At 42.7% G+C, this 71,364-nt stretch overlaps 10 protein-coding genes across 10 annotated transcripts; 9 read left to right on the forward strand and 1 right to left on the reverse strand.

The window, feature by feature from the left end:
• Positions 1-2,917: 2,917 nt before the first annotated feature.
• LOC123761555 (cuticle protein 7) lies at positions 2,918-5,578 on the forward strand. Its single transcript, XM_045747574.2, has 3 exons — positions 2,918-3,049; positions 4,207-4,409; positions 4,839-5,578. The coding sequence occupies exons 1-3, from the start codon at positions 2,918-2,920 to the stop codon at positions 5,155-5,157; spliced, it is 654 nt and encodes a 217-aa protein (XP_045603530.2). The 3' UTR covers positions 5,158-5,578.
• An 8,261-nt stretch (positions 5,579-13,839) lies between these two features.
• Positions 13,840-16,667, forward strand: LOC123761546 (pro-resilin). Its single transcript, XM_069329305.1, has 3 exons — positions 13,840-13,989; positions 14,644-14,927; positions 16,042-16,667. Exons 1-3 carry the CDS (start codon positions 13,933-13,935, stop codon positions 16,241-16,243), a joined length of 543 nt encoding a protein of 180 aa, XP_069185406.1. The 5' UTR covers positions 13,840-13,932; the 3' UTR covers positions 16,244-16,667.
• A 7,931-nt stretch (positions 16,668-24,598) lies between these two features.
• On the reverse strand, positions 24,599-24,958 carry LOC138367539 (leucine-rich repeat and coiled-coil domain-containing protein PF3D7_0703800-like). The gene has a single exon (XM_069329229.1). The coding sequence runs from the start codon at positions 24,956-24,958 to the stop codon at positions 24,599-24,601; it is 360 nt and encodes a 119-aa protein (XP_069185330.1).
• Positions 24,959-31,252: 6,294 nt separating this feature from the next.
• LOC138367540 (antifreeze protein Maxi-like) lies at positions 31,253-31,711 on the forward strand. The gene has a single exon (XM_069329230.1). It carries the CDS (start codon positions 31,253-31,255, stop codon positions 31,709-31,711), a length of 459 nt encoding a protein of 152 aa, XP_069185331.1.
• A 6,438-nt stretch (positions 31,712-38,149) lies between these two features.
• LOC123761520 (pro-resilin-like) lies at positions 38,150-39,711 on the forward strand. Its single transcript, XM_069329306.1, has one exon. It carries the CDS (start codon positions 38,271-38,273, stop codon positions 38,745-38,747), a length of 477 nt encoding a protein of 158 aa, XP_069185407.1. The 5' UTR covers positions 38,150-38,270; the 3' UTR covers positions 38,748-39,711.
• Positions 39,712-42,644: 2,933 nt separating this feature from the next.
• Positions 42,645-44,009, forward strand: LOC138367590 (pro-resilin-like). Its single transcript, XM_069329307.1, has one exon. It carries the CDS (start codon positions 42,689-42,691, stop codon positions 43,163-43,165), a length of 477 nt encoding a protein of 158 aa, XP_069185408.1. The 5' UTR covers positions 42,645-42,688; the 3' UTR covers positions 43,166-44,009.
• A 3,351-nt stretch (positions 44,010-47,360) lies between these two features.
• On the forward strand, positions 47,361-48,727 carry LOC138367591 (pro-resilin-like). The gene has a single exon (XM_069329308.1). It carries the CDS (start codon positions 47,405-47,407, stop codon positions 47,879-47,881), a length of 477 nt encoding a protein of 158 aa, XP_069185409.1. The 5' UTR covers positions 47,361-47,404; the 3' UTR covers positions 47,882-48,727.
• Positions 48,728-52,173: 3,446 nt separating this feature from the next.
• On the forward strand, positions 52,174-52,816 carry LOC123756735 (pro-resilin-like). The gene has a single exon (XM_045740022.2). It carries the CDS (start codon positions 52,216-52,218, stop codon positions 52,666-52,668), a length of 453 nt encoding a protein of 150 aa, XP_045595978.1. The 5' UTR covers positions 52,174-52,215; the 3' UTR covers positions 52,669-52,816.
• A 3,909-nt stretch (positions 52,817-56,725) lies between these two features.
• On the forward strand, positions 56,726-57,403 carry LOC123756728 (pro-resilin-like). Its single transcript, XM_045740009.2, has one exon. It carries the CDS (start codon positions 56,726-56,728, stop codon positions 57,221-57,223), a length of 498 nt encoding a protein of 165 aa, XP_045595965.2. The 3' UTR covers positions 57,224-57,403.
• Positions 57,404-63,626: 6,223 nt separating this feature from the next.
• On the forward strand, positions 63,627-64,273 carry LOC123761499 (pro-resilin-like). Its single transcript, XM_045747530.2, has one exon. The coding sequence runs from the start codon at positions 63,728-63,730 to the stop codon at positions 64,109-64,111; it is 384 nt and encodes a 127-aa protein (XP_045603486.2). The 5' UTR covers positions 63,627-63,727; the 3' UTR covers positions 64,112-64,273.
• The last annotated feature ends 7,091 nt before the right edge of the window (positions 64,274-71,364 follow it).

The raw sequence follows: 71,364 nt of genomic DNA on the forward strand, positions 1-71,364 counted from the left end.
TTCTGTTGCTGATTATATGGAGTTGAAGTACGTGGGTGAGGCACTTATAAGTTGCGATTCGAACAATAGTCGTCATCGAAGCACTGTTCAATAGAAGTTCGAACGTCATCAGTTGAAACCGTTTCACATTCATAAACAGGAGTTTAGTTGCTGTTCTAACGAAAATATGACATTTGTTGATGAGAATGGATTGCAATGCTGATGAAGGGCAAGGTTTCGACTCAACTGAACGTGTTCGAACATTTCTCGAGCAACGTTTCTCTCACTTCCACTATTCGAATCAGTGTCTCTGTAAATGCTTCACTCACGTGCAACAAATACATAGTCCGTCCTCATCAACAAAGGCCAAATGCTAATTAACCCACCCGTCAACCCCCCCCCCCCTTCTTTATGAACGAATAATGTTTATACATTTTTCGTTCATAAACGAAATTTACACGACTCCCAACTGACGACGTTCAAACATTTTTCGAACAGTGCTTCGCTGACGACCTCTGTTCGAATCGCAACTCTGTAAAAGCATCACCCACGAACTTCAAATACAAATAATCGCTAACAGAACCTAAACACCTAACCTAACCTGTGCCTAACTTTGCGTAGAACTTCAATATATAGTAACATTAATATATATTTGAGAACAAACCAAATTCCATTAAACAATTAGTTAAAATTAATGGGTGTGTCGTGGAGGTTGTTGTTGTTATAGATTCAGCTACTCGGAACAAGTTCCAAGTAGCACGGGCTATGGTGAGCCCGTAGTGGACTTACCTGGCACAGGAGCGGGGCAAGTAGCACGGGCTATGGTGAGCCCGTAGTGGACTTACCTGGCACAGGAGCGGGGCAAGTAGCACGGGCTATGGTGAGCCCGTAGTGGACTTACCTGGCACAGGAGCGGGGCAAGTAGCACGGGCTATGGTGAGCCCGTAGTGGACTTACCTGGCACAGGAGCGGGGCAAGTAGCACGGGCTATGGTGAGCCCGTAGTGGACTTACCTGGCACAGGAGCGGGGCAAGTAGCACGGGCTATGGTGAGCCCGTAGTGGACTTACCTGGCACAGGAGCGGTGCAAGTAGCACGGGCTATGGTGAGCCCGTAGTGGACTTACCTGGCACAGGAGCGGGGCAAGTAGCACGGGCTATGGTGAGCCCGTAGTGGACTTACCTGGCACAGGAGCGGTGCAAGTAGCACGGGCTATGGTGAGCCCGTAGTGGACTTACCTGGCACAGGAGCGGGGCAAGTAGCACGGGCTATGGTGAGCCCGTAGTGGACTTACCTGGCACAGGAGCGGTGCTGTGTCCCGTGTCGTGGAGGACGGCTGCTGGATTAAGAGGCCTGGCCTGAGGACAGGTGAAAATACAAGTAATCGCCAACAGAATCCAAACACCTGACCTCACCTAAATCTAGACCTAACTATGTTCATATTGTAATATAATAATAAATATCTATATGAGAAAATACTAATTTTGAACACACAGAATGTTAAACGTTTTGATTAGGACTTTAGGTTCAGCCACAGCTTGGACGAGCAATGGAATTCGTTCTCAATACTCGTTCGAGCTGCGGCCAACACCACATACGCATTCAGCACTCTTAACCGTGTATTCAAAATCTGTATTTTCTAAAATACAAATGAATTTTATTATATATATTAGAATTTGCTGTATAGTTAGACTCTTCCTGTGGCCTAGTTATCTTGAGGGGATTTCGGAGCTTAGCGTCCCCGCAGCCCGGTCCTCGACCAGGGCCTCCTTTTTGTTACACACCCCCAGGAAGCAGCCCGTAGCAGCTGTCTAACTCCCAGGTACCTATTTACTGCTAGGTAACAGGGGCATCAGGGTGAAAGAAACATTATGCCCATTTGTCTCCGCCTCCACCGGGGATCGAACCCGGAACCTCAGGACTACGAATCCGAAGCGCTGTCCACCCAGCTGTCAGGTAGACACGATAAAGGACCTGAACATATTGGGATCGTCTCAAAGCTCTCCAAATGTACTCGTTAGAAAGGAGACGAGAGAGATATCAAATAATATACACATGGAAAATACTGGAGGGCCAGGTCCCAAATCTACACAGTAAAAAAAATACATACTGGAGTGAACGATATGGAAGAAAATGCAGAATAGAACCAGTGAAGAGCAGAAGTGCCATAGGCACAATCAGAGAACACTGTATAAACATCAGAGGTCCGCGGTTGTTCAACATCCTCCCAGCGAGCATAAGAAATATTGCCGGAACAACCGTGGACATCTTCAAGAGGAAACTAGATAGTTTTCCAAGGAGTGCCGGACCAACCGGGCTGTGGTGGATATGTGGGCCTGCGGGCCGCTCCAAGCAACAGCCTAGTGGACCAAGCTCCCACAAGTCAAGCCTGGCCTCGGGCCGGGCTTGGGGGAGTAGAAGAACTCCCAGAACCCCATCAACGTAAGGTAAAGTATGATAACGACATGGGAGGAGGCACTTCCTGTGGCCTGATAACGACGTGAGCGGAGATACCTTCCTGTGGGGCTGATTATTCAAGCCTTACATAATCGCAGTAAAATTATTTATAATAAAGGATTAAACGAAATCCTTTATGAGGTGCCTTCGTGAGGTCTTTGAATCGCGTGCATTTATCCAGTTGAAGAGCAAGGATATTAAAGTGAATACTTCTACAAATTATTCACACCATTACACACACATTTTGCTCTCTCCTTCACTGATGTCACTGTGCTACTGAGCCCTATAATGGAGGGTGAATAACTTTTGTAGATATCCCCAAATAAATATGCACATTGTCAACATCAGTTCAACGTTCCTCCCTCACTCACGTCTGAGTCCTGGCACCCTCACGCTCGCTCTTGGGCGCCCTGGGGGCCTGAGGGTCGTGGAAACGAAATGTGATTTGGCTGACGTGAGAAACAAAGGAAGAATACGGGTTTATGGACTGCAAGGCGGCCACCGCGCCCGCTGCCTTGACACTGATGATGTCAGCCGCTGCCGTTATAAGGCTGAGAGCGGGTGACCAGGGCATCAGTTCAGCTCAGGACTTCCTCCCCGGTACAACCATGAAGGTAACTCACCGCCCCTCGCCTAGCATAACGAGAGGTGTACGCTCCTCTTCTCAGTGTATATATATACTGCGAAGTGTGGGTATACCCTCACGGGAGACATCTCCCGTCACGCAGGGTGCAGTCGCACCTCCACAGATCTCCAGTATCAGCTCTTGATACTGGTAATGGCTCAAAAGGGCCACCACTTACGGGCTATTCATGCCCGTGCCACCTTTTGGGTGGCTTAATCTTTATCAATCTTTATCAATCGGTATACCCTGCGAGTTTACTTTGGTCCTGCATGATGTTGGGGACTAAGGTATACTCTTGTTGTAGCCTTAGTAACCTTTCTGCCGATCTTTAGGGCCTTAAACCTCTAGCATCAAACCGAAATCGTATTCAACTTCTTGGATTATAGACTCTAAAAAGCTTCTAAAACGGGAGTTGATATCGTTGCACTTTGTCGCGGGCAAGTTTTATTGCACAATTCCCAGTCAGCTGTAGGGGGCAGCGATACTACCTTACAGCTACAGTTTATGTGGGTACAGACGCTGGTTACAGCATGAAGTCAGAGTTACGCTCTACCAAGATCTCTTGTATATATAAATAAATAAATATATAATAATACAAAATTCCGACAGTATTGGTTAGCGTTCTGAGCAACATGCTCATGCTACGTGGGTATTAAACTAAGGTGCTGAGCTGGGTAGTGAAGCTACGTTGCTGAGCAAGGTATTGAAAATAAGATGCTGAGTAAAGGTATCTTACAGTCTCCAAATACTGTGTTTAGGTCAAATCTTCAGTAATATTGAATAATTTCATAATTATTTTGGTATAAAACTAAGTGTGACAACATTGACTGTCACCAGTTCCTCCCTCCAGTAGCAAGACAGTCTAGCGAGCGCCACAGTCACTTGTTTCACGCTTGAATAAAGTCCTTAAATAGCTTATATAATTACCTTTTGTATTTTTTTGTATTAGCAGAGACGTGGCTATTCATTCACAGTGTTAATCAGCATACAGACATTTTCTGTTGTTCTTAATGGATGGGGTTACAATCTGCCAGACTACATATAGTGTGGTGTTTTTGCTTTTTTGTTTCAGCATTTCAACTATGGAATGTGATTGCAGTGAAAACCAAACATTAACGGCAAATGTCTTGTCTGTACGTTCATCAGATTGTGGCTTTGGTAATCTTGGCGGTGGCGGTGGTGGCGGCGGCTCCCCAGGGCGCCTACGACTACCAGGAACCAGTGGCACGTGGACCCCAGTACCCCGACGCCCCCGCCCAGTACAACTTCCAGTGGGACGTCAACGACCAGCCATCAGGCAACTTCTACGGTCACCAAGAGCAGAGGGACGGAGATAACACCCAGGGCAGGTGAGTCTACGGTCACCGGCAGTAAAGGACAGGTGAATCTACGGTCTCCAGGTGCAGAGAACAGTGATCAAAGAAGAGTTACCAGCACCTCGTGCATTATTCCAGTATCACAAGTGTAAGTGCAATGTTAGGGTGAGAATGACCTTCTACGATCGACACTCAAAAGATCTTCCGACAAACCCCAAGATTGAATTGGATTCCTTTACATCCTTTAGTGGACTGCTTATAGCGAGTTTCAGATCGTTAACCTCTAACTCCCGAGGCTCCTTTTTCACTATCCTTCATTATCTGTATATTACTTAGCAGGTATTACTTAGATAGCATTATCTTACTCTTTTCACTTCCAAGATGGTTTATTTAACATTTTCAATTTTTTTTTTCTGAATCTTTGACTTGCAAGTTGTCCACTGACCACAATTCTGTCCACAGTTACTACGTCCGGCTGCCGGACACCCGGCTCATGAGGGTGGACTACTACGTCGACCAGACCGGCTATCACCCTACTGTCACCTTTGAGGGCGAGGCCCAGTACCCAAGCGCCCCGGCTAGGGGCTACTCCCAGCCTGCCCCAGCTCCCAGCCAGGGTTACTCTCAGCCTGCCCCAGCTCCCAGCCAACGGTACTCTCAGCCTGCCCCAGCTCCCAGGCAACCAGTGCCAGCTCCCAGCCAGGGGTACTCTCAGCCTGCCCCAGCTCCCAGGCAACCAGTCCCAGCTCCCTCGCAGTTCTACGCCACACCAGGAAAATAAATAACCGGGAATATAACGACTCACCATCACCAGTACTTAGACTAACCACAGCCACACATACATGATGCTCTCAGGTGTTCTCTGAGAGACCTTCGTGATGGGCTCCCGGACAACACACTGAAATGAACGCCTTATTTATTTCTAAACTCTCATTATATACCTTAATGCCTCTAACGTGAGAGACAGGACTCGTGGCAGGATTCTTGACATCTCGATCTAGAAGTCTTGTGCCAAGTATAACCTCTTCCCTCCACTTATGAGTTTTTCAGTGCTCATCCATACTACTTTTTAGATTATAATGCCATGTATTGTGTAGGTTGGAGTCTAATGTATGTTTAGTATGCGATCGATCGATTGCAATTCCGTGCTTCAGAGAAAAAAAATATGTAGATGCATTTATATTTTTGTATACTGACAAATTAAATATGCACAAATAAATATATATAATTATATATGAAGTTATTGTTTTTGTTTCACTTGTTACGTTATTTCTCTGTATAAGCAGTGGTTTCTGCAATTTTTTTATTTTTTTTTATGTTTATATATAAATGAAAATGGCATGCGACATAAATACAATAAAATATTAGGTACTGAAGCAGCCCGCAAAACAGAACACAGAACAACACATCACACAACAAAGCACAAGTACATGGGAACACAGAAATTTATTTTTTCACAGGAACATAAGAACAGAACACCACCACCAAACACAGGGGCACAAAGTACAATAACAAAAACAGTAACATTTCGTTAGTCAGAGGAATCAGTGGCAGTTACCTGGACCATACTAATGTTTATTAGATATTCAGCAAAAGATACAAAAATAATCACAGAAAAGAAACACTGAAGAGCCAAAACTTTACAAACACACACACTGAACAGAAAACACTGAACAACCCACCAAAAACATAAATTAGGATACAGAACGACGATACTTTTCTGGATACCTACTATACGGATACTACGAAAATGTAAGCGTCCCACACTTCGTCCGTCCGGGGGACACCGTCACGCGGGCGATACATAAAGTCCGGGATCTCCTCCCCCGGCGGAGGCAAGATGGGAACCGGGTCCACAACTGAGTTCACACATCATTCTCATCACCCACATCAGAATCCTCAGAAGACTGCACGTCAGCCCAGGGCACACCACGAGGAGGAGACACTTCGAGCTCGTCTCGAACGCTTGGAGACAGGCCGCTGGTCGTCAGAACTATCACACCCATCACGAGACACCGCAACAGAACCCCCAGGAGGATGCGCAACACCACGTATAGCACGATCCCGCAGCACCGCAGCTACGACAAGTGGGGGCATCGGACCACACACGACAGGAGACCCGCATCTAATGCACATCCACATCAACACACACGGAAGACACCTCATCAGGAGACGGGGCAGGCAGGGGCGCCAGAGGCGGGGAAGCCGGCGATGTGGGCGGGGCCACACCGTCCACTACCACGACCCCCCCATCCCCAACCAGGGGGCCTGCAGAAACCGGCACTGCAACATTGAAAGACCCAACAACAGCACTCCGCACTGGCACATCATCCTCGGACACACTCTCGCCAACACACAATGGTCCAGCATATCCAGATGGAAAATATCCTCCTCCCGAAAGAGATTCACTCGGTCCACGTTCCCTGCGCTGTACCCCACAGCCTGGTGCCCCGACACCCCGCAACGGAAGCACGTACGTGACTGCCGAACGTAGAACACCATGATGCAATACCCCATCAGCTTTTCAGAGGAAGGGATATCAGCCTTCAGCTGCATGGTCAGCGTGTGTATCCCATTCTGGACACTCTTCAGCCGGCTGGACGAAAGAATGTTCATCCTGAGACAAAACCCGACAAAACTATCCAAAATAGCGCCATAACAGCACCTCGGGAAACTCGAAGGGCGTTCCATGAACGCTGACATACGTGGACGTGCCACTGTGGTCCGAAACAACCACAGAACCCGCATCGGCAGGCAGCTGGAAGGAGTGCCCATCATAGCGCTTGAAGAAATCCCTGTAGACAACCAAGGAACATAGCTTAACGACCACACGGTGACTTGAAATTAGTTGGACACCTCCTACGTCCGCCACGGCAACCGTCAAGACGTCAAACAATACTACATCCACGAGCTGGCAGTCCACATTCCTGGAAAATTCAAGTCCAAACGTCAATGAACGCTGCACCGGGGGGAGACACACTCCCATCACACAGGTGAACGCGGGCTCAAACCCCCACGAACCACACCACTAAATGACCGCACACCAGACTGGGTCAGCAAGTACTAGAGAACGCAGCCGACGACTACTCTCTCCAGCGGGCAAACCCCGAATTCCCTTCATACCGTCTTCGACACCAGCATGCCATATCAACTTCAAGAGCCGTCAGCAATACTTAGAAAAACGTTTTGACCACGGCCTCTCTCTCTCTCTCTCTCTTGGGTACGGGGCCAGGGTGTCGATGACATCAAGAGCACATCTGGGCCTATTTGGGCAAAGTATCATGTGTAGAGCTTTTTGGAAAATTTTGTGGAGATCTGTGTATAAAGTTTTGCTATATAGTAAGAAGAAATACCTATTTTGAATTGTATTTTTTGATCGCTGAAAAAGTCAAGCTGTTCCCCAGAGTCACCAGGAAGTTTATTGTGTTCTCTATGGAACCGTGACACTCTACTCGTTTGATTGGTGCTACCTGTGATCAAGAACCCGCAACTGGACAATCCTGAACACAATTGTCATTAACTAAGTTACGCAGTGCTGTGTACTGTCAGTGGTACACCAGTAGAGCTGAGACTCATTGTCTAACTCACAGATATATGGTTATTCTATCATTTGTGCTGCGTGTGTTTAGTGAAAGATTAGCATTCAGAACCCTAGACTGAACTACCAGCACCCTAGACTGAACTACCAGCACCCTAGACTGAACTACCAGCACCCTAGACTGAACTACCAGCACCCTAGACTGAACTACCAGCACCCTAGACTGAACTACCAGCACCCTAGACTGAACTACCAGCACCCTAGACTGAACTACCAGCACCCTAGAATGAACTACCAGCACCCTAGACTGAACTACCAGCACCCTAGACTGAACTACCAGCACCCTAGACTGAACTACCAGCACCCTAGACTGAACTACCAGCACCCTAGACTGAACTACCAGCACCCTAGACTGAACTATTAATACGCGACTCTGCTTCATCATATTGGTATTGCTACAATCTCTGGATATTAATTAACTGTCTATCCCAATAGAGCAACTAAACACATTCACGATCAGGTAATATACACTCAGGTACCTAAACACACTCACGATCAGGTAATATACACTCAGGTACCTAAACACACTCACGATCAGGTGATATACACTCAGGTACCTAAACACATTCACGATCAGGTAATATACACTCAGGTACCTAAACACACTCACGATCAGGTGATATACACTCAGGTACCTAAACACATTCACGATCAGGTGATATACACTCAGGTACCTAAACACATTCACGATCAGGTGATATACACAGGTACCTAAACACACTCACGATCAGGTGATATACACTCAGGTACCTAAACACACTCACGATCAGGTGATATACACTCACGTACCTAGAGATTCAGCCAAACAGTCACTCAGTGTTGCCGGGCACTCACAGAACTCACAAGTAACTGTATTAAGTTCACTTCTTATCTAGGGTGAGGAAAATGTCGCTATGCGCACCGCACGGGTTATGAATGGTGGAGTACCATAGTGGTACACACACAGCCGTGTCCGTACCGCGCGGGTTACAAATGGTACAGTACCACGTGGTTACATATTGTTGGTAAACAATGAAGTAGAATACAAAACAAAGCCATAATGACCTCCGGTGTAATTCACTCCACTCTAGACGTTATTGTTGCCGCCCAGAAGTAATAGTTCGATAGAACACTGACATAATAATAAGGAATTAAGTTGATATATATATGCTATTATATTCTTCCCGCGCGATTGATGGTTGTAGACACAAAGAGGAGTTGGAGGTTGATTGATGGTGAGGAGGAGAGGGGGGGGGGGTGTTTGATGGTGAGGAGGAGAGGGGGGGGGTGTTTGATGGTGAGGGGGGAACAGTGTTGGTTGGGAGAGGTATTCACCTAGTTGTGCTTGAGGGGGTTGAGCTCTGGCACTTTGGTCCCGCCTCTCAACTGTCAATCACCTGCTGTACAGGTTCCTGAGCCTATTGGGCTCTATCATATCTACATTTGAAACTGTGTATGGAGTCAGCCTCCACCACATCACTGTCTAATGCATTCCACTTGTTAACTACTCTGACACTGAAAAAGGTCTTTCTAACGTCCCTGTGGCTCATTTGGGTACTCAGTTTCCACCTGTGTCCCCTTGTTCGTGTTCCATACATTCTAAATAGTTTGTCTTTGTCCACCCTTTCAAATCCTCTGAGAATTTTGTAAATGGTGATCATGTCTCCGCTAACTCTTCTGTCTTCCAGGGACGTGAGGTTTAGTTCCCGTTGCCTTTCCTCGTAACTCATATCTGTCAGTTCTGGGACTAGTCTGGTAGCATACCTCTTAGTCTTCTCTAACTTTGTCATGTGCTTAACTAAGAATGGACTCCAGGCTGGAGCTGCATGCTGGTGGACTGGTCTGACATATGTGGGTATACAAGATTCTGAATGATTCCTTTACAAGTTTCTAACGTCAAGCTCACAAGGTGTACCTGAGGAAGGGAAGGGGGGTGAGAGGGATGTGTTGGTGGGGAAGAGAAGCATCACCACCACCACCACCACCACCACCACCAGCAGCAGCAGCAGCAGCACCACCACCACCACCACCACTACCAGCACCACCAGCAGCATCACCACCACCACCAGCACCACCACCAGCATCACCACCACCACCAGCATCACCACCAGCAGCACCACCACCAGCATCACCACCACCACCAGCACCACCAGCACCAGCATCACCACCACCACCACCACCACCAGCAGCACCACCACCAGCATCACCACCACCACCACCACCAGCATCACCACCACCACCAGCATCACCACCAGCAGCACCACCACCAGCATCACCACCACCACCAGCAGCACCAGCATCACCACCACCACCACCACCACCACCAGCACCACCAGCAGCATCACCACCACCACTACCACCACCACCAGCACCACCAGCAGCATCACCACCACCACCAGCACCACCACCACCACCAGCACCACCACCACCACCAGCAGCATCACCACCACCACCAGCACCACCAGCAGCAGCAGCACCACCACCACCAGCACCACCAGCAGCAGCAGCACCACCACCACCAGCATCATCACCACCACCACCAGCATCACCAGCCTCCCTGCCGCTGGTACCAGCGCTGCTCTCAACATCCCTATAGGATGTTGAGAGCATGAGATGCTCTCAACAGGAGATGAGGCCTTGCCTCATCCCCGGCCCGTCTTACGCCCTGACGCTCAGTTACGCATCCCCGGGAGACGGACGCGGCCCTCTCATACGCCCCTGGACGAGTGCGTAACAGTGATGATACGCGCCGGTGTTCGTATTACCTCACACATCCGGGTCTAGAGTCCGAACACCGGCCTCACCAAGAAGGCGATTATCAGAGGAGTTGGTGCAGCGCCTCGGCCCCGGGTGTCACGAAACGCCTTGCTCTTTCATACAGTGCTCTTCCTGCACTATATGCTCTTTCAATAATAATAATGCTCTTTCAACAGTGACTGGTAATACTGATTCTGTCAAGTAACAGGCATTACTGGTACTGTGTCACTAGTAACTAGGACATACACAATAACGCAGGTCATGTCATTCCCTCGGACTCCTTTAAAGGCGTGAAAGATAGCTGCCGCTTTTCCACCCATTGCGTTACCAGTCACTGCGTTACCCTCTGTATCATCTAGAGCCTCGTTACTTCTCCAGACTCCAAAATTTCGAGCACATCACTTCTATATTTCCTGCTCCAGTATTTCCAATCATCACATTGCTAACGGAGAGTCAACGAACACCTTCACCAGGTTTCTTGCGTCTCATAACGCCACCAATATATTACCTGCCAACGAAATCAGAGACAATTATGCTTGATCTGCCTGTCACGGCGGTGGTGGAGGTGACGACGGTGGTGGTGTGGGGGGTGGCGTGGTGGTTGGGGGGTTGCTGAGGTGGCGGTGGGGGGCGGGTGGCTGAGAACGCCATCAATTGTGTTTGAATAGTGTGCGTTTTTCCCCATCTCGTGGGACCATGACGGGTCTCTGTCTCTGTCTCTCTCTCTCTGTCTCTCTGTCTCTCTCTCTCTCTCTCTCTCTCTCTCTCTCTCTCTCTCTCTCTCTCTCTCTCTCTCTCTCTCTCTCTCTCTCTCTCTCTCTCTCTCTCTCTCTCTCTCTCTCTCTCTCTCTCTCTCTCTCTCTCTCTCTCTCTCTGTCTCTCTCTCTGTCTCTCTCTCTCTCTCTCTTTCTCTCTCTTTCTCTCTCTCTCTCTCTCTCTCTCTCTCTCTCTCTCTCTCTCTCTCTCTCTCTCTCTCTCTCTCTCTCTCTCTCTTCTCTCTCTCTCTCTCTCTCTCTCTCTCTCTCTCTCTCTCTCTCTCTCTCTCTCTCTCTCTCTCTCTCTCTCTCTCTCTCTCTCTCTCTCTCTCTCTCTCTCTCTCTCTCTCTCTCTCTCTCTCCTCTCTCTCTCTCTCTCTCTTTGGGAGGAGAGGCTTGTGTTAGGGAGAGAAGAGAGAAAGTTTGAGAGGGGAGGTAAAAGGGAGATGGAGGAGAGGGGGGGAGAAGGGGAGAGAGAGGGAGTGGAGAGATATTGGGGAGACACGAGGGAAAGAATAATGGAAAGGGGGGAAATGGAAGGAGAAGGAGGAGAGAGGAAAGGGGTGAAGGGGAATGTTTGGGGGGAGGGGAAGGAGAGGGGGAAAAAGATGAGGAAGAGAGAGGAGAGATAGATTTTTTGGAAAAGAGGGAAAGAAAGATGGAATGGGGAAAGGGGAGGGGGGATAGGATAGAGTAAGAGGAAGGGGGAGATGGTGAGAAAGAGGGAGAAGGGAAAAGATAAGAGGGCTGGGAGATAAAGACCTCCCTCTCCCCTCTCCTCCTTCCCACAATCTCTTCCATATTCCCCCCTTTCTTATCTCTTAATCTATCTCGTATCTCTTCCCTTATCCCTTATTCCTCCCTCCCCTTTACGCCCCTCTCCACCTTTCTCGCCTCTCTCCTAACTTCCCTTCATCATCACTGACTCAAGAAAACTATAGAACTCACTGGTACATGAACAGGATGGCGAGGTGGTAGACACAGTGGGGGGTTTAAAACAGTGGTTGTTCAACAAGGGAGAAGCAAATTTGAAGTGTTCTTGCCCTGTACTCTGGCTACCCCTAAAATGGGAGTTGTTACAGAAACAATTTTGTCAAACGTGCAATAATGGAGTATTGCAGCTTAAAAGGTTATTACAAAGGGTCCGATAAAAGGCAACTATCTATCCAGCATCAGCTGGATAGGTTGTTGTACGGAGGATATGGAGGTTCTGGCGGACAGGGTAACCAGTGCTCCTCGGCTCCGGCCAGCTACAACTTCAAGTGGGACGTCGACGATCAAATGTTTCCCCTTAAGTCTACATTAGGTGTAAGACTGCGTATAGTAGGTCTAAGAGAGGTTTGGATAGGCCGTGTGAAAGGCTGCATCTGATAAAATATTTCAGTAAGGGGTGGGATCGAATCCCCTATCTCTGGAATACCATCAGTGGGAACACGTTTGTCGGTTTTAGTTCATTGGTAGGTGGTGTTGTAGGTGCAGCGAGTGGCGCAGTGAGGAATATGCAGTGGTTGTTCAACAACTGCAACAACAGAGCCACTGCAAATCTCAAATGTTCTTCGCCCTGTGGCTTGATCTTGAGGGCTTGACCAAAACATTCTCTATATGTGAGTAATGTCAATGTCTTCTCACAACTATAACATAGGATAAAAATCCAGACATATGTATCTTTACATAAAATACACAAATACATAAGTGAGTCTTTATTCCAAGTCTCTATATAGTAGACATCCATCAGTCTCAGGAGACTATGGAGTTGCGCTCTGGTTGTCGGTCTGGAGTGGCCTCTCCAGGGCGCAAAGCCAGGGTAGGTTGATAGGGAAAAGAAGCTGTTACCCATGCAGCAGGTCCCCACTCTCCACGGCGCCGAAAGTCTCCAATGGTAAGGCAAACACCAATACGATTGGTTCCAGCGCCGTCGCAGGAACTGTAAGAACCAATTTGAATTTCCAGTGAGGTTAATAACGAGTGTTATTATTTTGGTGGATTCCTTCTCTGTCAACCCCACTCCCCTTCTCCCCCGAATGCCACTAATCCACCTAAGATTGTCCAGTTCTACAGCTGTAACTCTATACCTTCACGTCTAGCGTCTCTTGTTTGTAAACAAATAATAGCAATAACAATGATAATAATAATATATAATAGACTGGCAGGAATAATTCGTATAATATGTTGAGAGGGTGAAAGAAGCGCATATATGTCCGACTCACTCCACTTAGCATTCCTCGAGGGCCCGCCTCTGGCAAGATGATGACAGCTTGTAGCGCTCGCGACGGGGATGATCCACAACAACAATTGACGTGCAACATGCAGGGGCTGATGCAAGGCTCACCAACCGCCTTGGATGACCCAGATATATCTGCGTTGTGTGTGACGCTGCCGGTTGACATCACTACCAGTAGGGCGGACCTCTCCCCCCTCAGCCTTCTCTCACGGGTGGTGGAGAGCTTCAACTATATAAGCCGGAGGAATGTGTGTGACCGATGGTAGTTCACTCGACGCGCGCATCCAAGACACAAGCATGAAGGTACGTGGTCTCTAACCAGCGTTCAGTTGTTCACGTTCTCTTAAACAACTATGCTGAGTTGTTCCAGATTAATATGCGATAGTTTGATTTATTTCATGAACAAAACAAATTGTTATTGGGAAGTTCATGATGCATTTTCTCCACATTTTTCTTCATAATTTTATGACTGAAAAGGCGTTCTGAGGCAGATGATCCAGGTTCCCATAGACTCTTGTTGTGGGTGTAAGATTAGTCTTGAGTACATTGCTGAGTGTGTCATGTAAGTGTATTACCAAGCCCGGAAAACTATGTCGCACAGTAGGCTGGCTACGTCGTTCTCTTCACTAAGAAGGTTTCAGAACAGTTGACATGTGCCCAGAGGTACTGAAAACGTCGGCGGTGGGGCGGGGCAAGAAATTTGTAATTCCTGATGTTTTGATGTAGAAGTTATCTACCAGAAGACATACTTTCCAGTCAGTCTTGATTTGAGAGTCAGTGACTGGCTGTCACCAAGATGATGTGACCAAGATCACATCACTCTGGTGATGTGATCATACTGGTCGTCGGTCTTACCAGGTCTCAGGCGGTCTTCCTGCTGGTGAAACACTCGTTACAGCTGGATTATATATAAATAATTACACAATGTTACAGTTTCTACGGTGTTCCTCTCATCAGACTGTGGCGCTGGTGCTCCTGGTAGTGATGGCGAAGGCGAGAGCGAGCCCTCAGGGCTATGGCGCTCCAGGGCCTGTGGGGCCCAGCGGCCCTGGAGGGCCCGGTGGACCTGGGGGGCCCGGCGGACCTGGAGGGTCCGGAGGATATGGAGGTTCCGGCGGACAGGGTAACCAGTACCCGTCTGCTCCGGCCAGCTACAACTTCAAGTGGGACGTCGACGATTCTTCTTCAGGCAACTTCTACGGCCACCAAGAGGAACGGAACAACGACGACACGCGCGGAAGGTGAGTTCCCTGTTCGTCGTACCTCCTGACACACGAATTCATTGTCCATCCTGTCAAGTAAGTTTGCTATGACTCCTGAGAGGCCGAGTTCGCTGTGTCTTTTGTCGGGCGAGTTTGTTGTTACTCACGACAGGCAAGAGTGTTGAGCCTCCTCCACTCAGCACCGCCACAACCGCTAACTCGGCTTCAGCATTTTCCCAATAAAAATACTCGTCATTTTTATTCTCTCGCTGCTGGAGAAAAATATATACAACAGTGCCTAGGTTGTGTAGGAACTGGAGACAGTGCTACACAGTGGCTGCCAGTTCCCCCAGGAGCCTGCCAGGAACCACCAATGTGTTGATACCTGGTTGATACCTGGTTGATGGGGTTCTGGGAGTTCTTCTACTCCCCAAGCCCGGCCCGAGGCCAGGCTCGACTTGTGAGAGTTTGGTCCACCAGGCTGTTGCTCGTCAGCAACAATACCACTGTTGCTGACGAGCAACAGTGAACCACTGTTGCCACAGTGGTTCACATGACTCCATCACCAGTCACTTGAGCTACTGTACTCTGCTATAGTTATTGATGGAATACGACTCTGATTATAGATGCGATGAGAAATTGACGAGGGGAGGGGAGGGATGACCAGGGGGGAAAGCCAGTACGACTATATAGCACTCAGAAGGGGTTAGGATAAAGATTTGGGATTGGAGAAAGGAATGGTGCCCAACTACTTGGACGGTCCGGGATTGAATGCCGACCTGCATGAAGCGAGACCGTTGCTCTACCGTCCAGCTCAAGTGGTTGGGCCAATGAGAAATCGACGAACTAATTCCTAGAGTTATCTTGTTTAATATGGACAAAGAGCTTCTTATTATCCAGACTGAATGAATAAGATACAAATTCAGAGAGCGAAGCCACAAATAAAGTGAGCTGATCTTCACTCTAGGGTCATGGTGGTAGTGCTCACTCTCCGGGTAAACCCTACAATACGCCAGGTGTTCTCATCCAGTGGTAGCGGGCCCCCTTTCACAACGTGAATAATTTCTCCTATAAAGTTCTTATTTCTACGTTTAGCAAAGAATCCAGCGACTGGAGTTAGGAGCTGCTGTTAATGAATATTTCTTGTCCACAGTTACTACGTCCAGTTACCCGACGGCCGCCGACTGGTGGTTGATTATTTCGTCGACCAGTGGGGCTTCCACCCTACCGTCACTTACGAGGGCCAGGCCCAGTTTCCTAGTGGTTCCGGTCAAGGGGGCTACAGTCAAGGTGGTGGTGGCGGCGGTGGCGGTGGCGGCCAGGGTGGCGGTTCAGGGCAGGGATACTACCAATAGCTCTCCCACAAGTGACTCGTCAGCATTTACTACCAGTGATGGTCTCACTTCTTCCATCTTAATGGTTGCAACTTGTGCAGGGTTACTATCAGCGGTTATCAACTGCTTTTCTCATACCGAACGATCCCGGTGGGATGGAAGCGGATCCCAAGCAAGGATGTGTCGACAGATCTCTGCTTCGATCACGAACAAGCTGGTCCATTCACGTTAGTTGGTGTAGGGATATGACTGCTCCTGGTAGCGTGAGTCAGGCCGCGCTTCCATAGCTCATCCTCCTCCTTCACAGCTTCTTCCTTCAGCCAGAGCTTTGATTCCTCGCAAATGTTTATCTTTAAGTCCTGTGATATTTGTTGGAATGTTCTTGTACCACAATTTTCTACGAACAGTTTTAGATAAATGTTAATACAAATATTTTACAATTTCATCAACCGTCTTTTCTATACATGTAAAGTTATTGAATCCAGTAATGGGAACTAACTTAGTGTCAATACATTAACATAAATCAGTGTAAATAAAGATGTGTACAACGGAAAGTGGGGAACCATGCCATCCTCAGGCCATACTTGTCAAACTGCCACTTAAAGCCAAAGATGCATTCGTAATTGTGTTCTGGAACCAATCATATTAGCGCTGGAACCAATATTAGCGCTGGAACCAATTGTATTAGCGTTTGCCTATCCATTGGAGACTTTCGGCGCCGTAGAAAGGGAGGACCTGCTGCATGGGTAACATCTTCTCCTCCATATCGACCTACCCTGCGCCCTGGAGAGGCCACTCCAGACCGACAACCAGAGCGTAACTCTATAGTCTCCTGAGACTGATGGATGCCTACTACTAATGAGTAATTCATACGACTTCCCGGTAAGCACACCACATACCCTCAACATACAACATAACATTGAGGTTATATGTTATGTGTTTGCTGGGTTGCTCCATGCTAATAGAGGAAGACATCCCTCTCAATGTGTTTCCTATTTATGAATGGCATTTCCGACCTTTTCTAAGATGGCAACAAGTCTGGAAAACTTGAATGATAACGGTTGTCTTGGGAGAGATAATGCCATCAAGACATAGTCATCAACATAACATTAGTCTTTAGCCTTTTTTTCAAATCTTCTGTTCATCTGCACCGCTACGTCTTGTAACAGTCCACACCATATTTTCATAATAATGATACTGTATATTCCCACAATCTCATTAACGTGATTTATCAGTGAGAAAATCAGTAGGGAGTTGCATGGGAGTACCCAGTGCAAGGGTTCGAGCACCCAGTGCAAGGGTTCGAGCACCCAGTGCAAAGATTCGCGTACCCAGCGCAAAGGTTCGCGTACCACTATCGCAGGCCCTTCATATTCTTTGGAGACAGAGCCTAGATACTGGCATTATCCCCGACATACTAAAAACAGCGGAGATAGCACCACTCCATAAAGGAGGAAATAAGGCAGAGGCAAACAATTACAGACCGAAAGCACTAACATCACACATAAAAATCTTTGAGAGAGTGCTTAGAAGTAAGATCACAAAATACATGGAATCACAGCATCTCCATAACCCCGGACAACATGGTTTCAGAACAGGGCGCTCTTGCCTGTCACAGTTGCTGGACCACTATGACATGACATTAGATGCCATGGAAGACAAACAAAATACTGATGTAATTTACACAGATTTCGCAAAAGCCTTCGACAAATGTGATCATGGTGTTATTGCACATAAAATGCGTTCAAAAGGAATTACCGGAAAAATGGGCAGATGGATCTACAATTTCCTGACTAACAGAACCCAATGCATAATAGTCAACAAAATAAAATCCGGTCCATCAACCGTGAAGAGCTCAGTCCCCCAGGGTACTGTGCTTGCTCCAGTACTTTTTCGCATCCTCATATCAGACATAGACAAGGATATAATCTATGGTACTGTATCATACTTTGCAGATGACACTATGATTTTCATGAGAGTAGACAACATAGAGGACACGGCAAACCTCCAGTCAGATGTAGATCAAGTCATTCTATGGGCTACAGAAAATAATATGGTGTTTAACGAAGATAAGTTCCAGCTCATGCGCTACGGAAAAAATGAAAATATAAAAACGGAAACCACGTACAAAACGCAGTCAAATTATAACATAGAACGAAAAGACAATGTAAAGGATTTAAGTGTACTCATGTCGAAAGACCTTACCTTTAAAGAACACAATAAAGTAGCTGTCACAACTGCAAGAAAAATGACAGGTTGGATAACAAGAACCTTTCACACTAGAGATGCTATACCGATGATGATACTTTTCAAGATGCCAGTGCTCTCTAGAATGGAGTACTGCTGCGCGATGACAGCACCTTTCAAAGCTGGAGAAATTGCTGACCTGGAGAGCGTGCAGAGATTCGTTTACTGCTAGAATCCACTCTAAAATATCAAACTATTGGGACCGATTAATTTGTATTCTCCTGAGCGCGGGCGGGAGAGATACATAATAATTTACACATGGAAAATAGTAGAGGGGCTGGTCCCAAACCTGCACACAGAAATAACACTACTTGAGACCAGGAGGCATGGCAGGATGTGCAGAATACCCCCGTTGAAGAGCAGAGGTGCAACAGGTACTCTGAGAGAGAACTCTATCAACTTCAGAGACCCAAGAGAGTGTTCAACACGCTTCCACTACACATAAGGGGCAAAACTGGCCGCCCCTCACAGTGTTCAAGAGAGACCTTGATAAGCCAACCCGACTTAAGTCCATTCCATCCAGCGGTCGACCCCACAGACGCATTCATAAATTTTTACATGCTGTTCATTCAAAACAGGAATTTTCTCAAATATAAATTAATATTATAATATATTAGCATATTGTGCATATATAGGTAACCTAACCTAACCTAGGTGTTTAGGTTCTGTTGCGATTATTTGTATTTGTAGTACGTGGGTGAAGCATTTACAGCGTTGTGGTTCGAACAAAATTCGTCAATGAAGCCCTTGTTCCGGAAGTGTTCGAAGTGTTCGTTTGCGGGAGCCGGTCGGCCGAGCGGACAGCACGCTGGACTTGTGATCCTGTGGTCCTGGGTTCGATTCCAGGCGCCGGCGAGAAACAATGGGCAGAGTTTCTTTCACCCTATGCCCCTGTTACCTAGCAGTAAATAGGTACCTGGGTGTTAGTCAGCTGTCACGGGCTGCTTCCTGGGGGTGGAGGCCTGGTCGAGGACCGGGCCGCGGGGACACTAAAGCCCCGAAATCATCTCAAGATAACCTCAAGATGTCATCAGTCATAAACAGCGGGTTTGGCGGGTGGATGGAATCACTTTTGGGTCTTTGTTTGGAGGACGGGCTGGGTTTGGTGGCTGGATTAACGAGTTTGGATCTTTATATGCGAGGACGGTATGGTTAACCAGTCCGTTTATGAGTGGGAGGGAGGGAGGGAATTATCAGGAGAAAGCGCCAAACCATTACGATTCTATAGTACTGGGAAGGGGTCAGGAAAACGATTTGGAATTGGGCAGGGTGTCAAATTGGAATGGTGTCAAACCACTTGGACGGTCGGGGATTGAACGCTGACCTGCATGACGCGAGACCTTCGCTCTACCGTCCAGTCCATGTGGTGGATTATGAGTGGGAGTGGATGGATAAGCACATGAGTGGGAGTTGTTGGATAAGTACAAAACTGATCGTATATAGGAGGAACATGAAAGTAATAATAAGTGTTCTCCAGGTACCATTACATGAATTTCGTAAAAAGCAAAGATGAATTCTATCGAACGATTTATTCAAGACTTCAAAATGTCACAAAACAACTTGCTGCTACTAAAACTTTCTGACTCTGACAATGTCTTGGAATTAGAGCGAGTTAGCGGACCTTCACCTAAGCAACTTTTGTAATATCTGATTTATTTTTCATCTTCAACATCATTTATATTGTGATATTTGTACATCCGACCTTACCTAACCTTCTTAGTATGTTAAGATAAGCATCTTATTGCTTCGTAATTATAATTATTACTTAACCTATACCTATAATAGGTTAAGTAATAATTGTAATTACGAAGCAATAAGATGCTTATCTTAACATACTAAGAAGGTTAGGTAAGGTCGGTGTTTTCTATGAAGCTTTTCAAGGTAAACTAAAATATTCACAATAAATTAGTATGTCACATATGCACGTATTTAATTAAGTCAATATTGACTTAAAGAAAGTGCGAGAACGGGTTGATTTGTTGCCTGTTGCTCATCTGTTAGCTGACGTTGCTAACTACAGGTTGACCTGCTTGGGATGCGAGGCCAGCACGAGGGAGAGGCTGGGAACTCTCTTGTCACTCATCTCCCCCAACCACCTTCAGTACCACAATGACTCCTTTTTCTCACGCGATGAGTAGTAAAGTCTCCCTGATCATCACAACCCCCCCCCCACCTCCAGCCACACCTTCCTCAGCTCAGACATGTACATCATTTTCATTCCTTAAGAGCTGTGTGGTGCAAGGTAATGGGTCCGAGCGTGTGTATCTAATGGTATACAGACACAAGACTCATCACAGCAAATATCAGTCTTGCGCAAATGCCAACACATTTGTCATGAGTCAATGACATGAGGGGGGAGGGGGGAGGGGGGAGGGGGGAGGGGGGAGGGGGGAGGGGGGAGGGGGGAGGGGGGAGGGGGGAGGGGGGAGGGGGGAGGGGGGTTACAATGGCAGTCATGCCGACAGGCGCATGCGCGCGCTGCCACGTTTGGCTAGATATATAATCTTTCTTTTTTAACATAAAATTGAACAGCTATACATATTTTTGTTATGTGTTTGATAAGAATATTCTTCATTGGTTGATTAGTAACCACGAAGGTCTGGTTTATTATCAAATGTTTTCCAACTTGCCTGCTCTCACAACTGGGAACCCCGGATTCTATCTCCGGTCGGGAGACAGTTGGGCACGTTTTCCTCTATACCTGATGCCTCTGTTCACCTTAGCATTATATAAATACCCCTGGAGTTAAGACACATACTCTGTGTGTTGCATCCAGGGAAAAGGTCATTAGTAACTGACCTGGAGGGACCTCATGACCCTATCCAGCCCTTCTTGACCCCGACAACCGAACATCACAAAGGGCACCGCAACGTCTGGTTGATCGTCGATCTCAACCATAGATCATCGATCTCAACCATAGATCATCGATCTCAACCATAGATCCTCGATCTCAACCATAGATCATCGATCTCAACCATAGATCCTCGATCTCAACCATAGATCATCGATCTCAAACATAGATCATCGATCTCAACCATAGATCCTCGATCTCAACCATAGATCCTCGATCTCAACCATAGATCCTCGATCTCAACCATAGATCCTCGATCTCAACCATAGATCCTCGATCTCAACCATAGATCGTCGATCTCAACCATAGATCCTCGATCTCAACCATAGATCCTCGATCTCAACCATAGATCCTCGATCTCAACCATAGATCCTCGATCTCAACCATAGATCGTCGATCTCAACCATAGATCGTCGATCTCAACCATAGATCGTCGATCTCAACCATAGATCGTCGATCTCAACCATAGATCCTCGATCTCAACTATAGATCGTCGATCTCAACCATAGATCGTCGATCTCAACCATAGATCCTCGATCTCAACCATAGATCGTCGATCTCAACCATAGATCGTCGATCTCAACCATAGATCCTCGATCTCAACCATAGATCCTCGATCTCAACCATAGATCCTCGATCTCAACCATAGATCATCGATCTCAACCATAGATCCTCGATCTCAACCATAGATCATCGATCTCAACCATAGATCGTCGATCTCAACCATAGATCGTCGATCTGAACCATAGATCCTCGATCTCAACCATAGATCCTCGATCTCAACCATAGATCGTCGATCTCAACCATAGATCGTCGATCTCAACCATAGATCATCGATCTCAACCATAGATCCTCGATCTCAACCATAGATCCTCGATCTCAACCATAGATCCTCGATCTCAACCATAGATCCTCGATCTCAACCATAGATCCTCGATCTCAACCATAGATCCTCGATCTCAACCATAGATCCTCGATCTCAACCATAGATCCTCGATCTCAACCATAGATCCTCGATCTCAACCATAGATCCTCGATCTCAACCATAGATCCTCGATCTCAACCATAGATCCTCGATCTCAACCATAGATCCTCGATCTCAACCATAGATCCTCGATCTCAACCATAGATCCTCGATCTCAACTACAGATCGTCGATCTCAACCATAGATCGTCGATCTCAACTATAGATCCTCGATCTCAACCATAGATCCTCGATCTCAACCATAGATCCTCGATCTCAACTACAGATCGTCGATCTCAACCATAGATCCTCGATCTCAACTACAGATCGTCGATCTCAACCATAGATCGTCGATCTCAACCATAGATCCTCGATCTCAACCATAGATCCTCAATCTCAACCATAGATCCTCGATCTCAACCATAGATCCTCGATCTCAACCATAGATCCTCGATCTCAACCATAGATCCTCGATCTCAACCATAGATCCTCGATCTCAACCATAGATCCTCGATCTCAACCATAGATCCTCGATCTCAACCATAGATCCTCGATCTCAACCATAGATCATCGATCTCAACCATAGATCCTCGATCTCAACCATAGATCCTCGATCTCAACCATAGATCCTCGATCTCAACCATAGATCCTCGATCTCAACCATAGATCGCCGATCTCAACCATAGATCATCGATCTCAACCATAGATCGCCGATCTCAACTATAGATCCTCGATCTCAACCATAGATCCTCGATCTCAACTACAGATCGTCGATCTCAACCATAGATCCTCGATCTCAACCATAGATCCTCGATCTCAACCATAGATCCTCGATCTCAACCATAGATCCTCGATCTCAACCATAGATCCTCGATCTCAACCATAGATCGCCGATCTCAACCATAGATCATCGATCTCAACCATAGATCGCCGATCTCAACTATAGATCCTCGATCTCAACCATAGATCCTCGATCTCAACTACAGATAGTCGATCTCAACCATAGATCCTCGATCTCAACCATAGATCCTCGATCTCAACCATAGATCCTCGATCTCAACCATAGATCATCGATCTCAACCATAGATCCTCGATCTCAACCATAGATCCTCGATCTCAACCATAGATCCTCGATCTCAACCATAGATCCTCGATCTCAACCATAGATCCTCGATCTCAACCATAGATCCTCGATCTCAACCATAGATCATCGATCTCAACCATAAGCCCAAGAGAGTATCGAAGACTGAATACGTTATTGAGTGAAAAATGGAACTCTATTAATATTTGATGTAGGTTTTAGCCTTTTATATGAAGTCGATATATTTCTGGGCTTAAAACAAATAAACATTTTCACGGAATTCTTTTTGTATATTTATGTAAGAACAATAAAATGAAAGAATATGAGGAAACTTGAATTGCCCCTTCAATGTATCTCCTGTTTATATCCACACACTCCCACTCATGGTCTTATCCACCCGCTCCCACTCATGTACTTATCCACCCACTCCCACTCATGGTCTTATCCACCCGCTCCCACTCATGTACTTATCCACCCATTCCCACTCATGTACTTATCCACCCACTCCCACTCATGGTCTTATCCACCCGCTCCCACTCATGTACTTATCCACCCATTCCCACTCATGGTCTTATCCACCCACTCCCACTCATGTACTTATCCACCCACTCCCACTCATGGTCTTATCCACCCGCTCCCACTCATGTACTTATCCACCCACTCCCACTCATGTACTTATCCACCCACTCCCACTCATGGTCTTATCCACCCACTCCCACTCATGTACTTATCCACCCACTCCCACTCATGGTCTTATCCACCCACTCCCACTCATGTACTTATCCACCCACTCCCACTCGTACTTATCCACCCGCTCCCACTCGTACTTATCCACCCGCTCCCACTCATGTACTTATCCACCCATTCCCACTCATGTGCAAATCCATTAATTCCGAAAATGTGTTCACTCATCACTGAATGTATCGTGAAGGATAGAGGAGGAGGAGGAGAAGGAAGAGGAGGAGGAAGGGTATAGAGACAGGAAGGGGAGTGAATGGAAGAGGTGCATAAACACATACACGCATAAGTCTGCCGGGTCGGCGGAGGAAGAGGCGGGGAGAGGTCTTAAGTCCGTCTCGAAATGACAACAAAAGTCTGGAGCCTACTATCTGGTGCCACCAAGGTCTTGGAGTTCACCATCTGGCTCCACCACGGACTGAAGTTCATCATCTGGCTCCACCAAGGACTGAAGTTCACCATCTGGCTCCACCACGGACTGAAGTTCATCATCTGGCTACACCAAGGACTGAAGTTCACCATCTGGCTCCACCACGGACTGAAGTTCACCATCTGGCTCCACCAAGGACTGAAGTTCACCATCTGGCTCCACCAAGGACTGAAGTTCACCATCTGGCTCCACCAAGGACTGAAGTTCATCATCTGGCTCCACCAAGGACTGAAGTTCACCATCTGGCTCCACCACGGACTGAAGTTCATCATCTGGCTCCACCAAGGACTGAAGTTCACCATCTGGCTCCACCACGGACTGAAGTTCACCATCTGGCTCCACCACGGACTGAAGTTCACCATCTGGCTCCACCACGTTCTGCAGTCCCTCCTCTGAAGTGAGGATGGTGAACTCCCATCTAAACATGGGAACCAATGACTGACATCTACATGACTTCAGTCACAGAGGAAGGAGATTCCCGTCCTAGTGGGAGGCACCGGCGGTCCGTTCTGATCCTAAGTGCCCTAAGTGGAGACAACCCGAATTCACTGTGACGGATGCATGATGTTAGCAACCGCCGGACGGGCAATACGTGGCCAAGAGCTAGAGTGCGGGACCACATGGCATCTAGCCACGCTTCTAGCCCGACGACGGTCACATCTAGCCTTCGTTTCTTATGCAGGCGTCACCTAGGGATAGTTACCTATGCAGGCGCCGTTTCCTGTGCAGGTGTTTACAAGGTCTTTCACACAGGTGTCACCTAGAGTATTTTGTCTTCGAATCAAGCTTCGAAGTAATGTTAAGATAGTCTTCGGCCCATCACAATATCAGCTCTGTGCCTACCTCACTATTACTCGTAAGTTTACCGCTATATTAACCATTATTTACAGCAATTTCTACCACAAATTGTCTTCAGTAAACCAATAACAAAATATACTTAAGGTAATTATCAGAAAGCACTCAGCCATTACGACTATATGGCACAAGGAAATGATAAGATTTAAAATAGGGAGGAGGAAAGAAATGGCGGCCTACCACTAGGGTGGTCGGGGATTGAACGCCGACCTGCATGAAGCGAGACCGTCGAGCCTTAGTGTTTGGGCTAGAGGATGGGGGAGGGGCTGAGGAGGAGAGAGCGGATGTTGTGGGAGAGGGAAGGAGAGATGAGAGAGAGGGTGGAGAGGGGGGGGGAGAGAATGGGGAGATAGGGAAGATATGGGGAGGGAGGGAAAGAGTCCCGGGCGCAGCTTGGTACGACATATACTGTATGCGTACTCACCTAATTGTGGTTGTGGGGGTTGAGCCTCGGCTCTTTGGTCCCGCCTCTCAACTGGCAATCAACTGGTGTGCAGATTCCTGAGCCTATTGGGCTCTATCATATCTACACTTGAAACTGTGTATGGAGTCAGCCTCCACCACATCACTGCCTAATGCATTCCATCTGTTAACTACTCTGACACTAAAAAAGTTCTTTCTAATGTCTCAATGGCTACTTAATTTCCACCTGTGTCCCTTGTGTTAAATAAACTGCCTTTATACACCCTATTAATTCCTTTGAGAATCTTGTATGTGTTGATCATGTCTCCACTAGCTCTTCTGTCTTTCAGCGACGTAAAGTTCAGTTCCCACAGTCTCTCCTCGTAGCTCATATCCCTCTACTCGGGTACTAGTCTGGTAGTATATCTCTGAACCTTCTCCAATTTAGTCATGTGCTTGACGAGATACGGACTCCATAATGGAGATGCATTCTACAGGATTGGTCTGACATATGTGGTATACAAGTTTCTAAAGGCCGTTCTTATGTTTGCCAAACTGGCATATGCTGTTGATGATATCCTCTTAATGTGGGCTTCAGGGGACACGTCTGGCGTGATATCAACCCCTAGGTCTCTCTCTCCGATTCTTGAAGATTTTTTTCCCACAAATGGTACCGTGTATCTGGCCTCTTGTTCCCTACACCTATTTTCATTACTTTATATTTGCTCGGTTTAAAGTCAAACAGCCATATGTTGCCATTTGTGTGTGTGGGTATACTCATCTAGTAGTACTCACCTAGTTGTGTTTGCGTGGGTTGAGCTTTGGCTCTTTGGTCCCGCCTCTCGACCGCCAGTCTACTGGTGTACAGATTCCTGAACGTCTCGAGCTCCATCATATATACATTTGAAACTGTGTATGGAGTCAGCCTCCACCACATCACTGCCTAGTGTTTTCCATTTACTAAGTACTCTGACACTGAAAACGTTCTTTCTAATGTCCCTGTGGTTCATTTGGGTACTCAGCTTTCACCTTTGTCCCCTTGTGCGTGTACCACCCGTGTTAAATAATTTGTCCTTGTCTAGCCTGTTAATTCCCCTGAGAATTTTGTATGTGGTGATCATGTCTTCCCGAGCTCCTATGTCTTCCAGTGACGTGAGGTGCTGTTCAATCAGCTTTTCCTCGTAATTCATGCCTCTTAGTTCTGGGACCAGCCTAGTGGTATACCTCTGAACTTTTTCCAGCTTCGCCTTGTGCTTGAGAAGTTACGGGCTCCATGCTGGGGCCGCATACTCCAGGATTGGTCTTATATATGTGGTATACAAGGTTCTGAATGATTCCTTACACAGGTTTCTTAAGGCTGTTCTGACGTTAGCCAACCTTGCCTACGCCGCCGATGTTATTCTTTTGATGTGGGCTTCAGGAGACAAGTTTGGTGTGATATCAACTAGATTGTGCATATATAGTGTATATATAGTACATATATATAGTACTCTCTCCGTTTTATGGTGCTACATAGCCTTCCCGGCTTGGTGCTTTCTTTGATAATTACTTACTTACTCTGTCCGTTTCGTGAACGACTTCATCTCTCATTCGGTATCCAGTGTCCGGCCTCCTATTTCCTCCACCTAGTTTCATTACCTTACATTCACTTGGGTTGAATTTTAGTAGCCATTCCTTCAGTTTGATCCATTTAGTTGGACCATTCCTTCAGTTTGTATAGGTTATCTTGTAGCTTCATGCTATCTTCATCTGTGTTAATCTTATAGCAATTATCCTCCTCATAATTTTTGCATCATCAGCACACATTGAAAGGAAAGAGTCTATTCCCTCTGGAAGATCATTTACATATATCAGAAACAGTATAGGTCCAAGGACTGATTCCTGTGGGACTCCACTGATGACGCCTCGCCACTCCGAGACCTCACTCCTCGCAGTGACTCGCTGTCTTCTGTTGCTTAGGTACTCCCTCATCCAGTGGAGTATCTTCCATTTCACTCCTGCCTGCATCTCCAACTTGTGCACTAGTCTCTTATCTGGTACTGTGTCAAAGGCTTTCTGGCAATTAAAAAATATGCAGTCTGCCCACCCTTCTTTTTTTCACTGATTTTTTGCTGCCTGATCGTAGAATTTAATTAATTATGTGAGGCAGGACTTGCCATCCTGAACTCATGCTGATGTTCTGTAACAAAGTTCTTTCGCTTCCTATGTTCCACCATAAGCGTTTTTTTAGCTTTTTTCGTGTGTGTGTGTGTGTGTGTGTGTGTGTGTGTGTGTGTGTGTGTGTGTGTGTGTGTGTGTGTGTGTGTGTGTGTGTGTGTGTGTGTGTGTGTGTGTGTGTGCGTGCGTGTGTGAAAGGAATCATTAGTAACATCACAGTTTATTAATACTTATATATATTTATAACAATTTTGAGAACTCATATTTACATTATCCGAAAAGATGTGGCAAGCAATAGCCCCAAGACCTACGGGGAGACCTGACCTGACTGTGATCAGATTTCGTTTGTAAATATGGCAGAGCTGCCATGATCACATGCATACGTGGCCCTGAGGTTAGGTTAGGATTGGGTTGGGTTTAGGTGGACTTTATTGATTTATGAAAGGTTAGGATAGAATAAGTGTGGTAAGGTTTGATTTGGTTAGGCTAGGTTAGGTTATTTTAGGGTACGTTTGTTATTCTTAGGGTAAGTTAGGCTAGGTTAGGTTATTTTAGGGTACGTTTGTTATTATTACGGTAAGTTAGGCTAGGTTAGGGTTGTTTATGTTACGTTCCCCCTTACCTTTAACTAACAAGTGAGCTGAGGTTAGATGTTAGATCACTGTATATTTAACAATAAGAAAGCAGTTGAAGGGTGTTTAGGATCTGCTACTGGTAGTAGCCCTTCTGTGACCCGCTACCTTGACCGGAACCGCTGGGGTACTGGGCATCGCCCTCGAAGGTGACGGTGGGGTGGTAACCGAACTGGTCAACGAAGTATTCAACCTTCAGTTGACGACTGTCTGGCAGCTGGACATAGTAACTGTGGTAGAGACAAGAGGATTAGCGAGTTATGAGGTCATTTAGTATGTATAACATGTTACGAAAAGTTAATGTTAACTTTTGTTATTTAAAAAAAACTATATTTGGTCAACAGAGTAATGTGTTTGTATTGGCTGGCAAGTGACCAGGTCACTTGTAATGTCTAAATGCTTTTTTTTATGAAAGTAAACGGAATATTCCTAAGAATATTTTCCTTCCCTAGTACAACAGCTGAATGTGTATTAAGACCCTCTTCTGGCAGATAAATATGAAATATACTAAAAGCGTTTCATTCCTTAGAGATAAATTGTGTGGTATTGTTTGGCTCAAAGCCACAGAGCGCTTTGTGCTCATTCTATCCCTCTATCTCTATCTATCCCTCCCTCTATCTCATTCTATCCCTCCGTGACCGTAGACTCACCTGCCCTGGGTGTTGTCTCCGTCCCTCTGCTCTCCGTGACCGTAGAAGTTGCCTGATGGCTGGTCGTTGACGTCCCACTGGAAGTTGTAGCTGGCGGGGGCGGAGCCGTACTGGCCTCCCTGTCCTCCATATCGTGCGGGTGCTGAGGAGAACTGGCCGCCTTGTCCACCGGATATTTGCCCACCCGATCCCTGCCCGTCGGGTCCTTGCCCACCGTAGCCCCCCTCGGGAAGTGCAGAAGCAGCTGCCACCACCGACAGCAACAGCACTAGTGTCTAGAAAACAAAATAATCCAGTAAGATACATCACTGACGTCTACTACGAGACATCCTGAAGCTACTATTGGTGCTTTGAACGCTCTCCACGGTACATGAACAAGAAATGCTGAGTGATGCAACCTGGTGACTGCCCGTCTCTCCACGTGGGTTACTAATATTCAAGTATTACTGTTTATCGTGCCTTGAACTGTTGCTTTTACATCCTTAGATCAATATCATTGAATTGACGGACGAATCTTTTGATCTCCGAGTTGCTTTTACAGGAATATATATAAACGTATCTCTTGTACTCTTCTGGGCCAGGATACACAGACAAGCATACCTTCATGGTTGTATCGCTTGCGGAGGTGTGGGCTCAACTGGCGTCCATCCAGGGGCTCTGGGCTTTATAAGACTGATCAACACGGAGACCTGAGGGCGGGGTTCTCGTCTCCATCCTGTGATGGGCTCACTATCACTCGTATTGACTTCATGAGGTGCCAAGTGCTCATACGTTCAAAACCACGAGTTTTGGCATGACTTGTTACTTCACAGAACCTTCACACATAGAAACGTTTTCGAAATGCATCTGAGCTTTGAAGATATATTCTGTATTTTTTATAATTCCCATGTACCATATAACCACTCAATGGGTGGTATTGCACTATATGTCCATCATGGGGTTGATAGTTCACTCAATACCCATTCCACGGCTGGTAGTTGAAGGGTCTTTGATACATCATGGGATAACGTTAACAATCACAATGTTGGTTTAAGAAAAATTGTTATAATAAACTAGAGCTGACTGGACATATGGCATATTGCACACTTTATCTTCTGTCGTGAAATCGTGGAAGATGATTTTTAGTCAGACTTTTCGTGTTTCGTCACCTAAATTTATAATTTATCCAGTGAGTGTGTGAAAAGATTTTGACTTTAGAAAACTGAAACCCAGTCTCCTGTTACTTAACAAACCCCATGGTAGTTAATGTGAAGACACAGTTACCAGAACTTCAGCTTGAACTGTGTGACCTGCAGACTGACCCATTGCTGCTTGCAAAGAAAATTGGAAATCAGAAGAGTTTCTGGAAGTTAGTCTGTAGACTCTACAGACTAACATCTATCCTCTACAGTGTAGAGGATAGATGCTCCAGGCTAAGAGACTGTGCACTAAACCTGCACTCATATGTACATAATGTGAATATAAGTTTTTTTTTACCATGAAGAAATTAAAATCTAAACCCCATAAATCAGCTGGGAATGAAACACTGGACGCGGAGCGTCTTCGACTCACCACCCAACCCGTCCTTGGACCAAGTCCATTCCATCCAGCGGTCGACCCCAAAGACGCATTCAGCAATTATAACATGCTGTTCATTCAAAACAGGAATTTTATTAAATATAAATTAATATTATTATATATTATCATATTGTACATATTTGGGCACTTGTCAGGTTAGGTGTTTAGGTTCTGTTAGTGATTATTTGTATTTGTAGTACGTGGGTGAAGCATTGTTGCTTAATAAACAACGAAGCAATCTGCCTTGTTACAATGATCGCTTAAATTCTAGAGCCACAGACCAACCAGGGCCTTGGCAGCGAGCAAGAACAGTGCCGATAACACTGTTGAGGAGAGACATTATGCCTGTGGAAAACAATGAAAGTGTTTTCCCAGGTATAGACAGTGAAAGACACCGTTTCAGTGAATAACAAACGTTCTTCACCGACAAAGCTTTGGAACTCTTAAAGTATTTCAGCTTAGCGTTGATGATCTTCCTGCCTGATCTGGCAGCACGAGATGCTGCTGATCTGGCAGCACGAGATGCTGCTGATCTGGCGGCACGAGATGCTGCTGCTCTAGCGGCACGAGATGCTGCTGATCTGGCAGCACGAGATGCTGCTGATCTAGCGGCACGAGATGCTGCTGATCTGGCGGCACGAAATGCTGCTGATCTGGCGGCACGAGATGCTGCTGATCTAGCGGCACGAGATGCTGCTGATCTGGCGGCACGAGATGCTGCTGATCTGGCGGCACGAGATGCTGCTGATCTGGCGGAACGAGATGCTGCTGATCTGGCGGCACGAGATGCTGCTGATCTGGCGGCACGAGATGCTGCTGATCTGGCGGCACGAGATGCTGCTGATCTGGCGGCAGATAGAGCAGATTCTTGGCCCAGAATGTCCCGCGTCACTCCCTCCGTGTCTTATCTCACCTTCGTGTATTGACAACGAGAATTTAGGTGCCGAGATTGAAACGCGGACGCCAACTCTCCCATGAGTTGGAGTATCGAGGCTTCACATGCAACTAAACGACCAAAAATAATGAAGCCTTGTAGAGTCAAGGAAATGATGATACTCATAAGTTGTGTGTGTGTCGTCTCTCTTCATAGTTATTAATCGCTGTTAGATTTAAACTACAAAATTTTAATAACATGTTCGGGATTTTATAACTTTGGTTCATGACATGAGTACTTTATTAAAAATCCCAAAATGTTTACTTCCAATACCAATCGAAAGTATTTTGTTCCGTTCTTGACTCGTCAACATTATGTGAAAGTCTGCCTGCCGTGCACACGACCGCACGCACGCAAGCGCACGCAAGCACGCCATGGGATCTAGCTTGCGCTTTGGCACCTTGCTTATGACGGTGCCACTTCCAGGTTGTTATTTGTGTTGTTTAAGAGTCAGCTACTGGGAACAAAAAAGTTGCAAGTAGCACGGACTATGGTGAGCCCGTAGTGGACTTAAGGGCACAGGAGCGGGGCCTTAACTAAACTCAGGATTTACCTGAGTTTACCTGAGAGCCACTAACACTAGTAGCCTCGCCGAGGACAGGAAGCCGGCAGCTTGTCCAAGGTCCCCTCATTTACCTTGATCTTCCCCCAGCTAGATTTTAAAAATTAACAGAGTTTTGGAATTTACGGCTTCGGCAGGTAGGCGGTTCCATGGGATAATAACCCTGAGGGTGAAAAAGCAACACTACAGCAAACCCTGTCATGCCAGTACTGGAATGATTTTTATTGCTCGGTGTTGCACTTTCTCCACAGCAGCTATATCTATCTGAAGAGATGGTCTCCGTGCATGGATACAGTAATCCAAATGGGCACGCACCAGATATTTATACAATGGAATCACTACCTTCTTTTCCTTAAAGTCAAAGGTACGCTTGATTATTCCAAGTGTTTGGTTAGCTTATTTGACTGCTGCCCCAACCTGTTGTGCAACTTTCAGTGAGTGGTGGATTTTGACTCCAATGACCTTTTCTTTATCAATCTATCGTAATGTGATGTTATTAATTTGGTAGTTGCGGCGCGGGTTGTTGTGCCCACATGCAAGGTCTTGCATTTGTCAATATTAAAAAGCATTTGCCGGTCTTCTGACCATTTGTGGAGTTCATGTAGATCTCTTTGTAAGGCTTCAACAGCATTGCCATGTCCCACTTTACCATAGATCTTCGTGTCATCTGCAAATTTGATGTTGTGGTTCATAATATTCTCATCTATGTCATTGATGTATGTGACATTGATGAATATTTTCGGATGGTGACAGACCAATACTCCTCGATAGTGGGCGAGACAGGGAAGGGAGAGGTGAGAGGTCGCTAATGGTGCAGAAGTACTTCCTAATGGCGCAGAAGTACTTCCTAATGGCGCAGAGTGGATGACGTCTAGGGGGCGCAGGAGGCGTAGTCACTCAGGAAGGAGAGGATAGAAGCCCGGAATAGCAGGATGGAGGAGTCTTAGAGATGCTGACCAGGTTGAGAGATGTTCAGAGGAGAAGTCAATGCGAGGGGATGGGGAGGCTTGGAGACTCAGTAGGACTTAGAGGCTCGGAAAGAGGTGTGGAGGGCTTGGGTGATGAATAGGGGAAAGGGACGAGGGGAGTGGGGGGCAGACGTGGAGGAATGCCTAATCTAAGGAAAGTGCGTGCATGCGTGTCTGCTGATCTGTCTATTTGTGGTTTCAGAAGCTTGAGCTGTCTGGCTCTGCCTGTTGACGGAGAAACTGTCTTGAACTTATCACATCCATTAATGCATTTAAAGGTAATTATCCTGTCTTCTGTGTTGTGTTTTGATACAGTTTTCAGCTCTAATTCCTGAAGCCTTCTTTCCAGGACGGCCTGAAACGTCGTCACTTTCATTCCATGTTCGTGAATTAGCTTCTGAAATTAATTATTTCAAGTATCAATTTCGAAGAATATATCTATACTAGTTTGAATATATCTATACTACTAGCCTATTTAATGCCTGTCCCTACCTGTCCTCATCATAACTGGCAAACCCCTCACAGTGTACAAGAGAGAACTGGATAAGCACCTCCTAAGGATACCTGATCAACCAGGCTGTGACTCATACGTCAGGCTGCGAGCAGCCGCGTCTAACAGCCTGGTTGATCAGTCCAGCAACCAGGAGGCCTGGTCGACGACCGGGCCGCGGGGACACTAAGCCCCGGAAGCACCTCAAGGTAGCCTCAAGGTAGGTAAGGTATCACAATCGACTTGAGAATGGTCCAGGACGGACCGAAACGTCGTCGTCCCTTCACCTTCTAGTGTATGGTCTGGTCAACATACTTCAGCCACGTTATTGTGACTCATCGCCTGCATATCTATACTATTCAATCTTGTTTTTTTTTTCAATTGACGAAGGCGCTTGCACCACGGGTCATTATTCCTGCGTCTCATGGCGAACGGCAGGAAAATATATTTCAATATATTTTCATCTCTGTGATTGAATGTCAGTCTAAAGTAACAATCAATAGAAGGCGTCAGGCCTGGAAGGCTATGTAGCGTCCTGTGCAACATAGTATCTAATAATGATTATGTGTAACTAACATTGCACAGCAGCTCTGGCCTGTCGTGAATATGATTCTGTGGTAGAGGTTTGATGTTCATAGTTTGTTCCAACTTGTCATCTAATGGTCCCCACGTAGTGATCTAATTGTTCCAACTTGTTACTTAACTACTCCAACCTGTCACCTAATTGTCATAATTATTCTCATAATATTTAATATTCAACCCCCTTCCTTACCATTCACCACTTTTCTTACCATTCACCACCTTGTTTACCCTTCACTATCTTCTTTACCTTTTACCACCTTTTTACCCTTCACTCCCTTACCCTTCACCACTTTCCTTGCTTCCTCCCGTCCTGTCCAAAATCCTCATCCTGACCCCTTCCTAGTGCTATAAAGTCGTAATGGATACCCATCACCTTACCCTTCACCACCTTCCCTACCCTTCACCACCTTCCCTACCCTTCACCACCTCCCTTACCCTTCACCACCTTCCCTACCCTTCACCACCTTCCCTACCCTTCACCACCTTCCCTACCCTTCACCACCTCCCTTACCCTTCACCACCTTCCTTACCCTCTACAAACTAACAGTTAATCATCATGTACAAATAATACGCTCGATGAACCTTAGTGAAGATAAAATATAATATTTAGTGAGATTGGAACTTAGTATTTTTTCCCATTTCATGCAAACACAGAGGCCGACCACGACCCGCCTATGGCCATCTCCGAGAAACCTTAAATCAACGTTGAAAGCATGGTGAATCTTGGTGAAGCTTGGTGAAGCTTGGTGAATCTTGGCGAAACTTGGTGAAGTTTGGTGAAACTGGCTCCTAGTGTCTAGCCCACATCCTCAAACAGATTGATCGATGAAGATTAAGCCACCCAAGAGGTGGCACGGGCATGAATAGCCCGTACATCCTCGAACAGACACAGAGACATTCTATTATCGATATAGATGATCGTGAACACTCATCTTTCTTTAACCCCATCGTCTATGTCAATGATTCCTTCTTCATTCCACACTAACACCAGATTCAGGATCTAAGCATTGCTTGGTAATTAACTTCGTTTGGGTATCCTGTTCACCTAGCAGGAAATAAGTACCTGGGAGTTAGACAGTTGCTACGGGCAGCTTCCTGAGGGTGTATAACAAAAAGGAGACCTGGTTGAGAACCGGGCCGAGGTGACGCTAAGCCCCGAAATCAGCTCAAGATAACTATCATCTTCACTTGTTGCTTCGAACAGAGTTTAAGAATCAGATCAAAGCACCTATACCTCCCGTGCTTTCTCTCAGGCCTCTAATTCTGTCTAATTTATATATTTGGGGTTGAAGTCCCTCATTATAAGAGTTTCCATCCTTTCTGGCAGCTGCGGCTATTATTTTAATACCTTGTAACTTTCCCTCTGTGTTTCACTCCATATTTTGTTTAAGTGATTTGTGTGTAGAAATTAATATATTTGCTTGATCTGACACCTTTGGTTCCTATCAATATTCAGAAATTGGTAATGTACTTGAAAGTTAAAGGTGTATAATGTAAGTATTTTTCATTATTCCGGTGGTATGAAACTTCTTACTTATTTCCACAGTAGCCTATTTTTCCTTATTCTCTGTCTGTCTGTCTGTCTGTCTGTCTGTCTGTCTGTCTGTCTGTCTGTCTGTCTGTCTGTCTGTCTGTGTCTCTCTCTCTCTCTCTCTCTCTCTCTCTCCCTCTCTCTCTCTCTCTCTCCCTCTCTCTCTCTCTCTCTCTCTCTCTCTCTCTCTCTCTCTCTCTCTCTCTCTCTCTCTCTCTCTCTCTCTCTCTCTCTCTCTCTCTCTCTCTCTCTCTCTCTCACGTTTGAGAAAGTCTCCTCAATGTTCCCATTAAATCATTAATCTCATTAATGTTTTGGAACTGAATGATCCCATTTATATTTGAACACCGCTTTGACGGTGTTCAACTCTAATTCCACATCCTCTGTGTTGAGAACACCGCTTTGAGAACACTGTTCTAAGACCCTAATATTCTTAGCCTCCAAGGAAAAGAAGTTACATATCTTGGGCCATTGTCTCGTTGTTTATTTAGCACCTTTGGTTTCTGTACAAGCTCCCGATTGGGGGAAAACAAATTAATCTTCCAACTATTCATTCAATTCTTTAGAACTTTTCCATGTTTAGTTTCTAGACAATACATCTTTCTTGGTCATATTGCTTTCAATTAACATGATTTTGAACTCTACTTGTTTGTTACTGTTCCTTATTTCATTAGTATCTCATCAATAATTTTGAATACGTTTCAGAAGCCCTCCAAACCTTATATACATTCTTCACAAAATGGTTATTAACAATGGCGATAATCTAAGAAAATGTAAGATTCACAATCTTTGTTAAAAAGAGCGCCGTCGGGGCTTCACAGCGGCCGGTGGGAGATGATTATTCTCCCTTTTGATTATAAGGGAGAATAATCCTTATGATTATGATTATTATGGTTAATACTCCCATTATATCACTCCCTTATGATTATTGCCAAATGATTATTCCTGGCTTTCCACCCCAAGGCGATGATTAGCGACCGACACAAGCTTAGGACAAATATAGGGAAAAGGGCAAATATAATGTCTTAAGCCATCATTTACTTTCATGCAAAGTTGCTTACACCACTGTCTAATATAGTATATTAGTATACTATAGTATACTGTCATATTAATTGTATACTCAACTGCAAAACGTTCCCATTGAGTATAAGTTACACTTTCTCATCCATAACTGCACTCAATTCATATCAGATAAAGCCCTTACAGACGATAAGTAATTTACTAATAAAGTCTACCCTCGTCTAGCAGATTCACTACTTTTATCATTTAGTTCACTCGTTTACCACAATTGTTAATGGTAATTCTGTATCATGTGGATTTTAATTCTAATTTGACCTTCTAACGCATGGTAGAACTAAAAAAATAATCAATGCATGTGTTCTCAATTGATGTGATTATGATCATGGATTTACCTATAAGCAGTTCTTCACTAAGTAGTTTATTATAGCCCATATATTTTCAGACAAATGTATCCCATCATCTGGAGATTGATATAACCCTCCACCCTCCAATGTGTAAGCTATTGTACCCACCTTTACGTTTTGCCTTGTTGTTGTGTGTGAGAGAGCGGAGGGAGAGATATGGAAACTTAAAAGGGTCACTACAATAATTGGATCAGCACTAAGGATTACGACTACAAACACACACACATACACATACACGCACACACAGGCAGAATCAAACAGCTGAGGTTCAACTCCGCGAAAGTACAACTTGGTGTGTACACACACAGAGACACACTCTCAATGTTTGCTGATGATGCAAAAATTATGAAGAGGATTGAAACAGAGGAGGATAGTAGGAGGCTACAAGATGACCTAGACAAACTGAGTGAATGGTCCAAAGGAACATGTTATTATATTTTGCTTAAATTTCACGGAAAGAAGGGGATGCATCACGGAGGAGGACTCCGCCCTCAGGTCTCCGTGTTGGTCAGTCATATAAAGCCCGGAGCTCCTGGACGGACACCAGTTGAGCTCACACCTCTACAAGCGACACAGCCATGAAGGTATACTTATCTGTGTAACATAACTGTTGAATCATGCCATCGCCAGGGACTCGTGACAATGGCGAGAATCGTAGTCCCACCGCTCTTGAGCAAACCAGAGTTACAACTATATTTAGTTTATGAGCGTTATAGAATTTTGTTAAGATTAAAATGCACCTCTCAGCTCACTGATTCTTTCTTAACTTAAACTTATGATACGTAATTAATAATTTAAATTCGGTTTATATTATACACTAATTTGCATCATTAGTTCAATGCGCTAAAACCTCCTATATCGCTATGTGAAAATTATATAAAGTTATATTTATATAACTGGTTATATAAGGAAATTTTTATGTCCAAATTAACATTGTAACTAACGTAACGCTGCTGTTGTTCCTCAGACAATAATTCTGGTAGCGGCGGTGATCATGGCCGTGTCGGCAAGACCAGAGGGCGGATATGGCGGACAGGGGACTGGCGGACCAGGGTCTGGCGGACCAGTATCTGGTGGACTGGGGTCTGGCGGCCTCGGGTCTGGCGGATTGGGATCTGGGGGACAAGGCACCAGCGGCCTAGGAGTTGGGGGACCAGGGATTCAGGCTCGGTATGTGCCCGCAACATCTAGAGGACAGGGAGGCCAGTACGGCGCCGCCCCCGCCAGCTACAACTTCCAGTGGGACGTCAACGACCAGCCATCAGGCAACTTCTACGGTCACGGAGAGCAGAGGGACGGAGACAACACCCAGGGCAGTTATTATGTCCAGCTGCCTGACAGTCGTCAACTGAAGGTTGAATACTTCGTTGACCAGTTTGGTTACCACCCCACCGTCACCTTCGAGGGCGATGCCCAGTACCCCAGCGGTTCCGGTCAAGGTACCGGGTCACAGAAGGGCTACTACCAGTAGCAGACCTCCACAGACCCTCAGCTGCTCTGATAAGACCGGCAGGCCCGGGTCTCAACACGGCTATCATCAGTGACCAGCTTATCACACCTCTCAGTTGCTGCTTCAGATTTCAGCTCAAGTGAGACACTTCTCGAGACCCCGAGACGCCTGCGACCTCGACATTATGTCTCCCTACGCTTTTGTTTTTCATTTATCTGTTACTTTGTGCTTAAGGTTTTTAAATAATATAAAATAAAGCAAAAAAATCCAGGATTTCTGCTTATTTATTTACATTATATAAATATTTGAGGTTTTAAAAATTGTAAATCATAATACAAATTACGAACACTGGTTTATTTTGGGACAAATGAAGAGCAGAAGAAAAAGAAGAAAGTAGAAGAAGCAAGACAATGTTTTCGATTTACCCCAAATGTACTAATTGCACCAATTGAAAATTTGATTTGTTTTTGCCATCTTGTTGGTAGAATAAACATAACAATAATGGAATTTAAAAAGAACTGAGTGCTGCCAATAAACTCTTAAAAACGATTAAAAATCTTGCACAAAGAAAAATCAAAATAATGTGTTGAATCGATAAATAACTTTAAGGGTGTTTCATGGAATCGAACCTCCGTGCCTAATCGTGCCAGACACACGCAGTATTTTAGTCCCAACAAGTCGATGCTGTGTGTTTCTAAGTATCAGTTGCTCGGGTTGGAGTCCATTGCATAACCTCAATATTTACTTAATTAAGAAATCTTTATTATTATTGTTTATATAAAAGTCGATAATTTTAACACTTGGCACCTGTGATACCATTACACCCGAGAATATTTGATCGTGAAGAATGATTATTAGACCAATTTAGTATTGGCTGTAGTTATCAACACACACATTTTTGTTTTTCGTTAGAACAAAGGAAAACGTAATACCGGCTTAAACTTACAAGGTTACAGGTAATTCAAGTGGCAAATCCACACATTGGAACGCAAATTAAATGAATGTAAAATTTATATATTCAAGGTCTAATAAAAATTATTTTGCTAATTATTTTTTTTATTTTTTTTTTCATTTTAAATTTTACTAAATAATCTCTTACAATTGTTTTATTCGTAATATTTTCATAATTAAGCATAGAGTCAAACACTCTTCCCAATTAATTGATCTAAAGAATGAGATTATTGGTGTGGTTTTCACAATATAGTTTTCCACACCCTGAGCACCTTGCCACACATTTGGTGTCCTGCTTCGGTTGTTTTGTTTCATTTGTAATGCCAAGTTGTCAAGCTGAAGTTGCAATGTTTCAGTTGTCAAGTTTAGCTGTCACACACCAGTTGGAAATTTCCCTTGTAACGCTTCTGTTAACAAACTTCTGTAACAGAACAATAATGAAGATTTTTCGTAATTAAAGGTAACTTCGAATTCAGATATTGTGATCATATAATTAAGTAAATAGCTCTCGCAAGGTGGTTGACGGTGGCGATTTTATGACCACTGATTCATCTTTGCGTTTCTACACCTATGTACCCTTGAAATAATTCTGGGTAGTTCTTTAGATAAATACACAAGGATCTATTTGTCACCTGAAAGCGGACGATTTCTGTCTTTGCTCTTGATACTGGTTAAATGAGAAAAATTAGGCAATGACTCAAACGTGCAGTTGAATGAATATGATTAAAATTCTTGCCCGAAACGCTGTGTGTATGAATGGCTATAGGTATAGTATGTACTAGCTTTATCAAGAAATCCAACATTATGTTTATAACTCCTTTTGAATGTATATACGTTTTCCTGCATACACATTATTATTATCATTATTATTATAATTATTATTATAGTCTATTTATCACTATTTTATGCAGAACCCCCAGTTACCTTGGGGTTCTCCATAACACCGGTTGAGAAATGGTGCTTTCTCAACCGGTGATGAGTTTACTGTTTCTCACTAGTGTCAAGCCATTAGATCATTGACATATATCCCTCTACACCTTGGTCTGCATGGTGTAGCATTAGATCAGACTCTAGTGTTTTTTGAAGTTTAAATATTTGAAATTCATATTAAGATGAGCTTCACTATACTCTCTGATATTATTCGTGCCCAGGAAAAGTATTGAATATTCTGAAAGGAATGACAATACTTCAATACCATTTATCTGTTATTATTAAGTCAGTAGTAAAACTTTATACAGTATATAAAATGTGAATTTTCTCATAAGCTGCATATTTCTGTTCCTAAAGCTCGTACTTAATTTTCCACGCTCCATAACCCATGGCTAGTATGAGCCACACTCCACAACCCATGGCTAGTATGAGCCACGCTCCACAACCCATAGCCAGCATGATTCAGTGAATCTACAACCAATGACCAGCATACCTCTAATATCTTTATCAAACGATAAAGAGTCCCAACAGTTTATCTACTAATATACTCTACTCTCGTGTCAGTGATTCATTAGACTGTTGTCAGCACCTCGTACTTTCATCTACCAAAACAGTTAATAACAGAATGACTCGGTTTTATGTTAATTTTAGTTGGAATTGAGCATCCTGACGCATACCCAGAATTTTTCTGTGTTGATTTTCTCCCTGATTTTCTTATATCCTGACATACGATGGAACTAAGAAGTTAGCCAATGTTGGTGTTCTAAAATTTTTGTTGATTTCAGCCTAAGGTTGCCTACACTCAGTCCTTTATTATGTAGCCTGCAGTATTTTTTCATTTTGTAGCTAATTGTATCAATTATATTTGCAGATTAATGTATTTCTTCAATTTTTGGACTAATATTGCCTCATCTCGCTACATTTTGTATACTAATATAGCCCTTGTCCCTTCATTGTTCTTACTAATGTACCCCTCTCTCTTCATTTTATGAACTAATGTAGCTCCCTTTTCCTTCATTTTATAGATTATTATACACCTTCCCCCTTCATTTTAAAGCCTAATGTACCCCTTCTCCCTTCATTTTATTGACGAATGCAGCCCTTCTTTCTTCATTTTATAGACTAATGTTGCCCTTCATTTAATACACTAATGTAGCCCTTTATCCCTCATTTTTGCTGATGAATGAGTTTGTCAGTCAGTGGTTCCTTTCCGCTTTCAGGTGAGTAAGTACTTATCAAAACAAGGCATTAAACGCCAGCTACCTTCAGGTGAGCTGACGACACATTTCTCCTCTATTAGTTTTGAATATAATAGAGTTACTGAAACAATTGATGATTAACTTAACCCCACACATGATCTCACTCTGGACACGTCCAGAGGACGGCGGGTCACAGTACAACACAACATGACGAGAGGCAGATATGGTCATCTCTGCTACTAACTCAGGCTCCACACTCAACTCAGTTGTGTAACACTAAAATAAGAATGAATACATTTCCTTATATAAAACAAACAGGTTGGCATGTTTTGTATAATTTCACGGAAAGAAGGGAATGCATCACGGAGGAGGACCCCGCCCTCAGGTCTCCGTGTTGGTCAGTCATATAAAGCCTGGAGCCCCTGGACGGACACCAGTTGAGCTCACACCTCTACAAGCGACACAGCCATGAAGGTATACTTGTCTGTGTAACATAACTTGAATTACGGCATTGCAAGTGACTGGTGACAATGGCGAGAATGTAGTCGCACCGCTCTGGTAAAAACCAGAGTTAGAACTTTATTTAGTTATGAGCGTTATAGAATTTTGTTAAGATTAAAATGCATCTCTCAGCTCACTGATTCTTTCTTAACTTAAACTATTTGATTTGTAATTAATAATTTAAATTCAGTTTATATTATACAGTAATTTGCATCATTAGTTTACTGCGTTAAAAACCTTCTATATCGTTATGAGATAATTATTTAAAGTTATATTTATATAACTGGTTATATATAGATATTTTTATGTCCAAATTAATATTGTAACTCACATGACACTGCTGTTGTTCCTCAGACAATAATTCTGGTAGCGGCGGTGATCATGGCCGTGACGGCAAGACCAGAGGGCGGCTATGGCGGACAGGGGACAGGCGGACCAGGGTCTGGCGGACCAGTATCTGGTGGACTGGGGTCTGGCGGCCTCGGGTCTGGCGGATTGGGATCTGGGGGACAAGGGACCACCGGCCTAGGAGTTGGGGGACCAGGGATTCAGGCTCGATATGTGCCCGCAACATCTGGAGGACAGGGAGGCCAGTACGGCGCCGCCCCCGCCAAGTACAACTTCCAATGGGACGTCAACGACCAGCCATCAGGCAACTTCTACGGTCACGGAGAGCAGAGGGACGGAGACAACACCCAGGGCAGTTATTATGTCCAGCTGCCTGACAGTCGTCAACTGAAGGTTGAATATTTCGTTGATCAGTTCGGTTACCACCCCACCGTCACCTTCGAGGGCGATGCCCAGTACCCCAGCGGTTCCAGTCAAGGTACCGGGTCACAGAAGGGCTACTACCAGTAGCAGACCTCCACAGATCCTCAGCTGCTCTGTTAAGACCGGCAGGCCCGGGTCTCAACACGGCTATCAGTGACCAGCTGATCACACCTCTCAGTTGCTGCTTCAGATCTCAGCTCAAGTGAGACACTTCTCGAGACTGCGAGACGCCTGCGACCTCGACATTATGTTTCCCTACGCTTTTGTTTTTCATTTATCTGTTACTTTGTGCTTAAGGTTTTTAAATAATATAAAATAAAGCAAAAAACTCCAGGATTTCTGCTTATTTATTTTCATTATACAAATATTTAAAGTTTTAAAAGTTGTAAATCATAAAGAAGAATGAAGAATGATTTTAGACCAATTTAGTGTTTTCTGTAGTTACCAACACATACATTTTAGTTCTTCGTTAGAACAAAAGAAAACGTAATACCGGCATAAACTTACAAGATTACAGGAAATTCAAGTGGCATACCCACAAATTGGAACGCAAATTAAATGAATGTAAAATTTATATATTCAAGGTCTAATAAAAATAATTTTGCTAATTATTTTTTTTCAGTTTTTTCTTCATTTTAAATTTTACTAAATAATCTCTTACAATTGTTTTATTCATAATATTTTCATAATTGAGCATAGAGTCAAACACTCTTCCCAATTAATTGATCTAAAGAATGAGATTATTGGTGTGGTTTTCACAGTATAGTTTTCCACACCCTGAGCACCTTGCCACACATTTGGTGTCCTGCTTCGGTTGTTTTGTTTCATTTGCAATGCCAAGTTGTCAAGCTGAAGTTGCAATGTTTCAGTTGTCAAGTTTAGCTGTCACACACCAGTTGGAAATTTCACTTCTAACGCTTCTGTTAACAAACTTCTGTAACAGAACAATAATGAAGATTTTTCGTAATTAAAGGTAACTTCGAATTCAGATATAATGATCATATAATTAAGTAAATAGCTCTCGCAAGGTGGTTGACGGTGGCGATTTTATGACCACTGATTCATCTTTGCAATGAATGTAAAAAGTAGATGTGTTACTTTGCCCCCATCATCCACCTGCTGATGGGGGCAAGGGCTCCAGATTTCCAAAAAAAAAAAAAAAAAATGCTTTAAATAAAAACTAGTTCGATTTCAATCAAACTTTTGTGACTAGTTGTATATGAAAAGAGTTTCATCTGGTCCAAGTCTCAGCATCGTAGCATAAATAGGAAGGGAGATAAAAATATATAGAATTATGTGTCAAAAATTTTCCAAAATGGTCAAAAACGATTATCAGACACAAGAGTCAACTGATATCATATCTATGACTCTCAGCTATCACAATAGCATATATCAACAAAATATTATAATTAGTTTTATTGGAAAAATAATTAAGCTACAAAAAATTGATATATATATATACATATATATATATATATATATATATATATATATATATATATATATATATATATATATATATATATATATTTCATTTTGTTTTTTATCGGACGATTTGCATGAAACTTATACACCTGACTGCACATAAGCCTATCTGTAAGGATGCCAATTTTTGAGAAAGCTGGTTGATGTCAACCTCAGCCACAGATGGCAGCACCTTTAGACATTATTACTTATTTATTTACAATATTTTTAACTAACATAAACGTTCAAATACCTCTTTTATTATTTATTCAGTTTACTTGAAACTTACACCTTATATGTAAGGTTTATGTCTCTAAAATCCCTAGGTAGCGTTTTTTCTTACGTTCATTTATTGATTTTATAATAGCAATAAACATGACATATTTGCATAATTTTTTGGGGAAAACTTTGAATATTTGTATTAGGAAAACTAAAGATGTTTTGGAAACTCCCTACCTCCGGATTCTTTATTATATGCCAATGTGTCAGAAAAGTGTCATAGAATGATTATATCTGAAAGGTGTGTTTGTTTATTTACATTTGAAAATGTCTAAAATTCGATGAAAAAAATAAAAAATAAAATATCTCCCTTTCTATTTACGCTGCAGTACTGAAACTTGGAACAATTGCAGCCCTTTTCATATACAACTAGTCTAAAAATATTGGTTGACATCGAACAACTTTTATGAAACCATGCCAATGCCCCCTTTATAAACATTATTATTATAGTCTATTTATCACTATTATATGCAGAACCTCCAGTTACCTTGGGGTTCTCCATAACACCGGTTGAGAAATGGTGCTTTCTCAACCGGTGATGAGTTTACTGTTTCTCTCTAGTGTCAAGCCATCAGATCATTAACATATATCCCTCCACACATTGGTCTGCATGGTGTAGCATTAGATCAGACTCTAGTGTTTTTTGAAGTTTAAATATTTGAAATTCATATTAAGATGAGCTTCACTATACTCTCTGATATTATTCGTGCCCAGAAAAAAGTATTGGATATTCTGAAAGGAATGACAATACCATGTATCTGTTATTATTACCTCAGTAGTAAAACTTTATACAGTATATAAGTTGTGAATTTTCTCATAAGCTGCATATTTCTGTTCCTAAAGCTCGAACTTAATTTTCCACGCTCCACAACCCATGGCTAGTATGAGCCACGCTCCATAACCCATAGCCAGCATGGTTCAGTGACTTTACAACCAATGACCAGCATACCTATAATATCTTTATCAAACGAGAAAGAGTCCCAACAGTCTATCTACTAATATAGTCTACTCTCGTGTCAGTGATTCACTAGACTCTTGTGAGCACCTAGTGCTTTCATCTACCAAAACAGTTAATAACAGAATGACTCGGTTTTGTTAATTTAGTTGTAATTGAATAGCCTGACGCATACCCAGAATGTTTCTGTGTTGAATTTCGCACTGATATTCTTATATCCTGACACACGATGGAACTAAGAAGTTAGCCAATGTTGGTGTTCTAAAATTTTGTTGATTGCAGCCTAAGATTGCCTACACGTAGTCCTTTATTATGTAGCCTGCAGTATTTTTTCATTTTGTAGCTAAATGTATCAATTATATTTGCAGATTTTTGTATTTCTTCAATTTGTGGACTAATATAGCTCTTCTCGCTTCATTTTGTACACTAATATAGCCCTTGTCCCTTCATTCTTTTTACGAATGTACCCCTCTCTCCTCGTTTTATGAACTAATGTAGCCCCCCTTTTCCTTCATTTTATAGATTAATGTAGTCCTTCCCCCTTCATTTTAAAGCCTAATGTAGCCCTTTTCCCTTCATTTTATTGACGAATGTAGCCCTTCTTTCTTCATTTTATTGACTAATGTAGGCCTTCTCCTTTCTTTTAAAGACTAAGGTAGCCCATCATTTTATGCACTAATGTTGCACTTCAATTATAGACTAATATAACCCTTCATCCCTCATTTTTGTTGATGAATGAGTTAGTCAGCCAATGGTTCCTTTCCACCTTCAGGTGAGTAAGTAATTATCAAAAGAAGGCATAAACGCCAGCGACCTTCAGGTGAGCTGGCGACACTCTTCTCCTCTATTAGTTTTGAACATAATAAAGTTACTAAAACAATTAATGATTAACTTAACCCCACACATGACCCCACTCTGGACACGTCCAGAGAACGGCGGGTCACAGCACAACACAACATGACGAGAGGCAGATATGGTCATCTCTGCTACTAACTCAGGCTCCACACTCAACTCAGTTGTGTAACACTAAAATAAGAATGAATACATTTCCTTATATAAAACAAACAGGTTGGCATGTTTTGTATAATTTCACGGAAAGAAGGGAATGCATCACGGAGGAGGACCCCGCCCTCAGGTCTCCGTGTTGGTCAGTCATATAAAGCCTGGAGCCCCTGGACGGACACCAGTTGAGCTCACACCTCCACAAGCGACACAACCATGAAGGTATACTTGTCTGTGTAACATAACTTGAATTACGGCATTGCAAGTGACTGGTGACAATGGCGAGAATGTAGTCGCACCGCTCTGGTAAAAACCAGAGTTAGAACTTTATTTAGTTATGAGCGTTATAGAATTTTGTTAAGATTAAAATGCATCTCTCAGCTCACTGATTCTTTCTTAACTTAAACTATTTGATTTGTAATTAATAATTTAAATTCAGTTTATATTATACAGTAATTTGCATCATTAGTTCACTGCGTTAAAAACCTTCTATATCGTTATGGGATAATTATTTAAAGTTATATTTATATAACTGGTTATATATATTTTTATGTCCAAATTAATATTGTAACTCACATGACACTGCTGTTGTTCCTCAGACAATAATTCTGGTAGCGGCGGTGATCATGGCCGTGACGGCAAGACCAGAGGGCGGCTATGGCGGACAGGGGACAGGCGGACCAGGGTCTGGCGGACCAGTATCTGGTGGACTGGGGTCTGGCGGCCTCGGGTCTGGCGGATTGGGATCTGGGGGACAAGGGACCACCGGCCTAGGAGTTGGGGGACCAGGGATTCAGGCTCGATATGTGCCCGCAACATCTGGAGGACAGGGAGGCCAGTACGGCGCCGCCCCCGCCAAGTACAACTTCCAATGGGACGTCAACGACCAGCCTTCAGGCAACTTCTACGGTCACGGAGAGCAGAGGGACGGAGACAACACCCAGGGCAGTTATTATGTCCAGCTGCCTGACAGTCGTCAACTGAAGGTTGAATATTTCGTTGATCAGTTCGGTTACCACCCCACCGTCACCTTCGAGGGCGATGCCCAGTACCCCAGCGGTTCCAGTCAAGGTACCGGGTCACAGAAGGGCTACTACCAGTAGCAGACCTCCACAGATCCTCAGCTGCTCTGTTAAGACCGGCAGGCCCGGGTCTCAACACGGCTATCAGTGACCAGCTTATCACACCTCTCAGTTGCTGCTTCAGATCTCAGCTCAAGTGAGACACTTCTCGAGACTGCGAGACGCCTGCGACCTCGACATTATGTCTCCCTACGCTTTTGTTTTTCATTTATCTGTTACTTTGTGCTTAAGGTTTTTAAATAATATAAAATAAAGCAAAAAAACTCCAGGATTTCTGCTTATTTATTTTCATTATACAAATATTTAAAGTTTTAAAAGTTGTAAATCATAAAGAAGAATGAAGAATGATTTTAGACCAATTTAGTGTTTTCTGTAGTTACCAACACATACATTTTAGTTCTTCGTTAGAACAAAAGAAAACGTAATACCGGCATAAACTTACAAGATTACAGGAAATTCAAGTGGCATACCCACAAATTGGAACGCAAATTAAATGAATGTAAAATTTATATATTCAAGGTCTAATAAAAATAATTTTGCTAATTATTTTTTTTCAGTTTTTTCTTCATTTTAAATTTTACTAAATAATCTCTTACAATTGTTTTATTCATAATATTTTCGTAATTGAACATAGAGTCAAACGCTCTTCCCAATTAATTGATCTAAAGAATGAGATTATTTGGTGTGGTTTTCACAATATAGTTTTCCACACCCTGAGCACCTTGCCACACATTTGGTGTCCTGCTTCGGTTGTTTTGTTTCATTTGCAATGCCAAGTTGTCAAGCTGAAGTTGCAATGTTTCAGTTGTCAAGTTTAGCTGTCACACACCAGTTGGAAATTTCACTTCTAACGCTTCTGTTAACAAACTTCTGTAACAGAACAATAATGAAGATTTTTCGTAATTAAAGGTAACTTCGAATTCAGATATAATGATCATATAATTAAGTAAATAGCTCTCGCAAGGTGGTTGACGGTGGCGATTTTATGACCACTGATTCATCTTTGCAATGAATGTAAAAAGTAGATGTGTTACTTTGCCCCCATCATCCACCTGCTGATGGGGACAAGGGCTCCAGATTCCCCCCCCCTCCAAAAAAAAAATGCTTTAAATAAAAACTAGTTCGATTTCAATCAAACTTTTGTGACTAGTTGTATATGAAAAGGGTTTCATCTGGTCCAGGTCTCAGCATCGTAGCATAAATAGGAAGGGAGATAAAAATAGTGAAGTAGGTGTCAAAAATTTTCCAAAATGGTCAAAAACGATTATCAGACAAAAGAGTCAACTGATATCATATCTATGACTCTCAGCTATCACAATAGCATATATCAACAAAATATTATAATTAGTTTTATTGGAAAAATAATTAAGTTACAAAAAATTGATATATATATCTATATTTTTTTTTTCATTTTGTTTTTTATCGGACGATTTGCATGAAACTTATACACCTGACTGCACATAAGCCTATCTGTAAGGGTGCCAATTTTTGAGAAAACTGGTTGATGTCAACCTCAGCCACAGATGGCAGCACCTTTGGACATTATTACTTATTTATTTACAATATTTTTAACTAACATAAACGTTCAAATACCTCTTTTATTATTTATTCAGTTTACTTGAAACTTACACCTTATATGTAAGGTGTATGTCTCTAAAATCCCTAGGTAGCGTTTTTTCTTACGTTCATTTATTGATTTTATAATAGCAATAAACATGACATATTTGCATAATTTTGGGGGGAAAACTTTGAATATTTGTATTAGGAAAACTAAAGATGTTTTGGAAACTCCCTACCTCCGGATTCTTTATTATATGCCAATGTGTCAGAAAAGTGTCATAGAATAATTATATCTGAAAGGTGTGTTTGTTTATTTACATTTGAAAATGTCTAAAATTCGATGAAAAAAATAAAAAATAAAATATCTCCCTTTCTATTTACGCTGCAGTACTGAAACTTGGAACAATTGCAGCCCTTTTCATATACAACTAGTCTAAAAATATTGGTTGACATCGAACAACTTTTATGAAACCATGCCAATGCCCCCTTTATAAACATTATTATTATAGTCTATTTATCACTATTATATGCAGAACCTCCAGTTACCTTGGGGTTCTCCATAACACCGGTTGAGAAATGGTGCTTTCTCAACCGGTGATAAGTTTACTGTTTCTCTCTAGTGTCAAGCCATCAGATCATTAACATATATCCCTCCACACATTGGTCTGCATGGTGTAGCATTAGATCAGACTCTAGTGTTTTTTGAAGTTTAAATATTTGAAATTCATATTAAGATGAGCTTCACTATACTCTCTGATATTATTCGTGCCCAGAAAAAAGTATTGAATATTCTGAAAGGAATGACAATACCATGTATCTGTTATTATTACCTCAGTAGTAAAACTTTATACAGTATGTACTAAAAAATGATAGGTTTAACCTTAACACTTTCGCGTGGGACGATGCAGTATGACGTAAAAAATTTATTAGATGAATGTGCGGGAATGACACATCGGTGCGTCAAAAATAAAACAATTTGCTGAAATGCAGATTTTTATCATATTTTTTGGGGGGAATGAGTTGTGAATTTTCTCATAAGCTGCATATTTCTGTTCCTAAAGCTCGAACATAATTTTCCACGCTCCACAACCCATGGCTAGTACGAGCCACGCTCCATAACCCATAGCCAGCATGGTTCAGTGACTTTACAACCAATGACCAGCATACCTATAATATCTTTATCAAACGAGAAAGAGTCCCAACAGTCTATCTACTAATATAGTCTACTCTCGTGTCAGTGATTCACTAGACTCTTGTGAGCACCTAGTGCTTTCATCTACCAAAACAGTTAATAACAGAATGACTCGGTTTTGTTCATTTAGTTGTAATTGAATAGCCTGACGCATACCCAGAATGTTTCTGTGTTGAATTTCGCACTGATATTCTTATATCCTGACACACGATGGAACTAAGAAGTTAGCCAATGTTGGTGTTCTAAAATTTTGTTGATTGCAGCCTAAGATTGCCTACACGTAGTCCTTTATTATGTAGCCTGCAGTATTTTTTCATTTTGTAGCTAAATGTATCAATTATATTTGCAGATTTTTGTATTTCTTCAATTTGTGGACTAATATAGCTCTTCTCGCTTCATTTTGTACACTAATATAGCCCTTGTCCCTTCATTCTTTTTACGAATGTACCCCTCTCTCCTCGTTTTATGAACTAATGTAGCCCCCCTTTTCCTTCATTTTATAGATTAATGTAGTCCTTCCCCCTTCATTTTAAAGCCTAATGTAGCCCTTTTCCCTTCATTTTATTGACGAATGCAGCCCTTCTTTCTTCATTTTATTGACTAATGTAGGCCTTCTCCTTTCTTTTAAAGACTAAGGTAGCCCATCATTTTATGCGCTAATGTTGCACTTCAATTATAGACTAATATAACCCTTCATCCCTCATTTTTGTTGATGAATGAGTTAGTCAGCCAATGGTTCCTTTCCACCTTCAGGTGAGTAAGTAATTATCAAAAGAAGGCATAAACGCCAGCGACCTTCAGGTGAGCTGGCGACACTCTTCTCCTCTATTAGTTTTGAATATAATAAAGTTACTAAAACAATTAATGATTAACTTAACCCCACACATGACCCCACTCTGGACACGTCCAGAGGACGGCGGGTCACAGCACAACACAACATGACGAGAGGCAGATATGGTCATCTCTGCTACTAACTCAGGCTCCACACTCAACTCAGTTGTGTAACACTAAAATAAGAATGAATACATTTCCTTATATAAAACAAACAGGTTGGCATGTTTTGTATAATTTCACGGCATCACGGAGGAGGACCCCGCCCTCAGGTCTCCGTGTTGGTCAGTCATATAAAGCCCGGAGCTCCTGGACGGTCTCCAGTTGAGCTCACACCTCCACAAGCGACACAACCATGAAGGTATACTTGTCCGTGTAACATAACTTGAATCGCGGCATTGCAAGTGACTGGTGACAATGGCGAGAATGTAGTCGCACCGCTCTGGTAAAAACCAGAGTTAAAACTTTATTTAGTTCATGAGCGTTATAGAATTTTGTTAAGATTAAAATGCATCTCTCAGCTCACTGATTCTTTCTTAACATAAACTATTTGATTTGTAATTAATAATTTAAATTCAGTTTATATTATATTATATAGTAATTTGCATCATTAGTTCACTGCGCTAAAAACCTTCTGTATCGTTATGGAATAATTATTTAAAGTTATATTTATATAACTAGTTATATATAGATATTTTATGTCCAAATTAATATTGTAACTCACAACTCTGCTGTTGTTCCTCAGACAATAATTCTGGTAGTGGCGGTGATCATGGCCGTGACGGCAAGACCAGAGGGCGGCTATGGCGGACAGGGGACTGGCGGACGAGTGTCCGCCGGATCTGGTGGACTGGGGTCTGGCGGCCTCGGGTCTGGCGGATTGGGATCTGGGGGACAAGGGTCCAACAGCCTAGGAGTTGGGGGACCTGGAATTCAGGCTCGGTATGTCCCCGCAACATCTGGAGGACAGGGAGGCCAGTACGGCTCCGCCCCCGCCAAGTACAACTTCCAGTGGGACGTCAACGACCAGCCTTCAGGCAACTTCTACGGTCACGGAGAGCAGAGGGACGGAGACAACACCCAGGGCAGTTATTATGTCCAGCTGCCTGACAGTCGTCAACTGAAGGTTGAATACTTCGTTGACCAGTTCGGTTACCACCCCACCGTCACCTTCGAGGGCGATGCCCAGTACCCCAGCGGGTCACAAAAGGGCTACTACCAGTAGCAGACAAGAAGTGGTCTGTTAAGACCGGCAGGCCCGGGTCTCAACACGGCTATCATCAGTGACCAGCTTATCATACCTTTCAGTTGTTGCTTCAGATTTAACTCAAGTGAGACACTTCTCGAGACCCCGAGACGCCTGCGACCTCAACATTATGTCTCCCTACGCTTTTGTTTTTCATTTATCTGTTACTTTGTGCTTAAAGTTTTTAAATAATATAAAATAAAGCAAAAAAATCAAGGATTTCTGCTTATTTATTTACATATATGAAGTTTTAAAAGTTGTAAATCATAATATGAATTACGAACACAGGTTTATTTTTGGACATACGTAGAGCAGAAGAAGAAAGTAGAGACAGCAAGACAATGTTTTCGATTTACCCCTAATGCTAAGACTTGCACTAATTGAACATTTTATTTGTTTTAAATCAAATTCAGTCTTAAACTTTCATTCTGATAATTAATTTCTAACTGTATAAATGAAATCATCCATCAAGGTCTTCAAAATCACAATGTGATAATTATTTACCGCCTCTAGCATTGAAGTAACTTATCACAGTCAATAAAATGTAATTCGGATAATTCCTTGCTAATTCTGGCATTGAAATTACTCTTCACAGTTTTTAAACCAGCGTTTCTTGTACCCTTGAAATAATTCTGGGGAGTTCTTTAGATAGATACAAAATAATTTAATTATCCCCTGAAAACAGACGATTTATGTCTTTGCTTTTGATACTGGTTAAATGAGAAAAATTAAGCAAAAAATGACTCAAACGTGCAGTTAAATATGATTAGAATTTTTGGCCGAAACGCTGTGCGTATGAGTGGCTTTAGGTATAGTATGTACTAGCTTTATCTAGAAATCCAAAATTCTGTTTGTAACTCATTTTGAATGTATGTACTTTTACCTGCATAAACATTATTATTATTATTATTATTATTATGGTCTATCTATCACTATTTATGTAGAACACCAAGTTACCTTGGGGGTTCTCTATAACCCCGGTTGAGAAATGGTGCTTTAAATAGTTTACTGTTTCTCTCTAGTGTCGAGCCATCAGATCATTAACATATATCCCGCTGCACCTTGATCTGCATGGTGTAGCATTAGATCAGACTCTTGTGTTTTTTTAAGTTTAAATATTTGAAATATATATTAAAACGAGCTTCACTATACTCTCTGATATTATTCGTGCCTAGGCAAGGCATCTGATATTCTATAAGGGATGAAATACCTCAAATACCATATATGTTATTATTATTACCTCGGTAGTAAATATAAATATAACTATCAGTTGTGAATTTTCTCAAAAGTTGCAGATTTCTGTTCCCAAGGCTCACACCTAATTTTGCTTGTCCAGGATCGACGAGTTAATCCCATCTAACAGATCAACTGCAATACATAATCATCTTTAAAGGTTAATAATAGACTGTGTGCTCCATTACACGAGTCAGACGCATTAGTTAATAGTTTATACATCAGTGGGTTTGGGTGTGTGGCTGCGGGTGGTTTTTCCGGTTCCTTCGCGTTCCGGTGTTTGTTCTGGTGTGTGTAGCTGTGGTTTTTTTTTCTTTACTGTATCCTATGGGTATGGTATGTGGGCCTGCGGGCCGCTCCAGGCAACAGCCTAATGGACCAAACTCTCACAAGTCAAGCCTGGCCTCGGGCCGGGCTTGGGGAGTAGAAGAACTCCCAGAACCCCATCAAGCAGGTAACCAGGTATCCTGTATTTTCTCCTTGTATCTCTTGTGGTTCCTTTCCTATCAAAGTTCTGTTTTTCCGCCTCCCGGTTCCTGTGTGTTCCTGTTCTGTGTTTGTGTGCATTGGTTTTTGTGTGGAACTTCTGACTTGTTTTGTTTTATGTGTTAATTTGTTCATTGCTTCTTGCTGTACTTATTGTTTATTTCCGTTTGTGTTTCTGTTCTGTGTGCTGTACAAGGTTCTGGGTTATGTGTGTTATGTGTTTTCAAATTTCTGTCTGTTTCAATGCTATTTGTTTGTAAATTTTGTCCTGTCTTTATTTGTACTAAATTGTGTTTATTTTATATAAAAAAAAAGTTGATACATCATGCTTTTGTGGGTCAAATTGTCTGAGTTGCAAGTGGGACGTTAATGATGCGACAAGACAATTAGGGAAAGGTAGGCTAGTTGTTGAACAAAGGGTTACATAGAACAAGTCACAACGCCACAAACACACGCCATACAACGTCAACTAATCGGCAGGTTCCAAACACCATAACCACTGGCTACCATGGGCAACGCTCAACAAGCCATACGTAGCATGGGTCACACTCCACAGCCCATGACCAGAATGGGGCACACTCTACAACCCATGACAAAATAGGCCCCACTCTACAACTCATGACCAGCATGCCAATAATATCTTTATCAAACGAGAAAGAGTCCCAACAGTCTATCTACTAATATAGTCTAGTGAATCACTGACTCTTTCTTGTCAGTGATTCACTAGACTGTTGTCAGCACCTCGTACTTTCATTTACTAAAACAATTAATAACAGAATGACTCGGTTTTATGTTAATATTAATTCTAATTGAGCATCCTGACGCATACACAGAATTTTTCTGTGTTGATTTTCTCACTGATTTTCTGATATCCAGACGCATGATGGAACTAAGAAGTTAGTTAATGTTGGTGTTCTTAATTTTGTTGATTGCAGCCTAAGATTGCCTACAAGCAGTCCTTCATTATGTAGCCTGTATTATTTTTTTTAAATTTTGTAACTAATGGTATCAATTATATTTGGAGACTAATGTGTCTGTTCAATTTGTGGACTAATATACCACTTCTCGCTTCATTTTGTACACTAATATAGCCCTTGCCCCTTCATATTTTTGACTAATGTATCCCTTCTCTTCCTTTTATGAACTAATGTAGCCCCTTTTCCATTATTTTATAGTTTCATTTAGCCCTTCTCCTCTCATTTTATAGACTAATGCAGCCGTTCATTTTATAGACTAATGTAGTCCTTCTTTCTTCATTTTACGGACTAATGTAGGCCTTCTCCCTTCTTTTATAGACAAATGTGGACTTTCGTTTTATACACTAATGTTGCCCTTAATTTTATGGACTAATGTTGCCCTTCATTTAATACACTAATATAGCCCTTCATCTCTCATTTTTGTTGATGGATGAGTTTATCAGCCAGTGGTTCCTTTTTACCTTCAGGTGAGTAAGTAATTATCAAAAGAAAATACTAAACGTCAGCTACCTTCAGGTGAACTGGCGACACTTTTCACCTTTATTAGTTTTGAATATGTTAAAATTACTAAAACAATTGATGATTTACTTATCGTCACACAGGACCTTACTACGGACACGTCCAGAGAACAGCGGGTCACAGCATAAGATATCACCACCACATGCAGATATGGTCATCTCTGCTACCACCCCAGGCTCCACACTCAACAGTAAACTGACGGTTGATAGGCAGGACCAAATAGCCAAAGCTCAACCCCCGTAAGCACAACTAGGTGAGTACTCAACTTAGTTGCGTAACCAATAAAATAAGAATGAATACATTTCTTTATATAAAACAAATAGGTTGCAATATTTTGTATAATTTCGCGGAAAGAAGGGGAGGCATCACGAAGAAGGACCCCGCTCTCAGGTCTCCGTGTTGGTCAGTCATATAAAGCCTGGAGCCCCTGGACGGACACCAGTACAGCTCACACCTCCACAAGCGACACAGCCATGAAGGTATACTTGTCTGTGTAACAATTGTTGAATCACGCCATCGCCAGTGACTCGTGACAATGGCGTGAATTGCAGTCCTACCGCTCTGGTGCAAACCAGAGAGTTAGAACAATTTTTTTTATGAACGTTATATAATTTTGTTAAAATGAATATGCATCTCTCAGCGCACTGATGATTTTTTAACTCAAACTTCTGTGAACTCGCTTATAATGCCAATCTTTATTTCTAATTATTATGCTATACCAATATTTAAATAATTTGTTCATTGCACTAAACGTATGTCGTTATGGGAAAAATGATCTAGTTATATAAATATTTTATCACAAAATTAACATTGCAACTCACATGACTGTTGTTGTTCTTCAGACAATAATTCTGGTAGTGACGGTGATCATGGCCGTGACGGCAACACCAGAGGACGGATATGGCGAACCGGGAACTGGCAGTCCAACGTCTGGCGGCCTCGGGTTGGGCGGATTGGGATCTGGGGGACAAGGGTCCAGCGGCCTAGGAGTTGGGGGACCAGGGATTCAGGCTCGGTATGTGCCCGCAATACCTGGAGGACAGGGAGGAGGCCAGTACGGCTCCGCCCCCGCCAAGTACAACTTCCAATGGGACGTCAACGACCAGCCATCAGGCAACTTCTACGGTCACGGAGAGCAGAGGGACGGAGACAACACCCAGGGCAGTTATTATGTCCAGCTGCCTGACAGTCGTCAACTGAAGGTTGAATACTTCGTTGATCAGTTCGGTTACCACCCCACCGTCACCTTCGAGGGCGATGCCCAGTACCCCAGCGGTTCCAGTCAAGGTACCGGGTCACAGAAGGGCTACTACCAGTAGCAGACCTCCACAGACCCTCAGCTGCACTGTTAAGACCGGCAGGCCCGGGTCTCAACACGGCTATCATCGGTGACCAGCTTATCACACCTCTCAGTTGCTGCTTCAGATCTCAGCTCAAGAGAGACACTTCTCGAGACTGCGAGCCGCCTGCTGCCTCAACATTATGTCTCCCTACGCTTTTGTTTTTCATTGATCTGTTACTTTGTTCTTAAGGTTTTTAAATAATACAAAATAACGCAAAAATCTCCAGGATTTCTGCTTATTTATTTACATTAAATGAATATTTGAAGTTTTAAAAAGTTAGAAATCATCATAAGAATACGAACACATGTTTATTTTTGGACATACGAAGAGCAGAAGAAGAAAATGAAGGAAGAAAGAAAATATTTTCGATTTAATCCTAATTCTGAGACTTAAGCTAATTGAATATTTTATTTGTTTGTGCCATCTTATCGCTGGAATAAGCATTACAATAATGGATTTAAAAAGGAACTAAGAACTACCTATAATCTCTTAAAAACTATTAAAAACCTTGCACAATGAACATCAAAATAATGTGTGGATTCCATGAATAACTTTGAGGGTGTTTCATGGAATCGAACCTGCGTTCCTAATCATGCCAGACACACGCAGTATTTTAGTCCCAACAAGTCGATGCTGTGTGTTTCTGAGACGATCAGTGGCGCGGATCGGAGTCTGTTGAATAACCTCAATATTTACTTAATAAATTTTGATTATTGTGCATAAGAAGTCGATAATTTGAACACTTGGCACCTGTGATACCATTACACCCAAGAATTTTTGATCGTGAAGAAGGATTTGGGACCAATTTAGTATTTTCTGTAGTTACAAACACATTCATTTTACTTTTTCGTTAGAACAAAAGAAAACGTAATACCGGCACAAACTTACGAGATTACTGTTAATCCAAGTGGCATATCGACACATTGGTATGCAAATTAAAGTAATGAAATAAAAAATATTCAAGGTATGATAAAATAATTTTGCTAATTATTGTTACCAGGTTTTTTTCTATTTTTAATTTTACAAAATAATCTCTTAGAATTGTTTTACACATAATATTTTCAGAATTGTGCATAGAGTCAAACACACTTCCCAATTAATTTATCTAAAGAATGAGGTTCTTGGTGTGGCTTACACAGTATTGTTTTCCACACTCTGATCACCTTGTCACACATTTGGTGTCCTGCTTAGGTTGTTTTAATTCATTTGCAATGCCAAGATGTGAAGCTGTAGCAGCCCGTCCTCCAAACAATGACTCAAAAGTGATTCCATGCACCCGACAAACCCCCTGTTTGTGAATGAAAAACGGTTTACACACGACTCACAACTTTTGATGTTCGAACACTTCCGGAACAAGTGCTTCACTGACGAATTTTGTTCGAATCCCAACGCTGTATTTGCTTCACCCACGTACTACAAATACAAATAATCGCCAACAGAACCTAAACTTATAACATAACCAAGGCCTAAATATGCACACTTTGCTAATATAATATTAATTTATATTTGAGAAAATTCCTGTTATGAATGAACAACATTTACAAATTTATGAACATGTCTTTTGGGTCGACCTCTGGATGGAATGGACTTGGTCTGACGACGGGTTGTTCTTCAATTTTCATCAGACGTTCCAAGTTATAAACAAGACTTTGATCATGTAGATAAACTCTTATGAATGATGCTCTATAGCTGTACTGGCTTAACTTATTCATTGGATAATTACTTACTAACTGAAGCATTGAAGTCACCAGTCAGAGTCTTTGTCACATACTGATAATTACTTCTTTACGAACTCTGGCATTGACATTACTAATCACATTCATTAAAATATTCTGATAATTAGTAATTTCCTCATTGAAATCCCCCATCAAGGCCTAGAAAATCACGTTGTGATAATTACTTACAGCTCTAGCACTGAAGTATGGGGTACGCAGCTCGTGGTTGGAGTATATACCTAGTTAAACACAAGACAAATTCAGAGAAATTTCAGAAGTATTCCACCAGACTAATCCCATAACTGAGAGGTATGAGTTACGAGGAATGGCTACGGGAGCCAAACCTCACGTCCCTGGAAGATAGAAGAGTAAGGGAAAACATGATCGCTACCTACAAAATTTTCCGAGGAATTGACTGGGTGGACAAAGCCAAACTATTTAGCATGGGTGGAACACGAACAAGGGGACACAGGTAAAAACTGAGTACCCAAATGAGCCACAGAGACATTAGAAAGAATTTTTTCATTGTCAGGGTAGGTAACAAATGGAATGCATTAGGTAGTGATGTAGTGGAGGCTGACTCCATACACAGTTTCAAATGTAGATATGATAGAGCCCAGTAGGCTCAGGAATCTGTACATCAGTTGATTGACAGTTGAGAGGCGGGACCAAAGAGCGAAAGCTCAACCCTCGCAAGCACAACCAGGTGATTACATAGTCAATAAAGTGTCCTTCGGATAATTACTTGTTAATTCTAGCATTGAAATCACACTTTACAATCATTAAATGGTAGATCTATTTATAAATTGCGTCTAGCCTTCATGAGGTCTTTACAGCATCGCTCCACACTTTGGTCTGCATGGTGAAGCATCAGATCAAATACTATTATTTTTTGCAACTAAAATATTTTGAATGCATATTAAGACAGGCTTCACTTATTCTCTCTGACATACTTCGTTCTTCATCAGTGTTTCTGATTTGCTACAAGGAATGAAATACCTCCAATATTATATATCTGTTACTATTACATCGCTAGTAGTAGTTAGCATCCTGCAGTCTTGGGAGACTATGGAGTTGCGCTCTAGTTGCCAAGGCTGGAGTGCCCTCTCTATAGCACAAAGCCTGAGTAGGTCAAAATAGAGGAGAAGCTGTTACCCATGCAGCCGGTCCCCCCCCCCCCTCTCCCCACTCTACATCGTTGAAAGGGAAAGTTGTCCATCGTTGTCCAAGGGAAAGGCAAACGCCAATATGTTTGCTTCCAGCGCCGTCACAGGAGCTGTCAGAACGAGGTTGAAGTCAACAACGAACTGCCTTAGGGGCTCCAGTTCCGGATTTTTCCTCGAGGTTGACTCCTGAAGCTCGTCCTAAAAGTGAGTATGGCTCATCTAGATGAGCTGCCTTCCCAGGCTGTCGAGTCCCATCTACCAAGAGCTCGTAAATATACATATTATATATATATGACAATGTCAGACCACGGAGGAAAATGAAACAGGAATTTCCTTAAGTACTTTCGTATATTAAATACATCTTCAGAAGGATTCCTTCTGAAGATGTATTTAATATACGAAAGTACTTAAGGAAATTCCTGTTTCATTTTCCTCCGTGGTCTGACATTGTCACATTCTTAATCACGTGTTTATTTTCGTGATATACACACATTATATATATATATATATATATATATATATATATATATATATATATATATATATATATATATATATATATATATATATATGTATGTATATATATATATATATATATATATATATATATATATATATATATATATATAAATATATATATATATATAAATATATATATATATATATATATATATATATATATATATATATATATATATATATATATATATATATATATATTATTAAATATGACCGAAAAAGTAAGATTAATAATTCTAACACGAATTATTAAATTAGAATTAATAATTCTAACACGACACGAGCGCGTTTCGTAAAACTTATTACATTTTCAAAGACTTTAGTTTACAAATACACAACTGAATAGAACTTACGCATCTCCGATTTTATATCTACATTTTAGTGAGGTGGATGGGGTGAGGTGGCATTAATAGGGTATTAATTTCATCAACACAAGACAGAACAAGAGGTGGCATTAATAGGGTATTAATTTCATCAACACAAGACAGAACACGAAACAATGGGTATTGAATAGAAGTGTTTGTAGAAAGCCTATTGGTCCATATTTCTTGATGCTTCTATATTGGAGCGGAGTCTTGAGGTGGGTAGAATATAGTTGTGCATTAATTGGCTGTTGATTGCTGGTGTTGACTTCTTGATGTGTAGTGCCTCGCAAACGTCAAGCCGCCTGCTATCGCTGTATCTATCGATGATTTCTGTGTTGTTTACTAGGATTTCTCTGGCGTTGGTTTGGTTGTGGGAAGAGATTATATGTTCCTTAATGGAGCCCTGTTGCTTATGCATCGTTAAACGCCTAGAAAGAGATGTTGTTGTCTTGCCTATATACTGGTTTTTTTGGAGCTTACAGTCCCCAAGAGGGCATTTGAAGGCATAGACGACGTTAGTCTCTTTTAAAGCGTTCTGTTTTGTGTCTGGAGAGTTTCTCATGAGTAGGCAGGCCGTTTTTCTGGTTTTATAGTAAATCGTCAGTTGTATCCTCTGATTTTTGTCTGTAGGGATAACGTTTCTATTAACAATATCTTTCAGGACCCTTTCCTCCGTTTTATGAGCTGTGGAAAAGAAGTTCCTGTAAAATAGTCTAATAGGGGGTATAGGTGTTGTGTTAGTTGTCTCTTCAGAGGTTGCACTACGTGATGGTCAAGTGGATTAAGGCGCCCTGTAGTTACCAGTTGCGTTGCTCCTGGGAGTATGGGTTCGAGTCACTTCTGGGGTGTGAGTTTTCATTCGCATATAGTCCTGGGGACCATTCAGGCTTGTTCGCATTTGTGTTCCTCACGTGTGCCCCAAAGAATGAGGTGATTTGGTGAAATGCTATGCCCAAGATTACCATCCGAGTTGCCGTCGGGGAAGTGGCTCAAATAGCCTCGGCTATCACTTCCTTTTGACGGCCGTGATGGTCAAGTGGATTAAGGCGCTCTGTAGTTACCAGTTGCGTTGCTCCTGGGAGTATGGGTTCGAGTCACTTCTGGGGTGTGAGTTTTCATTTTCATATATATATATATATATATATATATATATATATATATATATATATATATATATATATATATATATATATATATATATATATATATATATATATATATATATACATATATATATCATTATCAGTTGTGATTTTTCTCCTGCTCAGCACACTTTCCTTCCTAAACCTCGCACTAAATGTTGCTGAATTTATGTTCAGGTTTCAGGAGTTCATCCCGTTTAATAAATGCACTGCAGCAAGTAATCGTCTTTAAAAACCCCAAGACAGACTATATCCTCTATAAACCAAATCAGACAAATTAGTTTGCATATTACAGTTCAGTGGGACAAATTATATAAGTTGCGACAGAGAAGTTATGCAGAGTGCTAAGGGTCCGGGTTCGATTTCCGGCTGAGGTAGAAACAAATGGGCAGAATTTCTTTCGCCTCATGCCCTGTTTACCTATCAGTAAATAGGTCCCTGGGAGTTAGACAGCTGTTACGCGCTGCTTCCTGGGGATGTGTATGTGTGTGGGTGTGTGTAGAGAAATATATGTAGTAGACATAATAGAGGATAAAATAGATAAGTTAGAAATGCGGGATCCAAGAGCAAATACCCCAATTCTGCATGCATAAATAGTAAACATACACACACACAAACAAAGACAGTAGGCAGGCCACGCCCCGCATTAAGAGGCGATATTAAATGCTCATTTCTTTCTTCTCTTCCTCTAGATGCTAGGGGCATTTGACCCTTGCCGTCTGTAAGAATGATTCATGGATGAGTCTGTCAATCAGAGGGTCTTTTCTACCTTCAGGTGAGCTGGCGACACTATTCTCCTTCAGTGGTTTCGAACACGTTAAAATTATTAAAACTGATGATTACCCCTACACCACACATGACCCCACTCCGGACACGTTCAGACGACGGCGGGTCACAGTACAAGACAACACTGAGGTACCCATCACGAGGTGCAGATCTGCTCATCTCTTCTCCCACCTAAGGCTCTTCATTCAACACCATTACGTAACCAGCAAAATAAGAATGAATGTGTGTTTTTTTTTACATGACCTGTTTGTCATATTTTGCTTAAATTTCACGGAAAGAAGGGAATGCATCACGGAGGAGGACCCCGCCCTCAGGTCTCCGTGTTGGTCAGTCATATAAAGCCCGGAGCTCCTGGACGGACACCAGTTGAGCTCACACCTCCACAAGCAGCACAGCCATGAAGGTATATTTGCCTGTGTAACAACTCTCACGCCATCGCCGGCGACTCTTGGGAATAACATGAATCGTAGTCTCTCCTCTCTGATGCAAACAAGGGAGCTAGAACTAGACTTAAATTATGAACGTCATAGACTTTTGTTATAATCAAAATTCGTCTCTCATATCACTGATTTTTCCTAAACACAAACTTATGAGAACATATAATTAATAATCTGACTTTTTGGATATTATGTTATAATCTTATTTACATTATTTGCTCCCTGTGCTAAAACCAATGTTATAAAAAAATTAACTGGATATATAACGATTCTTTCACGACCAAATTAACATTGCAACTCACATAACTGCTGTTGTTCCTCAGACAATAATTCTGGTTGTGGCGGTGATCATGGCCGTGACGGCAAGACCAGAGGGCGGCTATGGCGGACCAGGATCTGGAGGACAGGTGGTCAGTGGCCTAGGAGTTGGGGGACCAGGGATTCAAGCTCGGTATGTGCCCGCAACATCTGGAGGACAGGGAGGCCAGTACGGCGCCGCCCCCGCAAAGTACAACTTCCAGTGGGACGTCAACGACCAGCCATCAGGCAACTTCTACGGTCACGGAGAGCAGAGGGACGGAGACAACACCCAGGGCAGTTACTATGTCCAGCTGCCTGACAGTCGTCAACTGAAGGTTGAATACTTCGTTGACCAGTTCGGTTACCACCCCACCGTCACCTTCGAGGGAGATGCCCAGTACCCCAGCGGGTCACAGAAGGGCTACTACCAGTAGCACACCTCAACAGGCCTCAGCTGCTCACTTAAGACCAGCAGGTCCGGGTCTCAACACGAATATCACCAGTTGCCTGCTTATCACATCTCTCTCGAGACGCACTAGCTGCCTCCTCGTCATCATGTCTATTTTCATTTTTGTTTTTCATTTATCTGTTTTTTTCTTGAAGGTTTTACAAACATTTTTAAATAAAATTAAAAACTCAAGTATTTCTATATATTTATATACTGTGTTTATATCTGAGGTTTTAAAAGTTGTAAATTGTTAAAAAAAAAGTTGCAAAACTGCTTTATTGTGTTCATACGAAGGAGGGAAGAAATGGAGGAACAAGACAATGTTTTAGAATTAACCGCAACGCAGCGACTTTAATAGAAAATTCTGTCTTTTTGTGCCAACTTTTTTACTTACTAGAATAAACATTGCAATAATGCAATTAAAAAAGATATGAATGCTGCCAACGAACTTTTAAAAAGGAACAAAAGAGCATCCTACAATGAAAATCATAATAACATGAAGAATCTATGAATATTTCGGGCGAATAATTGGATTGAATCTGCGCCCCTGATCATGCCAGACACACGCAGATATAAACTCCTCATGATACAGTCAATGTGATCCTGAGTCTATCAGAGGGGCGAGTCACACTCCGTCGCTCATCCTTAATATTATCCACTAAATTCTTATTAATATATAGACAAAGTTGGTATTTTTAACACTTGGTACCTGTGGTACTATTACACACGAAAACATTCGATTATGAAGAAGAATGATTTAAGTGACCACTTTAGTATTTTCTGTAGTTACCAATACAAACATGTTCTTTTCTTGTCGTTGCATCTAAAGAAAACGTAACACTGACATTTATTTAAGGGATGACTATTAATGCTAGTATCACATCCCCTCATTGATATAAAACTTTAAGGTATGAAATTAATGTACACAAGGTATGATAACAATAATCTTTTTAATAATTGTTTTTCCAGATTTTAAAATCAATTTATAATTTTACAAAGGACTCTTACAAATGTTTTATGCATAATATTTGTAAACCTATGCATAGGCTCAACCTATTTCTTCCCTTTAACTGATCTATAGTGTGTGATGCATGGTGAGGCTTACACAGTATAGTTTTCCACTCCCTGAGCACCTGGCTACACACATTAGGTGCCATGCCTCAGGTGTCCTGCCAGCCCGTCCTCCTAAGATTTCCCAACAGCAAGAAAACGGTCAATTTAAAGTGGTCTCTCCTAACCTACCAGAGGACCCAAAACAGAAAACGGGACAGTACGTCACATTCGCGAACCGCTTCCATTTACTAGCACGACAATTTTTGGCTTAGGTAACATACGATCGAAACGCGACGTCCTTTGAAGGACAACACGTTGGCCCTGCTTCATTTGTTTTGGTTCATTTGCAATGTCAAGCTGTTAAGCTCTAGTTTCAGTGTTTCAGTTGCCAAGCTTAATTGTCAAACTTCTCTTACTGCACATTAGGGAAGATGTATTTGAAATTAATAATAGGTTCTTTCCCATTCAGATTTTGTGTTTATGTAAATTAAGATGATTTAACAGCTTTTGCGAAGTCGGTGACAATGGTGACTTTATGAACACTAATACGTCCTTCTACTGAACATAAAAGAATAAATGTGGTATAAGTACCCGCTGAGGCCTTTCAATATCATATGCAGCTCCCGATCCTTCAAAACGAATTCATAATACATGGATTCATATATTGTGAATTCATAATATAGGGATTACATAAATTTTACAAGACAAACTTTTCTCCAATATCCACCAAACAGAACAAATTATTTACGTGATCATGTTCTTCTTTATGAGCTGACTTGAAAGGTGCTTTATGGCAATACTGTTTCATCATATTCATCAGAAAATTATTTACTAACTAATTGAAGCACGGTCGGCCGAGCGGACAGCACGCTGGACTTGTGATCCTGTGGTCCTGGGTTCGATCCCAGGCGCCGGCGAGAAACAATGGGCAGAGTTTCTTTCACCCTATGCCCCTGTTACCTAGCAGTAAAATAGGTACCTGGGTGTTAGTCAGTTGTCACGGGCTGCTTCCTGGGGGGTGGAGGCCTGGTTGAGGACCGGGCCGCGGGGACACTAAAAAGCCCCGAAATCATCTCAAGATAACCTCAAGATAAGAAGCACGGTAGCTACTCATTACAATCTTAAAGTGACGTTCTGATAATTACTTATTTACAGGTTCTGGTACTGAAAACATCCTTCGCAATCACTAAACTGGCATTTGGATTATTACTTATTCTAAAATTGAAATCACCAATTAAAGTCTTTTTTTTTTAAGATGTCATTCTGGTAATTATTAGCTAACTTTATCACTGAAATCTCCCATCAAAGTCTTAAAACTCACATTTGGATAATTACTTACCAGTTCTAACAAATAAATAACTCACCACAGTCAATAAAACAGCATTCGGATAATTACTTACTTCCTGATTCTGACGTTGAAGTCACCCATCCCAGTCTTTAAGTGTATACCATATGTAGGCGATGAGTCACAATAACGTGGCTGAAGTATGTTGACCAGACCACACACTAGAAGTTGAAGGGATGACGACGTTTCGGTCCGTCCTGGACCATTCTCAAGTCGATTGACATGAGAATGGTCCAGGACGGACCGAAACGTCGTCGTCCCTTCAACTTCTAGTGTGTGGTCTGGTCAACAAGTGTATACCAGTTTCTCACTATCTTTGAACCTTCATCACATCTATACAGCATCCCTCCACACCTTGGTCAGCATGGTGTAGTATCACCTCAGATACTAGTGTTTCTTGAAGTTAAAACATTTTGAATGCATTTTAAGACAAGCATGAATATCCCCTCTGACACTGTTCGTGCCCATATGGGCAAACACACACCGAAACGGTTCCTATGATTCCGTTGTCGTAATAAAGTTGTTACATCTTGCTATAACGTTTTTATGACGTATTAGAACGTTGTTACAACTTGCTATATTGGTTGTTTCAATTGTCAGGTGTTAAAACATGTTCGAAAGTTGTTGTATCGTCGTAGTTTCGTCGTGTAAACGTTCAGCGGGATACAATGCTTTTTCTATACTATATGGAAAACAATACCTCCGATACCATCTTTTATTATCACTTTGATTGCAAAAAATTATTGGTTGTGGGATTTCCCTGATTAGGTGATCTGACACCTAATTTTGCAGAGTTCATGTCCAGTACCCAGGGTTCTCACAGATCTACTGCGATATAATCCACTTTGAAAGTCTGTGATAAGCTGTGTGCTCCATTACAAGAGTCAGATGCATTAGTTTATATATAACAGTTTTGTGGGACAAATAATGTGAGTTGCGAGTGGGACGTTAACGATGTGAAAAGGCGAGAAAGGTAAGGTAAGGTAGTAGTAGGCATCCATCAGTCTCAGGAGACTATGGAGTTGCGCTCTGGTTGTCGGTCTGGAGTGGCCTCTCCAAGGCGCAAAGCCTGAGTAGGTCGATATGGAGGAGAAGCTGTTACCCAAGCAACAGGTCTCCACAGCACCGAAAGTCTCAAATGGAAAGGCAAACGCCAATAGGATTGGTTCCAGCGCCGTCGCAGGAACTGTGAGCACGATGTTGAAAGCAACAACGAACTGCTCTAGGGGGCTCCAATTCCGGAGATTACCTTGAAGTTAGTAAAAGAAGGCACCAGGACTCTAAACCCGGAGACCGCTGCGGTCGGGGCCGGAGAAGAACCACCCCAGCAAGGGCAAGAACGACCCCAGCCTCCTGAAGCAGAGCTTGGGCCGCACGAACTCCCAGGAGGTTGACGTCTGAGTCCCGCGCCTACGGATTCCAGACAGAGCGTCACAACACCCAAGCCCTGGGTTGGCTTGGGTGCTGTGTGCTTGGGTACTTGGGTATTTTCACCCGAGGCCGGCTTCCTTCATGACCCAGCTGATGGAAGAGTAATAATTATAAATTAACACAATTATTGTTATAATAATAAAATTAATTAATAATTATTGCTCTTCTAAGTAACTTCTATACTAACACAATTATTAGTATAATTGTTATTATAATAATAAAATTAATTAATAATTAATAATCTTCCTTCTGCTTAGTGTGGTCCATGCTAGCCCTGGACCAATTAATTAATTTGAATTACTGAATTAAATTGTAAATGAATTAAATTGAGAAGTAATTGAATTACTGCCCAAAACATTACAAACACAGAACATGACACAATGCCACAAAGACACCACAAAATAGCAACTAATCTGCCAGCTCCACAATCCAAATTCCATGGCTACCATGGGTCACACTCCAAAACCCATGTCTAGAATGCTAGTGATGTCTAGCAAACTAGAAAAATCCCTTACAGTCGATTTGTCATAAATTAATAAAAGTTTGCTCTCGTGCCGGTGATTCATTAGACTGTTGTCGGTACTTCGGGCTTTCATCTACCAGAATATATAATGATAAGATGATTCTGTTTCACGTGAATTTTAATACCAATTTAGTGGGTTTTGGCGCATGATAGAACTAAGAATATAGTCAATGCAGGTGTTCTGAATTGTGTTGATTGTAACCTAAGATTCCAAAATCTTCATTGTGTATCCTGTTGTATTTTTTCATTTCGTTGTATCCCATATTTTTGCATATTAATGTATCCCATATGTTTGCAGATTAATGTATTCCTTTATTTTAATAAACTAAATAGACCAGGATTTACTCCATCGTCCTTCATTTTGTACACCAATTTACCAATCGCCTTTTATTTTGTCCAGGAGTTCTTCATTTTATTAACTTAGGTACGGTAATTATGAGGAGAAATCGCTCAGCCATTATGACTATAGACGGTGAGAGACTATGCTCTGACTATGCTTCTGGGAATCCTCAAATGAGGATTCAAACCTATGCTCTGGGTAATCCCAAGCACACGCCTTATATATCTAGGCCATGGTAAAAGGCATCGAAACCTGAAATTCTTCTGAATCCACGAGGGTTTCGAGGCTTCCACGGAAGCCGGATCAGGGTTTTACACAATCCTTTTACCATATCGTGGCTTAGTTATCTATGGCGTGTGTTTGGGAGTACCCAGAGCGTAGGTTCGAATCCTCATCACGGTTCCTACGGATTTTCTCATTAATACGTCACGTTAATGTGATTTCTTTGTGTACTGTAGTTCGTGTAAACTACTGTATTTAAATTTTTGCTTCATGACCCTTGAATATGCAGGATATATGTAGCCCTTCATGTGTGTGTATTGGCCGTTGCCTTAATTGTGTAGGGTAGGGAGGCAAGGGAGGGAGGGAGGGAAAGAAGGAGGGATGGAGGAAGGAGGAGTTTGAAATGTTTAAATTACTATTACAAGAATAGTTGTGCCAACGATAAGGATTTAGGCCGCTGAGAGGCGGGACCAAAGAGCCAAAGCTCAACCCCCGCAAGCACAACTAGGTGAGTACACACACACACAGACACACACAAAGAGCCAAAGCTCAAACCCCACAAGCACAACTAGGTGAGTACACACACACACACACACACACACACACACACACTTTGGCCCCATTGGAGGGCCCATTGGAGGGGCCTCGTAGCCTGGTGGATAGCGCGCAGGACTCGTAATTCTGTGGCGCGGGTTCGATTCCCGCACGAGGCAGAAACACATTGGCAAAGTTTCTTTCACTCAAAGTGCCCCTGTTACCTAGCAGTAAATAGGTACCTGGGAGTTAGTCAGCTGTCACGGGCTGCTTCCTGGGGTGTGTGTTGTGTAGGAAAAAAAAAAGTAGTTAGTAAACAGTTGATTGACAGTTGAGAGGCGGGCCGAAAGAGCAAAGCTCAACCCTCGCAAAAACACAACTAGTAAACACACACACACACACACACACACACAAAGAGACAAAGCTCAACCCCTCGCAAGCACAACTAGGTGAGGACACACGAAACCTAAATATTCTTACCCACAGAGGAGTAAGGGAAGATATCATAATTAGCACGAGTGGAACACGAACAAGGGGACACAGGTGGAAACTTGTTACCCAAATGAGCCACAGACAGATTATCAATAATATTTTCAGTGTCAAAGTAGTCAACAAATGGAATGCATTTGGCCGTGATATGGTAGAGGTAGACTCCATACACAGTTTCAAATGTAGATTAGAATACACACACGCAAGACCAAACCAGAGAGCCATATCTCAACCCCCCCCCCCCGCAAGCTGTTGAGTATACACATACACGCTGTCAGGTGCTTAATTTAGAAACTGTACTTGTGGTTGATCTCGAACCCATTGTTGATGTGACGACTTATACTGAATTTTGTAACTAGCTCATCAAGATTGTAACTTGCTTAGCTAAATGAATTGTGGGGTTCAGTCCCTGAGCCCATTATGTGCCTCTGTAACCCTTTCCACTACCGCCCACAAGATGGGTATGGGGTGCATAATAAATGAACTAAACTAACTAACACGTAACGCAGTAGTCAGGTTACGTCCCTTCATTAACTAAATTCCAAAACGGACTTTTGAAGGCATCCAAAAGCAAGATCAATATTTTATTATTATTCTCCTCCATTTCTCAAGATGATCGGATCATGTAATCCTTGCCCTCTGTATAATTAAATGATGGATGAATTAGTCAGTCTGTGACTCCCTTCTACCTGCAGGTGAACATCACTTATGTGTCAGTGGTTTTGAATATTTTAACATTATTAAAACAACTGATGCCGGACGTCACTAACGTCCGGACATGACATCACTCCGGACATGTCCACAGGGACGGCAGGTCACAGCACAAGACAACACTGACGTCCCCATCACGAGGTACAGATCTGCTCATCTTTACTCCCACCTGAGACTCGATATGCAACACCATTACATAACCAACAAAATGATAACGAATAAATGTTTTCATATTAAAGAACCTGGAAGTCACGTTTTTCTTAAATTTCTCCGCAAGAAGGGGATGCATCACGGAGGAGGACCCCACCCTAAGGTTTCCGTGTTGGTCAGTCATATAAATGGCCAAAGCTCCTGGACGAACACCAGTTGAGCTCACACCTCCACCAGCGACACAGTCATGAAGGTATACCTGTCTGTGTAAGAACTTTCTAAAGCATACCATCGCTATTGACGCTTGACAATAACTTGCGAATCATGGTCCCACCGCTTTGGTGCAATACAGAGAATTAGAACTAGACTGATTACGAATGTTCTAGAATTTTGTTAAAATCAAAATGCATCTCTTATATCATAGATTCTTTCTTAATTCAA

The sequence above is a fragment of the Procambarus clarkii genome, chromosome 22 (genome assembly GCF_040958095.1).
Source record: "Procambarus clarkii isolate CNS0578487 chromosome 22, FALCON_Pclarkii_2.0, whole genome shotgun sequence".
In the NCBI taxonomy this organism is placed as follows: Eukaryota; Metazoa; Arthropoda; class Malacostraca; order Decapoda; family Cambaridae; genus Procambarus; species Procambarus clarkii.

Excerpts from the sequence above, each read along its gene's own strand:
- LOC138367539 (XM_069329229.1), bottom strand. The coding sequence starts at position 24,958 with ATGTTTAGATGGGAGTTCACCATCCTCACTTCAGAGGAGGGACTGCAG.
- LOC123761546 (XM_069329305.1), top strand. The coding sequence starts at position 13,933 with ATGTGTGTGACCGATGGTAGTTCACTCGACGCGCGCATCCAAGACACA. Across the intron at positions 13,990-14,643 it reads TCCAAGACACAAGCATGAAG|ACTGTGGCGCTGGTGCTCCT; the intron begins GTACGTGGTCTC and ends TCCTCTCATCAG. Across the intron at positions 14,928-16,041 it reads AACGACGACACGCGCGGAAG|TTACTACGTCCAGTTACCCG; the intron begins GTGAGTTCCCTG and ends TCTTGTCCACAG.
- LOC123761499 (XM_045747530.2), top strand. The coding sequence starts at position 63,728 with ATGGCCGTGACGGCAAGACCAGAGGGCGGCTATGGCGGACCAGGATCT.
- LOC123761555 (XM_045747574.2), top strand. The coding sequence starts at position 2,918 with ATGGACTGCAAGGCGGCCACCGCGCCCGCTGCCTTGACACTGATGATG. Across the intron at positions 3,050-4,206 it reads TCCCCGGTACAACCATGAAG|ATTGTGGCTTTGGTAATCTT; the intron begins GTAACTCACCGC and ends TACGTTCATCAG. Across the intron at positions 4,410-4,838 it reads GGAGATAACACCCAGGGCAG|TTACTACGTCCGGCTGCCGG; the intron begins GTGAGTCTACGG and ends TTCTGTCCACAG.
- LOC138367591 (XM_069329308.1), top strand. The coding sequence starts at position 47,405 with ATGGCCGTGACGGCAAGACCAGAGGGCGGCTATGGCGGACAGGGGACA.
- LOC123756735 (XM_045740022.2), top strand. The coding sequence starts at position 52,216 with ATGGCCGTGACGGCAAGACCAGAGGGCGGCTATGGCGGACAGGGGACT.
- LOC123756728 (XM_045740009.2), top strand. The coding sequence starts at position 56,726 with ATGACTGTTGTTGTTCTTCAGACAATAATTCTGGTAGTGACGGTGATC.
- LOC138367540 (XM_069329230.1), top strand. The coding sequence starts at position 31,253 with ATGATCTTCCTGCCTGATCTGGCAGCACGAGATGCTGCTGATCTGGCA.
- LOC123761520 (XM_069329306.1), top strand. The coding sequence starts at position 38,271 with ATGGCCGTGTCGGCAAGACCAGAGGGCGGATATGGCGGACAGGGGACT.
- LOC138367590 (XM_069329307.1), top strand. The coding sequence starts at position 42,689 with ATGGCCGTGACGGCAAGACCAGAGGGCGGCTATGGCGGACAGGGGACA.